Source organism: Lonchura striata, chromosome 17, assembly GCF_046129695.1.
Source record: "Lonchura striata isolate bLonStr1 chromosome 17, bLonStr1.mat, whole genome shotgun sequence".
NCBI lineage: Eukaryota > Metazoa > Chordata > Aves > Passeriformes > Estrildidae > Lonchura > Lonchura striata.
Window position 1 is genome coordinate 14,258,624 of NC_134619.1, and position 69,811 is coordinate 14,328,434.

General features: G+C 47.3%; 4 protein-coding genes across 7 annotated transcripts in view; 2 read left to right on the forward strand and 2 right to left on the reverse strand.

The window, feature by feature from the left end:
* Positions 1 to 5,355: 5,355 nt before the first annotated feature.
* On the forward strand, positions 5,356 to 24,163 carry PIGU (phosphatidylinositol glycan anchor biosynthesis class U). 2 transcript variants are annotated; one of them, XM_021536623.3, is made up of 12 exons: positions 5,356 to 5,554; positions 7,184 to 7,248; positions 8,410 to 8,469; positions 9,374 to 9,436; positions 10,697 to 10,806; positions 12,454 to 12,554; positions 14,468 to 14,565; positions 16,289 to 16,443; positions 16,963 to 17,106; positions 17,882 to 18,006; positions 19,783 to 19,925; positions 22,642 to 24,163. In XM_021536623.3, the coding sequence occupies exons 1-12, from the start codon at positions 5,425 to 5,427 to the stop codon at positions 22,753 to 22,755; spliced, it is 1,308 nt and encodes a 435-aa protein (XP_021392298.1). In that variant the 5' UTR covers positions 5,356 to 5,424; the 3' UTR covers positions 22,756 to 24,163. The 2 variants fall into 2 exon arrangements, with proteins under 2 accessions (XP_021392298.1, XP_021392299.1); XM_021536624.2 differs by lacking the exon at positions 7,184 to 7,248 and having other exon boundaries at positions 5,452 to 5,554.
* TLDC2 (TBC/LysM-associated domain containing 2) lies at positions 23,562 to 29,468 on the forward strand. Its single transcript, XM_021536605.3, has 7 exons — positions 23,562 to 23,607; positions 26,234 to 26,526; positions 27,338 to 27,493; positions 27,896 to 28,048; positions 28,195 to 28,290; positions 28,832 to 28,905; positions 29,271 to 29,468. The coding sequence occupies exons 1-7, from the start codon at positions 23,562 to 23,564 to the stop codon at positions 29,404 to 29,406; spliced, it is 954 nt and encodes a 317-aa protein (XP_021392280.2). The 3' UTR covers positions 29,407 to 29,468.
* Positions 29,469 to 32,318: 2,850 nt separating this feature from the next.
* Positions 32,319 to 59,190, reverse strand: SAMHD1 (SAM and HD domain containing deoxynucleoside triphosphate triphosphohydrolase 1). Its single transcript, XM_021536626.2, has 16 exons — positions 59,037 to 59,190; positions 58,878 to 58,944; positions 53,954 to 54,026; positions 52,467 to 52,627; positions 50,666 to 50,781; positions 49,106 to 49,176; positions 48,193 to 48,348; positions 44,958 to 45,058; positions 44,750 to 44,858; positions 44,134 to 44,225; positions 42,672 to 42,787; positions 39,624 to 39,763; positions 36,983 to 37,072; positions 35,766 to 35,870; positions 35,314 to 35,451; positions 32,319 to 34,216 (listed from the first exon to the last, which is right to left on the reverse strand). Exons 1-16 carry the CDS (start codon positions 59,188 to 59,190, stop codon positions 34,094 to 34,096), a joined length of 1,812 nt encoding a protein of 603 aa, XP_021392301.2. The 3' UTR covers positions 32,319 to 34,093.
* Positions 59,191 to 68,760: 9,570 nt separating this feature from the next.
* The window catches only part of RBL1 (RB transcriptional corepressor like 1), a 25,695-nt gene continuing 24,644 nt past the window's right edge, over positions 68,761 to 69,811 (reverse strand). For all 3 annotated transcript variants that reach the window (XM_021536628.2, XM_021536627.2, XM_077787050.1), the window contains one exon: positions 68,761 to 69,811. This exon is cut by the window's right edge and continues 1,087 nt beyond it. The gene's annotated coding sequence lies outside the window, so the exon portion shown is untranslated.

Consider the following 69,811-nt stretch of genomic DNA (forward strand, 5'->3'; position numbering starts at 1 on the left):
GAGAGAGTAGAAAAGACAAGAATAGGGCAAAAATTTTCCATCAAACGACGGCAGGTTCATAAGAATAGGGGAGAATCTAATATTATGCAAGAAGCCCCTGACATCCATGCACCTCGTCTAAATCTAGTTGCGTTGGGCTCCTCCCCTGTAAGTCCCCCTGTGGCTTCTGTGAAGCTCCCTGTACCCTCTGTCCCTCAGACTTCCCAAAACCCTACCCTATCCTCCCTTGGGGATGGTGTTGGCCACAGCACCCCAAGCGTCCCGCCGGACACTGTTCAGAGCTCTCGAGGGAACTGCAGTGCACCCGGCACTCCTTTCCAAGGTGACGCTGGCCACGACGCTTGGAACCCACTTTCCTGCCTTGACCCTTCTTCTCTGGCCCCAAGTTTCCCTCCAGCCCCACCCCTTCCGCAGAGGCCCCTGCACGAATCGCCTGTGGGGGCCAGTGCCCTTTGTTGGAAGGTGGGGTTGGACCATCCCCATTCCTTATTCCGGCTCCTCCTCTGGGGGGAGGATCGCCTATGGGGCCTCCCATCAGGGGACCCTCCTTCTTGGGAGATCACCCTCTTTTATGGAGGGACCTCTTCGGAGGAAGGTGGAGCTGGAAACCCGCACCTGGAATCCTCCATTTTGTCTCTCCCTAGGATGGCGGCACCCAGGTCCGTCCCCTTACCGATACCACATAACACTTGTGGCAATCGCCAAAGTCATCATATTTCTTCTTATGAACTGAATTAATTACTAATTCAATTGGCATTTAGTTTTTGGAAGAATCTCCCCAAAGCCCTTGACCCTTTGAAACCTTTGCAGAAACCATTCCAGATCATTAGGTCACATAGGAAAAAACTGTCCAAAGTCAAAAAAACTATCATCCAAATAAAAATAAAATAAAAATAAAAATAAAAATAAAAATAAAAATAAAAATAAAAATAAAAAATAAACAATTGAATGAATATAAGAACAAAATTATTCAAGAGTGACTGCCCAAGTTCCCCATCCATTTCCTTAATTATACCCTACCAAGTGTTCCTTTTAATTTCCATATTATTTTAAAGTTTTCACAAAATGTTTTGGGAAAAGAGTTCATTAATTTACCTTTAGACCTTATTCAAACTTAATCATCTTTTGTTGATTTTCGTTTAACCATTTTCCCATGTTTCCAACTAAATTTCTTGACTAAAAAATTGTTCATTATATTCTTGATACTTTAAAATAATCTGCTTGTTAAGTTATATATTATAGAGAGAGGAGTCACTCTGTCCAGTTAATACCCACCATTGCATAAAATAAAATGAGCAAGACCACATCTCCATTCGCTGATCACATCCTACAGGAGGAGTGACCTCCAAAATCACTTTCAAACACCAGAAAGCCAGATTCTGCAGATTCCTTGGTTATTCTTGCTTCAAGCCCAGTCTTACTTCAAGACAATTCCACTGCAATTCCTACTCCCGACCCCCATTCTGTATATAATGACTTTGTGCATTTTATATTCATTTTCTTACACAAAGAAGATGCTTACCCCATGTGTTATGGTCATGAGTAGTCCATTTTTTTCCTGATAATTTCTGAATTCTTTTCTGTTGCTGTAATAATTTTTCATATGCTAAAATCTGTTCTATGATAGATTGTGGATATGATATGTTATATAACAGATTCATTAATTTATTTTGAACCCCAGAACTCTCCTCTCTTTTGTAAAAAGAAACAGGGAGATGTTGTGGTGTATTTTGCTTTGAAAACATGTTTGCCCCCTGTTCTCCTCCCTAATCCCCTCCCTTACCCAGCTGCCAATTTTCCCAAGCCCTTCCCTAACTTCCTCCCTTCAAGTTGTCAATCCTTCCTATCCCTACCCCTTTCTCCAGAGAGTTTGGTGTCTGTCTTATTGTCCTCGATACCCCACTCCTTACTTTGTGTTATTTCCCTCCCCACCATTTTCCCTGATAGGCTCATAGGCTATTTGCCTCACCTTATATTCCTCCCTTACCATATCCTCACTGGTTCACTTTCCTACACCCGCCTCCTGAGTTGCTGTATAAAAACTTCTGTTCACCCCCCGCCAGTCTTGTCAGGGAGCCCAGGAATAAATCCATCTTGTTCTACACCAAGCCCCGTGTCATGGCTGTCTGTCCCTGCTCTGTCCCTGTGGATAACTGGGAATTGCAGAGCTCGCAGGGGGACGGTCGCGGCCCTGCCGCAGCCGCCCAGCACGCCCCGCACAGCGCGCTGCAACACCTCAGGAATCAGAACACCTAATTTGTACAGTGAGTCAGGAAAAGGAGTGGCTTGTTTACCCCAAAAAAATGTCGCCATTGCATTGCATAATTCCAGCAGGGCACACAAGAAGTGCCCAAACCAGCATCTGTTTGCAGGAACAAAGATGAATCATCCCTGAACTGGCTCAGCGCTAAACAGAGTGTTTTATGAAAGTTCTGTGATGCAACATCCCCAGGTTGAATTCATCCATCCCCTGTGCCCTCTGCATGGGTGCCTCGTGTGGGCAGCACGATCAAGGAGCGCAGATCTTCCAGCAGCAGCAACTCTCTATTGTGTGTTTGGCTCCACCAGATCTACTTCTTTTAGTAAGGCAACAACACTTGGAGGCTGTAGGACAGCAGAAGGTCCTCCTGAGAGCTGCATCTGCTGCTGTCTGTGTGGACCAACAACCGTTCCACAGCCCCACTATCACACGTGGCACCACGGAGGAGATCCCAAACTCAGCTCCTCAAACTGCTCCCAGGCCTTAGCACACCCAGCCCTCTCTGCATGTTCCTACCGAATCACTTGCAGAGACAAGGAATTTCAGGAAGAAAGGATAGCCAGTAAATGCCCCAGTAAATGCTGCAAAAACTACCATCAGTTTGGGGTAAATACCAGGACTCAGAAGATCAGGTTTACGCCTCTGGAAAAAAAAATAAAATTGCTGCACTAACCAAGCAACCCAGAGTTTTCTCAGAGTTTTCTGGTTTGTGTCCTTTCAGCTCCTTGCTGGAAGATCCATTCAGCTCAGTATGAGTCTCTGACAGCCCTGAGTTCTCTCCTCTGTTCTGTATCATCCCTGTCTGCCCCTTCAATGCTGGGGTAGCAGCTGGCCATACCAGCTGACTTGGAGCAGCACAATAACACTGCCAGGTCCCAAACTATTGCCTGTGCAAAGCCCACCCCAGCCTGGGTCTCCTGAAACTTCCCTAGATTTCCATAAGCTGGCAGGAACCCCAAGAGTTTTAAAGGTCTGCTCCTCTGTCTCATTTGGCTGAGAGTGGCTCCAGAAGTCACTGCCAGACAAAAGACAGCACCACAGCATGTGTGTATTTACTGCACCTCCTTGAGGCAGCTCTAACCCCCCAAATTAGTGACCATCAGATAGCAACTGGGTTGAGTCAATCCTCTCATATTTGCCTGATGTATTTGATGCTTTGAGAGGGCTGAATATGTCAATTAGTTTAGGAATTTCCCTCCATTGCTAGCCCTGGGATGTCCTCTTGGAGAAATGCTGGAGCAAACTCATGCTCCAGAAAGAATTACTGCATTTGTCATTAATTATTCTCTGACCTTTCCTTTTTGTTGGCTTTGCAAACCACTTATACACAGAACAACTGTAGTGGCATGATTCCACATCTGATTCTGCTGCTCTTGGGGTTTATCTGAATCTTCCCAGGGCTGCATCAGACACTGCTGGGCAGCACATGGCACAGCTCGGACTGGCAAAATCAGCATCCTGGAGCAGTGCAGCTTTAACCACACTACTGTGTGCCAGTCACTCAGCAAAGCAGCAGTCACAGGCAACAGCTGTCAAGTACTTTGGATCAGAAATGTCATTTAGAGAGAACCAGTGCACAAAAAAGAGCATTTATGATCAGAAAACTCAAGAGACTGTTGTGAACAGCTGCAAAGAAGAATCAGCATTTCTGGCTTCCTATTTACAGATGCTTGCACAAACAAATTAACTTGAATGAATTCACCCTGATTTATTAGAGGATGTGCCAGGCTCGGTCAGTCCTGGGGCCATCAAATCCCAGGGCCAGCCAGAGCCACACTCTCAGAGCAGCTTTACCAGCAAAACCCACACCTTTGTGCCAGAGAGGCTGAGAGCAGAGGAGCTGTCACAAACAGGCTGAGCACTGAAGCTCTCCTTATGGCCTCAGGACCAGCTCTGTTGTCTCATGGCAGTGGATGAGAGAAGCTCTGTGAAGGAGGCAGCTGAACCCCAGTGAGGCAGTGAGCATAGTAGGAAACAGTCCAGGGACCATCTGAAGGTGGTTTTGTAGCATGAAGGGATTCACGTTCCAAGCAGCCATCCATGGTCCAGAAAGTTTATGTGACTGACCACCTAACCCCACCAGTCTCTCCAGTCCTGGGAACAGTACATGCTGGGTCACCTGGGCCTTTAGGGACCACATCCCAGAACTCAGCCTTTCTCCATTTCTGCAGGCAGGTGCAACTCTAATCTACAGCTCAGAGGCTGAATAAACCCAACCAAAAAAGGTTCTCTTGGATATTATCCAGCTCTTTTCAGTGGCAACACCAGCACATTCAGCAAAGCCTAGTTTTAATTACATGAAAAATTACTGTCTTCATATACCACATGAAATGCCTTTTACACTATCACTAATTTTTAGGAGTTTATAATGTCTTCCTTCCACTTGCCTCCATTCAGATGAAGTGTCATAAAGACTATTTTTGTGTGAGACTGTGTGAATGGGCTGCACATGTGCCCAGGGATGGGGATGGAGGAATGGTTGTTGGAGAACAGGGAAGTCCATGCTGGGAAGGTAGGTGATTGAAAGTCTTCCCAGAGCTCTTAAGCTGTGGAGCTGTTGAAGCCACATAGACTGAGAACCCGAGTCAGCCAAGAGCCGTCTGAAACCAGACACGGTCACGAGCGCTCAGCCGTGACCCTCACCATGGCCACAGCAAACGCGCAGGCACATACCATGGGCATCCGTGAAATACCTGAAAAATAAAGCATTGTCTGAGGGGATTTCCAGACAGCTCAGAAGCCACCGACACTCCTCGTCCGAGACCGGCCCAGCCCGCCAGGCCTTGCCCCGGCTGGGCAGAGCTCCCATCCAGAGGCACCTGGCATCCACAGGCGGGAGGGATAGACCGTGGTCAGGCCGATGCCCCTCGAGAACAGACACATCCGTGTCCTCTGGCGGAGGAGCTGCTGTCCCGTGTGGCCGTCCTGGGCAAAGCGGACCCGAACGGGACAGCTCGGAGCGGGACCCCCGCCTGGCCACGCCAAGCGCGCTCCTGCTAATTTGGCCCCTCCGCGGCCGCCGTAGTTGCGAGTGGTGTCGGGAGAGGGCTGTGTGAGGGCTGCCGGGACGTGTAGTCTGCCCGGGCGGGCCGGTTCGTTGGCGGCGTGTTCCCCGGCGCCGCCCGGGAACTACAGCCGGCGGCAGCGGCGGACCGCGCGCCGGGATGGCGGCCCCCTTGGTGCTGGTGGTGCTGGCGGCCGTGACGGTGCGCGCCGCGCTCTACCGCTCCAGCCTCGCCGTCTTCATCGCCGAGCGGGTCGAGGTGGCGTCCCCGCTAAACGCCTGGAAGCGAGGTGAGGCCCGGCGAGCCCGGGCCGGGGCGCTGCTGGCCGGGCCGAGCCCCGCGGCGGCGGCGCGGAGGAGCCAGGGCGGCGGGACCCCCCGAGCCGGGCGGGCGGCGGGCTAGCAGCGGCCCCGCGGGGAGAGCGCCCGGCCGCGCCCCGGGCAGGGCAGGGCCGTGCTCTCCCGGCCCGAAGTAGAGCTGCACGAAAGGGCCCTGAGCAGCTGTGCCCGGGAGGAGCCCATGGGAGCCGGTGCTCGGTGGCTCCGGGGCCGGGAAGGCCGGGGCTGGAGCCAGGGCGTCGTGCTCCACGGCCGGGGACACCGGTGGTGTCACACACGTACACAAACGGGCGTGACCCGCCCAGCACGGAGCGTGTGGCTGCATCGGCCTCGGCCGGGCGCGCTGCGCTGTCCCTGCGCAGGCACCGTGTCGCGGTGAGAATGCCACTGCACGGGCCCCGGCTCACTTCCCTTGCTCAGCTGGTGTCCCCACACATTGTTGGCGATTTACATTCTCTTCTGAAGGCTGAGTAAGGTCCTGGGTTATCGGGGCTTTTCAGTGACGTTCATCTGTGTGCCATCTGAGGCTTAGGAACCTTAGTTTATTTTAAAGATGTCCCTTTGTTATCCAGTTATTATGCAGATAAAATTATTTGCAGTTTTGGGGTGGAAAAGAGTGGCCAGAAGTAATAAAGGTCAAAAGTACAAGTGTATTTGGTGACTTGAGGCTTCTGCTCCACAGTATATAGCACTTCATGCTTCCTGTGCTATTGAATCTTTCTAAATACCACCTTAGAGCATCAAGGTAGGTATCTAGATAGTAAAGGGAAAAGGTGGGATCATCTTGAAAAGTCTGGGCTGTCACCATACAGGAAGTTAATGGCAGCCAGAATCTATTTCTAATAGAAATATTTATGTAACACTGAATTGAGCACCTCTTGTGTTTTCCTGCAGTGTCCTGCCTGTTTCCCTCTGAACAAATGGACCATTTCCCTTAGCTTCTTTTCACTGCATACTGCTCAGTCCCAGGGAACCTCTGTGCTTAGGAGGGTGGAGCTTCCATGGTAAAGCACACACACACATTGCCTAGCAAGCTGTAACTCCATGAGCACAAAGGAGCTGAATTAAGGTTATAAAATGGCAGGAAGTTTCAACGAGAGATAAAGCTTTTAGCTTTGCCTAGCAATATGTGTTCATTTCTGTTCTTCCCTTGTGATTTCGGACGTTTGAGGCCTCTCTACAGCTAATGAGGCAAACCAGTTCAACTTTTATACTATGTTATGGCTGTCTTCTTGGAATTAAGTATTTCTCCAGCATATATGCCATATGTCACTTAATAGGTGAGTCAAAAGGAGGAGATACCATGCATGTGATTTATACAGAGTTAAGTGCAAAAGATTTCATTTCCAACATTTTTGGCTGAAACATATAAATAGGTGATGAGTGCCCGTGCAGGAACGTGTGCGGCAGAGCTGGGCTGAATTTCTTCTGGCTGGCTGTTGGCCCTGGGAGGTATGGTGTCATCCATGCTGCGTGAGATTCTTAGAGTGTCAGTATTTTGAAAACTGCAGTTTTATCCTCGTGGGATCTCTCACTTCCCACATTACAGGGTTCTAATGCAGGTATTTTGTCTGTTTCAGTGGTCGAAGGATTAGCCCTGCTGGATTTAGGGGTCTCGCCATACTCTGGAGCTATTTTTCATGAGGTTGGTTGGTTTACATGATGGGTTTTAAATGTGATATTCCAGTGGCAGGGGTCTTAGTGTGGCTGCTCAGGGCCTAGAGAAGGCTGGGGGCCTGCTTTGTCCCAAAGACTGCAGAGAACCTGAAGTTGTGTGGTTTGTCGGAGCAGTGGTTTCTCCAGCACAAGGAAATCCAGATAATCCCACTGAATTCCCTGTGCAGGGGCAGGCAGTGTCATAATTGTTACTGCATAAAGAAACTCTGAGACAAGGGGGACTCTGTAATAAGTCAAATACTCTGTTCACATCCAGCTTTCCTCTCAGCACAAGCTGGAGTAGGGACAATGTCACTGTGAGTCTGATAGGATTTACACAGTATCAGCACCTGGAGTCTCTGCATTTGCAGAAATTCTAATAGTAGCACAAGCATGCAGTTTATTTATTCCTTATCTTGAAAACACCTTGTGCTTACAAAAACACTTAAACACCTGTGAGGTTTTGTGCCCTCGAATACCCTTACTGACATGAAGGTACTTTCATACATGGTGTTGCCTGGGGTAAAGCGAGGACTTGGTATCCTCTGAAAACAGGATTCTTTTTAATACATTCTATTTCTTTAGACATAATTTTTCCCAGACTGTGAAATATTTCCCATGCTTATTTAGACCATCACATTAAAAGGGAAAAGCTCTAGGAGTAAGAGGATGATAGGATTGTAACCCTACAGCTTTATGTTTTTAACATGCTTTTTTCTTTTTGCTTTGTAAAAGACACATCTAAACAGCAGGGGAACCAGCTATATATGAAATCTTTCCAAAGTACCTGCAGACAACCTGAAAAATAGATTTTCTATAAAAAATTACTTTCTAAAGCTGGTCTTTGTATGTTTTCTATTGTAAGTCTACCATTATTGTAATAGAATTGAAAAGTTGGAGTATAACACAATTTTCAGAGTTGATGGTGCCTTTTATAAAGTGCATTGAGGACTTTGCAAGGAAAAAGACCAGTAAGTGTGCTTTGATTAATCACTTTGCTCTGAAATACCAGTGTTGCAGTAAAGGCCAAAGAAAATAACCTTTGGCAGTGTCTAGTAGAACTGCTCAACTCTGGTACTTTGTCTCATCAAACCACTGGTATTTTATCTGGTCAGTATTTGATATGGATTTCCCTTTTGCTCTCTTTCAGACCCCACTGATAATCTATCTCTTTCACTTCTTAATTGAATATGCTGAACTGGTGTTCATGGTAAGTGCTCATGGAAAGCTTCTCCTGAAAGGTCCCATTCAGGGAAACGTTGAATGTGACTTTCTTTTTTCAGTCCTTCAGCCTCCCTGTAGCTCAAATTCTTGCTGAGATCAGTTAATTAGAAAGGCAGCTTTGCCTGCACAAACCCACTTTCAGACTTCTCCCTTCTTGTACATAGTCCTTCTTTTTTGTGAGTTCTTGCTCAGATAAGTATCCCCACACAGGGATAGTAAGGTGTCATTTTATTTCGAATTTCAAACATTATCTCTTACAGGTAACAAAATACTGTGTCCCCCCAGCCTAATGCCCCACTGCTGTTTCTGTCTGCCAAAGCCCAAATGTGCAAGGAGCACAAATGAGTTCATCCCCCAGATGTCTATTGTAAATTGTTATCAGAGTTCTTTTGCACAATTCAGAAGGATAGCAGTCCTGTAGCTGGCTGCACACAGCACCCAGTGGAGCCTCTGTGCCCAGGTCCCTGCCAGGCAGGGCTTGTGCAAAGCCAATGCCACATGCCCTGTGCTGCTGCCTGGGCAGTCAGGGGCAGCTCAAGGCACTGTTATGCTACCCTGGTGGCCAGGTGGGTTCAACCAGCTGGGCACTGCCCAAGTGTTGCTGTGCTCTCACTACACCAGTGATGCTCTCTATTAGTCTCATGTACTGTTCTCCATGGACAATTTCTTTCCTCTTAATTCCCCATTCTCTTGTTTTGTGAATATAAATATTTTTGATACAGCTCATGTCTTCAAGGTGAAGTGGTATGTAAGAGCACTGTACAAATCAGCCTTTCAGGATTTTAAAGCTTGTGTTTTGTGAGCTGAGCTAAGTCAGATCAGAGCTGACCAATATATTTTTCTCCATTTGTTTATTTTGCTTACAAGCAGTCTCTCCCTTGCTTTTTTAGATAACTGATGTGCTAACTGCTGTTGCCCTTTACTTGGCAATCCAGGACTTCAACAAAGTTGTGGTAAGCTGACTTCCCAGTGTTGCTGGTCCTCTTCTCCCAGCAAATATAATTATCTTGGGCCAAAGAAAAGATGGCCAGAGGATGCAGTATCAAGTTCTAATTGCAGTAATTCTGGTCATATTTTAATGATAAACAAACAGGACTGGATGTGGCAGACAATTGAGGCATTTTAAATTCTGTTGTGGCACTATTACAGTGTCTGTAGCAACACACTGAGTGGTGATCACAACAGTGTACAATCTTCTCCAGCCTGGGTGTGATACCTTACAGAGGGTTTATTTGCACATGAGCATGAGGTCATACACAGACTAGAAATGTGTAAAGGAAGGAGTGAAACCTTCCAGTAGTTCTGAGGTGACATAGATCATTCTTGTGAGCATGGTAAAAATCTGACATCAAATACTACTCGTTTCCTTCAAATTATAAAGATGTGTATTTGGAGGTGATTGGTTCCTCCCAGTGCTCAAAGAACATTTTGTGTAAGCAGTGCTGTGCTCTTTGCAGTTCCAGAGGGGTGGGATATCTATATCAACATTAGCAGGGGGCTGCATTTTCTACAGCATCTCTGTGGTCTTCCACCCAGCTATGAGATTGTTCCCTGTCCTCTGACACTGAGGTTAAGGAAATAACCCAGGATAGAACTGCGGCATGTGAGAATTCCACATGTGAGTTACTTTGGTTGTTGAGCATTTACTGTTAGCATCTCTGTCCTTCTGTCTCATCATAACATAATTCAGTCAGTTGAGTTTCAGATTTCTCTTTTGTCTCCATAGAGAGCCTCCAAACAAAAGAAATTTGCCATAGAAATTTCCATCTTTAAAACAGCAAAGACAGCATACGTATGGGGTTTGGGTTTTCAGGGGCTTGTTTGTTGAACAGTGAATTTATAAAGTTAGCTTTTCATTAGAGATCCAGAGAGTTGTTAGGAAGATTGAGTATGGGGCTCCAGTGTGGTGAATTCACTGGTAGCTGTGTCAAGACGTAGACACAGGTAATTAAGGAAGTTTAAATAAGTAGAAATTACCTGCTTGCTCCTAATTCTCACTTCAGCTTTGAAGTATTTGGGAAAAGATAGGGATTTTTTGTTCTCTAGAACTCCTCACATAACATAAGTTCTAACTCACACCAGGGGCTTGAGTGTGCTCCACAGTAATAGAAACCCCAGGTAACTGGCTGAGTAATATGAAATTGAATTACACAAGTAGTACAGAATAATGGCTTTGCTCTTCTGACAGTCTTTGATCATTCTCCCTTGTTCAGTTCAAAAAGCAGAAGCTCCTAATAGAACTGGATAAATATGCACCAGATGTGGCTGAACTCATCCAGACACCCATGGAGATGCACTACATCCCCCTTAAGGTAGCACTATTGTAAGTATTGCTCCTGTAGGCTGCCGTGGGGCTGCTTTGGTTCCTCAGCTCTCTTTGGGTTTTATTTGTCTCATTTGGACCTTCAAAAACTGTCAAAAGTTGGATTTCTTTCTTGCAGAAATTCTGAATTTCCTATTGGTCCTAAATACTCAGTTTGAAAGTGAAAATCAGATGCATTTACATGTGCTTGTTGCCAGCAAGTAAATTCACTCAGGCTCTTTGAGATGGGCTCGGCAGCATAAGGTTATTATCTGGGAAACAAGAATGTTGAGTCAGCATAGATCACATTCCCATTTATGTTGCCTGTATGATTGTTATCAGAATTGATCCTATGCCTTCCAAATGGTGTCTTTTCAGAAAAGTTAGGAGAATTTTTCAGTGGCTGGACAAAATATCTCAATATGTGCTGAATATCACAACTTGAATATCCCAAATTGCCTTATAACAGTTGAAAGATGTTTTCATGTTGTCATTTTATTCATTCCATGTCTTGGTGTTCTTGTGTATATTAAGCATTTTTTAATTTCAGAAGGCTTCCATTAAACTAATACACAAGCAAGGTGCCTACTGGTACAGACTTTTTTAATTGATATTTTGACACAAAGAAATTATCCAAATTGTTCTGTATCAGAGAGAGTTCTCCACTAGATAAATTGCAATTTTTTCTTATTTTCATATGAATTTTTAAAATGGCACAGTTGCCATGGCCAGAAGGGTAAAGTGGGTAAATTGCAGATCGTTTTGCATTACTACAGCAAAGTTGGCATTAAATTGTACCTGTCCTGCTGTATGCTGCCTTCTGGAAACACTAAAAAGACAGACTGGGACTTAGAGACACAGGAAAATATAAAGAGGGAACTAGGAAATCATCAGCGCTCTCTACTGACTCTGATGAGTAATTTAGTTATTGGCAAGTCTGATCAGTACATCATTATACTTATTGTATTGATAGTCCTCCAAACCTTTTCCTTTGCTCTGAGCCTACTTAAATGAGATTATTGTAATTCTTATTTCCAGAAGGAGCTGGCATGCTTGCTACCTAAAGTGTGGCTGAATTCTGTAATGTAAAGTCATTAAGAGTTTTTCTGTAATTCCAGTTAAAATGTGCCAGTCTTGCATAGCTGGCTGGTTGTGTGCTCAGATAGTGCCATGGTGAATGTAAAGGCTTGCTCTGCCACAGCAGGAGACTGGTTGGGTTGTGGGAAACTCTGCTTATGTCTCAGATTTCTTTCCATCGTGTTTTCTTCTTATTTTTCTTCAGAAGTAGTAGGTGTGAGTAGCAGAAAAAGTTTCCTTTGGACCAAATAATCCTAGATCTGACTGAATAAATGTATAATGCTTCTGCAAAGCAAGAAACATTTTTGGTAATCATTTTCTAGGCCAAAACTTGCATTTTGGACATCTTCCCAATGTCTCATTTCTGTAGCGGGCTCCCTGTGGCCTCTGTGTCCAAGTGTGCAATCCAGAGGTCTGGTTTTTGCTTCAGATTGAAGAACCTGTTCAGCTGAATTAATTTGCTGATGAGAGGATCCCATCAAATGTAAATAAAAAGAAAAGGCAAAGTGCATATTTTTTTTTCTTTGAACATCTCTTTAATTAGATTTAATTACATCCTTTAAATGTAACCTGACCTTTGCTCTTTTTCAGCTACCTGTTAAACCCCTACACTGTGATGTCTTGTGTGGCAAAGTCCACCTGCGCCATCAACAACTCTGTTATTGCATTCTTCATTTTAGCTACAATAAAAGGTAACACAGTGAAGAAAAAAGGGTTTTTAATGACTTTTTAGAAAGATCAGAAATGTAGCAAAAAATAAATCCAGGGGGAGCTTTACAGATAGGATTGCTACAAAGATCTCAGTGAAGCACGGCGCAAACAGGACTGAAACAAGATGAAAGTTCTACAGGAATTTGTGACATCAGAAGACTTTATAGTCAAGTGAAACTTTCACCTCAGTGTACCCAAGAGTTTATGCTAAAAACTGACTCCTTTTCCTGGTTGGCTTCAAATAGTTCTCTGTACAGGAAGAAATGTGTCTGTGTGTTGCAGAACAGAAGAGCTCTGTTGCTCTTCTTTTGTATGTGAATATGCACTTAAATGTCATACACAATTTATTTTCAAACTTTATCCTTGAACTTTTATTCAAAAGCAAGCATTTGCCTGCAACTATTATTTGGTTTTCACTCATAGTTGTAAACATGGTTTGAAATGAACTAATTAAGCTTTGGGGAAGCAGAAGCAGCAACCAAAGACTCAAACCAGCCCAGTGGAGTAGATGATGTCACAATCACTGTTTCATTATTTTCTGCATAATGCCAGCTTTCTGTTTCTTTTGACTCCCCAGTGCTAAGATCTTTTAGCCTGTGTGATTTATAATAGTCACCTAAGTTTTAAGGAGTTCTCTGCTGGATCAGAGGAAAGGTCAGTCTGATCCTTTGTCTCCAGCAGGCCCCAGACCCAGGCACTGCAAAAAAAAAAAAAAAAAAAAAATCTGATATAGATAGTTTTTATCTAATTGAGTCAGGAGGTGCTTTAATTTAAAAGCATTTGCAATAGCAAACAAGTGGGGTCTATTTAGTTAAACTGATTTTTAACTGTTCACTGATACCCTGAGACCAAATGTTTGGTCATAGACAAAACTGTAGTGTCTGTCTTGTGGTTTGTCCATGACTGGGAGTGTGGCAGTCTGGGGATTCAGTGGCAAAGAGGGTATCAGTTATGACTGTGATATCTGGGAATCATTTCTTTAGATCTGTGTGGAACTGAACAATGGATAAATACAGGATAGGGAGGTTTCTGTCAGGAGAGTGTAGTTGAAGAGAGGAGAGGCTCATCACCAGGTAACCCTGTATTTTTTCCCTTCAAAGGAGGAAGCAGAGAGGAGGTCTCAAAGTATTTGCTGTCAGCAGAGTCACAGCTGGTTCAGTGCACTGGGTCAGGGCTCTTGCTGTCTGAGCTCTCTTTTTACAGAGGACTTCCATTGAGTCTGGAGCTATAACCAGGCTACTGCACTGGGTGCTTGTATTTTTCTTGTTTAACCTGAGATCTTTTGGACATTATTTCTGTTATTGGTAGTTGAGAAATGTGAGTGCTCAACACTGAGACCTCCAATAAAGCTGCCTCAATAAAGACATTTATACTTATAAAATCACTTGTAAAAACTGCAGTCTTTTCTATGTCTCAGTTTTGGTATCAGTAAAGCAGAGAAATGCTCCTCCACTCCTTCAGTGCAGACTTTGCTTGGTCTCTTGCACACAGCTTTGCTGAGGCTGCAACACATTCTGGTGATGAAGTTATCCATCAAGCCCAGTATGGCAGTTCTTACATACAATTACAACTTAAGTGAATGCATTCCCCTGCATTAATAGCAGCCATCATGGGCTTTATATAGACTGAATTATATTAATCTCTTTCTGTGTGTGAACGACAGGAGATAGAAACCATTCAGTGGTTTGTTCTTATGGAATGAGTCATTCTCCATGCAAAATGTCATTTATAAGAGGACACCCTGCAGGACATGTTCTGCTAAAAACTCCTTTAAGTGGTGTCCTGATATTTGTGAATCCCCTGCAGAGGTTTATGAGTTTCTTCCCATTTGGACTTCTGTCTCTATGGCTGTTTATACTAAAAGTTCCTTGAACTTTTTTTTTTTCTTTTGCAGGTAGTGCCTTCCTCAGTGCTGTGTTCTTGGCCTTAGCAACATACCAGTCACTCTACCCTCTCACACTGTTTGCTCCAGCACTGCTTTACCTTCTACAGGTAGGTGATTTCTAACTCTTGGTACCTGTTGTCTTCTTTTAGCTGTGCAGGGACAGTCCTGGAAGGGGAGTCGGACAAGTGCAGAGTTTCAGAAAAAGTTACTCTCCTCAAGCCGTGGCAAGTTTGAACCCTGAATGGGAATGCCTGTGTTTGGAGAGAAGGGAGCAGGAAGTCTACAGAACTGGGTGGTGTTTAGCTTGCCAAAATAAGTGCTGTTCTTTGTGCTGTGTGAGCAGCAGTGAGGCGCTCAGACCCAGAGAAGTTTGAAAATGCTGGTTTGGTGTTTAATGGCAGAAGGCACGTTCTGGAAAGAAGCTGGATGCCCTTTCTCCATTAACAAGACCCTGAGCAGAGGCTCAGCTCACTTCATAGATAGATCACTTTGTGATAATGTTTAGTATTTGAAATTCTTGTAATTCTGAATGCTGCTGCTGTGCATTTCACCAGTCTTTTTTCATTGCTTCTGGCAGTGATGTTTATTTTACTTAACTAGCCTGTTCTCAAATCTCTAAGCTTCCAGAAGGAATGGTAGTCAGTTCTAATTAATTTTCTTGTTCTGACATGAATGTCTCTTACTTTTTTTCAGGAATTTTATAATTATTAGTCTTTACAGGAGAAGAACTGCAGTCAGTGTTGCTTTTTCAGTTTGATGATTTTTAGGAGAATTTATATCTTTAATATTTTGGTCTTTTGTTCTCCTTTAACTTTAGCCAAAGTAAATTGGGAGTGAAATGTAAGCATTGTACTTTGAATTCACAAACAGTAAGTGCTTTGATATGTGGCTGCCTAATTTGCAGCTTTTAAAGGCAATAATACCAGTGTGTGTCCTTTTAAGTAAATTTGTAAATGAACTTTCCTGCTTTCTTCGTACAGAATTAAGTCACTTTTCTCCTGTTCTTTTCAATCTGTCCTGCCAAAATTTTTGGTAATGTTGTTTACATTGTCCCAACAAGTGACATTAAACCCACTCCAACTGAGAAAACCTGCAGAGTCAGAGCAGGTTCTCTGCACGTCTCCTGTCACTGCAAACCCCAGGGCTGAATGGAAAAGCCACATCACTGACCTGGAGCTGCAGAATGCTGAGCGATTCCCAAAGGTGTTGGGCCCTGTGTGTGTTTGTCTGTACACAGGCAGTCAGGGGAACTGATGGAATGATATGCCTGTCATGTTACGTTAACTTGTGACAAGGACATGTGGCAGTGGCAGGACTTTGAGGAAGCCAGCTTTCAGAGGGGCTCATGTGTGCTTAGGAACTCAGCGGATGTGCTCTTGCCCTGATTTCAGCAGAGCAGGAGTGCCAGGCCAAGTGGTGGTGCCATAATGGGGTGGGAGTTCTGGGGCAGGGCTTTCGGTCACCTCTTGTAGTGGGGTCATGCAGGAGAAGACAGGCACCAGTGCAGTATTGCAAATGTCTGAGGTACCAGTGCAGCTGTGGGGGGGGGCTGTAAATCTTACACCTCTGTGTGTGCTCAGATGAGGGACTCCCTGCAAGCAGAAATGTCTTGCTACTGTATTTTCAAACACAGCTCTGAGAGTACATGCAATGTATGTGACTTAATTGGCCAGAGTGAAGAACAAAAGCAAATTGTGCTTGAAAGCTGCTCCTTCAAATGCCATAGTGGCAATGTTTTATGCTTTCTTTCATCAACTTAAAATTATGTTCTGAACACTCACACTTTCTTGTGGTTCTCCCCCTGATGAGGTACTTCTGTTTCTCTTTCAGCGCCAGTTCATACCTATCAAATTGAAAAGCAAAAGTTTCTGGCTCTACACCATGCAGTATGCATCCCTGTACCTGTGCAGCCTGGTGGTGATCATCTGCCTTTCCTTCTTCCTGCTCAACTCCTGGGATTTTATCCCATCTGTTTATGGGTTTATGTAAGTATAAGGATTCTTACTGATTGCTTTCTGTCTGGCCCCACCCTGCCCACCCAGATTGTTTCTTGCCCATCACACTCAGGTGTGTGCTTGACCCAGGAAGTGTGTGGTCTGTGATTTACTGGCAATGCAATAAAAGAAAGAATATGTGGAGGAAAGCAGCCATTAGCCAACTCCAACTTCTGTTAAATAAATAATAGCAAAAATTAAAGACAGGAGCTGTTTTCCACTGAGTGATTGGAAATGGGTTTGGTAGTTGAGCTGCCATGGCTATGAAATATTCCTCTATGGATAAATGTCTGCTTAAGAATGGTTTGAGTCCTGCTGTGACATCAGGAAGGATTCCTTAGTAGGATTTCAGCCTGCTCTTCATGTTTTCATCCATATGGTTTCTCTTTCATGGATTTACAATTTAGGGCCTACATCCAGTAGCACACAATGATCAATTAATGCAACAGAAGCAGGGCAGGGAAAAACAACGATTAAAAAATTTACCATTACTTTCTTTTCAAATTTCAGCCTTTCTGTTCCAGACCTGACACCCAATATTGGCCTTTTCTGGTACTTCTTTGCAGAGATGTTTGAACACTTCAGTCTTTTCTTTGTATGTGTGTTTCAAATCAATGTGTTCTTCTACACCATTCCCTTGGCAATAAAGTTAAAGTAAGTATTGAACATGTTACTCTGCTACTTTTTTTTTAGCTCTTAAGTTATCCAGTGGAAGCTTTTAAGGCTGAAGTTAGATGTCTTGACATACAAGCCTGAAAAATATTTTTAACAGGGCCTATCCTCCTCATATCCCATAGTTTCAGCTCTGTTCCTGTTAAACAGAGTGGCTTGGGCTCTGCAGTGGAGCTCTGTGTTGCAAGCATCAACAGAGGCAGCAGAAATGGAGGCTGTAGAAGTGCCAGCATAAGGCACTGTAGTCAGAAAGCAAGAACTGGCTGCAACTTCCAGCTCTTTGTTGTCAGAAAAAATGTGGAAACTTGGGGACTTTCCTATCTGGCTTCATTGACTTCTTTGTGATAAAAACACCCTTTAACACGCCTGGATTCTCAGTGAGTCCTTTGGCTTGCAGTGGATAGATCAGGTATACCAGAGGGATAGCTGGTCTTTGGGCTTCTCCAAATTACCATCAGAGGGCATGTGCTAAATGCTTCTGGTGAATAAGGCAGAGCTGGAAAGCACAGTGCAGGTGTAAATGTGTGCTGAGGTTGTTGGGTGAGGGCTGTGGCAGATGTGCCTCCACTGACCCTGCTGCTCTGTAAGGGAGCTCTGTCCATCCCACCTAGCATTCAGAGCCTGGTCTGGAGAGAACAGGGCTGCAGGAGCCTCCTTGAGCCTGTCCTGCAGCATATCTGTGCTCTTCCTGATACTTATTTGCAGTTTCCAGATACCCTACTGCATCCTCTTAGCCTTTGTTTGTTTTCCCTTCCAGGGAACACCCTGTGTTCTTCATGTTTGTCCAGCTCGCCATCATTTCTATCTTCAAGTCCTATCCCACCGTGGGAGATGTTGCACTGTACATGGCCTTCCTTCCAGTCTGGAGCCACCTTTACAGATGTAAGTTCTTTGTGCTTGATTATTATTTATCTGGAATGGAAAAGGGCCTGACAAATAATTAAATTAAATGGTCACCACTAGACCAAACCCAGACCCAAGTTCATAGTCTCTCATGGCCTCCATGGAGTGACTAGAAGAAGGCTGGATTTTGGAGGTTTTTCCCTCTGGTGATACAGTTCCTATCATGTCTTTAGGACATGAAATAGGGTTGAAATTGGTCAAGGAGGGAATTTTCACTTGTACCTCATCTTCCCCCTCTCTCCAACTTGTTGTGAAGATTATCTTTTTTATGAGAACCTTTTGCAGTCCTGCATCCTTCAGATGCTTCACTCCTATTTAAGGCTGTGTAATTTGAATAGTGCTCCAGCATTTGGTGAGTCCTCCACCCTTAAACTGCTGGATCTTGCAGTCGTGCTTTGTTTAGTATCTGCTTGTCTGCTCAGAGTGAAAGTAACTGGATTACTCCAAGCAATTGTCCAGACTTTCTTAAATACTTCAAAAAGACCCTCTTTAACTCCTGAAATCACAGAGAGCTTCCTGTGGATTCTCAGGCTCAGTCTATGGAGCCTGCTTCCACGGGGAGATTTGGAAGTCTTGAGTTTTTCTTGGCGTTTCTTGCTTAAACCAACTGCTTTGACCAACCCTGCCAGGTTGTCCAGGCCTTTCACTGCAGCCTTCTCTAAGCCAGGCCAAGTGTGTTCATGGACAGCTCACCTCCCTGTTGTAGGAGACATAATCAGGAGACCTGGAGACCATCTGCTCTGTGGGTTTCAGACTCAGGAGAGCTGAGGCCAAAGCAGCTGTGATCAAACAGGGCAGGAATGCACAGGCTGGCCCTGAGCACGTCGCAGCTGTAGCAGACAAACTTCTGAAAGTGCTTGCTCAATGTAGTTCAGTTCCACATTCCAAGCATGCAAGGAGAGGGACAGTCATTTGTCACAGGCTCCCATGTGTGAACAGACCTTCTGAACAAGAAATTTAAAATAGGTAGGAAGATGTTTGGATGTGACAATGCTCCCAAGACATCGTGTGCCCCCAGCTGCAGAGTGATGAGCATGGGCTGAGCTGCAGCCAAGCACAGCAGCACAAGTGTCAGGATGGATTACAGCACTGCTCCCAAAGGACAGGCATAAGCACTTAACAGAAAACAAAACCTCTCCTGGCCTGGTAGTTCCCAGCTCATTTAGACAAAGCTGTGCTTGGTTTTTGTCCACCTGACACATACTCAGACAGACTGCTGGATTCTTGCACCTCCTGATGTCATGTGTCTGTCAGTGCATTTGGCCTGTATGAGTTTCTTCCTTTTATGGTGCTTTCATTTCCTTGCCACCTCCCAATGAAGTATCTTTTCCTATAACCCACAGATTAATTTTTTCCTTTGTCATTAGCTTGATGAGGCAAGGAATTAAAGTGCTCTGCTCTCCAAATTGAGGTGCTGCTGGCAAGGCCCCTTTGCAGATTGCTGATTACTGTAGTGTAGATACCAAAAAGCCAAAGACATCCAAGTGTGTTTGGAAGCCGGATGTAGAGGGAAAGAGCTACGAATGGGGATTTCACACTGCAACACAGGGAGAAGTATTTATTTTGAAGGGAAATATAGTGGATTTCTTATAACCACTATTCAGGAAGTTAGTAAAGCAACCTATGAAGGTTATTGGAGGAAAGTATGTCTTGGCAAGTGCTTCTCACCCCCTGCACACCCTAAATACCATTGCTGGTTGTGTGACCATGACTGCTCAATAATACATCATTTTAACAGCTGATTTTCTTTTACAGTCCTCCGGAACATCTTCATCCTGTCATGTGTGCTCATTTTCTGCTCCTTCCTGTTCCCTGTTCTGTGGCATCTATGGATTTATGCAGGAAGTGCCAACTCCAATTTTTATTATGCCATCACGTTGACTTTCAACATAGGGCAGGTCAGTAGAGTGCGGCAAATGAAGCTGCACTGTGGGCAGGCTGCTGGATGGGGTGGCCTGTCAGCAGCAGTGAATCCTGCAGGATGGAGCTCCTCTCAGCATCCTGCATGGTCCTGCATAGCAGCTTCCTGGCTCTCCTCCTGGATTCTGCCTGTTCCTCAACCCTTGGCACACTAATGGGAGAGAGTTCTTGTGGTGTGAGCTGTGACTTAACAATCCAACAGAGCTGACTGCAGGTTCTGTGCTCTGTTGCTGATGGCCAGGGAAAAGCATCTCAGTATAGCAGGACCAAGCACAAGTAAATGGAGAAGGGGAGCTAAGAGGGGAAATGGAAAAACCTCAGGGCAGTAGCAGTGGGGCCAGAAAACACAAATGAGACCTGGCCATGCTCAAGGACATGGCACCAGTTTTTCTGAGACATTGTAGCACGTGCAGTGTCCCAGGGATGTTGGGACTTGTCCTCCCTGCCTTTCCTGAGGCCATTCTGGATACATGACTTCCATTGGCCTTAGGGAAAGCAGAGCGTAGCACGCTTGAAGGGTGGAACTCAGTGTACACAGGTGCTTCAACCTATTGTAAGTCCTTCCTCTTCTCTGTGCTGCTTGTCATGTACTTGAGCCCTTGGGCAGTTTGACATGTAGGAACGTTCATTTCATGATAAAGTTGCCTTTAGTTTGAATGTGCCTCAGCAATTTATGCTTGTCTGCTTCTCCTAAAGCCAGGGGAACACTTTGGCCAGGGGCAGAAAATCACCTACTCTTACCCTTGATTAATGGGGAAACACCCATTTGATAAAACCAAAAGGAGACTGCACAGGTTGAGAGGGAGAATAAAGATTCTGCTAAGAGGGTCTCATAGGAAACTGGGAGTGGTTCATTACAGGTCCTGTTATGGAATGAAAGGAATAGTAAAGATTAATTAGAAATAGCAGGTGTTGATATTCTAAGAAGGTTTTATATCCTACCTGAGAAAGTCATAGCAGATCCTGCAAGGTCTTGTGCTCTATGTAAATGCAGAAATCAGCAAGCCTCTTGTCTGATTTTCTTGTGAGAAAGACTTAGTCCTCATCCCCACTCACCTCAGCTCTTTCTTTTCCCATTTAGATATCTGCAGAGAAGTTTAGTTAAAGGTAAAATCACCTTCACTGGCAGAACCTGTCAGCAGTTCAGCAAAGCAAGCAAATCATGGCTGTTTCCCTCTCCCTGGGTCTTTTCTCCTTCTCACTTTCTCCCCTGACCTCAGCAGTCTGCAGCCCTGTTTCTCTTTCCCCCACTCTCCACCTGCTCCTCCATCCCCTCCTGTCCTGCCATTGAGCCTCTGCAGCAGCTGCTGTGGTTTTCTGTGCTGTATTGCACAGTAACCCAGGCAGGCTCTGACTCTCCCTCCCTCTGTGTCCTTAGCACTGCCGTGTACTTCAGGTGACATAGTGCCAAAGGGATGCTTTAAGTGGCATCTGCACACTAGGACACAAGGACAATATCTACCAGCTCAGGCTGGCACTGGAAAGGTTTTCCACTCTAGTTAACTGCTTCTGTTTCCAAATGGAGGAGGGCAGCAGTCCTGTAGGAAGGTCACACTGCAAGAGGCTAAGTGACAAACAGCACTACTGAGCCAGCAGGTCCCTGCCACAGCCCAGTTTGCCCCAGCAGTAGCAGCTTCCCCAGGTGGCAGCTTTAGAGAATCCACTGTCAGCCATTCCTGCCATCTCAAGGCCCCCAGGCGTGGGAACAGTCCCACAGTGTGCCTCAAGACAGCCAAAGGTGTCCTGGCTTGGGGCAGAGTGACTGGAAAGGCCACGGAGGTGCTGTCCAACAGCAGCTGAACAAGAGCCTGGTGTGCCCAGGTGGGCAAGAGGCCAATGACACCTGGCCTGTACCAGCCATGGTGTGGCAGCAGGACCAGGGCAGTGACTGTGCCCCGTGCTGGGCACTGGTGAGACACCTCCAATCCTGGAGACAGTTTTGGGCACCTCTATTCAGGAAGGACATTACAGACCTGGAACACGTCCAGAGAAGGAAACTGAGCCCCAGAAGCAGCTGAGGGAGTTGGGGGGTTTCAGCCTGGAGAAAAGGAGGTTCAGTGGGGACTTTCTCACTCTGCAACTCTGACAAGAGGGTGCAGCTGGGGGGATCAGAGTCTGCTCCCAGGGAACAGGGACAGGATGAGAGGAAAAGGTCTCAAGCTGTGCCAGGGGGCGTTCAGGTTGGATATTAGGAGGAATTTCTTCACAGAAAATATGGGTCAGGCATGGGAAGGGGCTGCCCAGGGAGGTGATGGAGTCCCACCCCTGGGGGTGTCCAAGGAATGCCTGGATGCGTCACTCAGTGCTCTGGGCTGGGTGACATGGTGGGGAATCAGTCAAAGGTTGGACTTGGTCATCTCAGAGGTCTTTTCCAGCTAAAATGACCCTGTGATTGTTGTCTGTGGGACAACACTTGGATAGAAGGAGTCCTGTGGGTGCAGCTGAGATGTCTGTGAAGCTGTGGCACAGCTGGACCTGCCATTGTCATGCATTTTGGCCAGTTTATGGAGCTACTGTTTGTGAATCTCCCTTGGCTTAAGATGGCAAGGGGATGGACAAGGTGTTCCCAAGGTCACAGTGACTCCTCCAGCAGCATGTGCTTAACACCCCAGGAGCTGCTTAACCCCTGACAGGGTCCCTCTTTATTCCTTGTTCTGAAGCACCACTGATGTGTCTGAACATCTCACTCCACAGATCCTGCTCGTCTCGGATTATTTCTATGCCTTCCTCCGGCGGGAGTACTACCTCACTCACGGGCTCCACCTGACAAGGCAGGACGGGACAGAGGCCATGCTGGTTTTGAAATAAGGACTGGACCGCCATTTCCTGGGACACGGGCCACTCCGAGGAACACGCAAAGCTTGGGGTGCATGGGGTGGGTGGGGAAGGTTCCCTGAATGAGGTCTGACTTTGGGAATGATACCAACTGAAAGAAAGGGCTGAAGTTCTGGGAATAACCCCCTGAGCTGCAGGCTCAGTGCAGACTGTCAGAGCTGCAGTGCCTCCCCCCCTCACCTGTGCTTTTCACTTGGACCTCAGCCATCAGTTGCTCTGGGCAGTCCAGCAGGAGCAGGAGTGTCTGAGCTAAACCCAGGGCTGGAGCTCAGACCATGAACAGTTTTCTACCACTGCTTCTTGGAGATGTTTGCTTCTCTGGGGATCTTCCCTTTCACTGTTTTGACCAGTAACGCTCCTGCTTAGCACGAGGCAGTCTCTGCGTACCTGGTGTCCCAGTCCTGGCTGCAGATTCCATTTCTTGGTGGTTTCTGCTGTTGAGGGATCTGAAGGAATCCCATTGCTCAGTCACAGTGGGTGCTGTGAAAGGGTTGGGTGACCAAGGATGATGACCTTGGATGACAGCTGGAGCTGCTGCCGTACCTGGTAACCTCAGCACTCAAACACAAGTAGGAGCCAGAACTGGGATGGGATCAGGAGCAAGGTGGGTACCAGGTAACTGCTCTATCCCATTGGAGCAACACAGCCATGCCAGGAGCTGCACAGAGGCTGCAGGTCTTCAGAGGGAATACTGCTGAGGAGATGGACTCCCACTGCTCCCAGTTTCTGTTGGGTGACAAAGCCTGGCAGTGCTGGGCTCACACTACTGTGCTACTGTGATGACCTGGGGCAGCAGCTGGGACCAGGAGGTGTCACAATCTCCCCGTAAGGTGCCAGACCAAATCCAGGAGGAGTCTCAGCCACTGCTGTTACGGAGCTGTTCCACACGCTACTGAATGTGCACTTGTCTGTGTCACCCCTGTGCCAGTCAGTGCTGGGCTCAAGGCTGTGCACAGGGGCTCCCTTGAATCAGCTCCCCTGGTCCCCCCCACTCCTCTCTGTACTCAGACCTGCTCACCTTGGAGCTGCTGCTGCCGCCCCCTGAATGTGACACTCTAGGGTGAAGCCACCAGCTCTGGTGGCTGTGTGGTGGCACAGAGATGCAGTGACCAGAATGTGACAGCTGCCTCCAGCATCACCACTGCTCCCACAGGACATCCCAAGTGTTGGGAATGTGACATAGAAACCAAACTGCACCCGGTACCGAGCAGCTGATGGATGTGCCCAGGCAGGTGTGTAAAGAGATCTTTCTTTCTGAACAATTCAAACTTTTGCCTTATTGCACTTCTGTCAGCGCTTTGGGGGTGGAGCTGCGCCCAGGCCCGGCGGGAGCCTCCGGGCTGGAGCACAGCAAGAAGCAAAATAAACTGCGAGTTTTGGACACCTCGTGTGCTCTGACTCTGGCCGGAGGGTGGTGGCAATGTGGCTGGCTCTGAGAGTCACGGGGAGGGGGTGCGAGGAGATCTAAAAGCAAACACAGCTTGGGGAGGAAACGTGACAAAAAATGGAACAGGTCTGTTTTGGGGACAGACCGAAACAGCCCTGCTTAAGGGAAGGGCAGGCGTGTCCAGGTAACCGGGCTGCGGGCAGGGCCCGTCCTGTGCAGCAGCTGGGTTTGTTCTGGGGCTGGATCTGTCTCGGTATCCTGAAGCAGCAAGTCCCAAATTTGGATTCAGACAGTCCTGAGGAAGGTGGTGGGGTCAGCACTGAGGCAGAGGAGGAGCAGCAAGAGACATGAGCAGGGCCAGGGGAGGGACAAGGAGCAAGGCCAAGGGTAGGGAAAAGGAAAGGGCAGAGCTGGGGGCAAGGGCAGGGACAATGAAGGGTAAAGAAACAGGGCAGGGGCAGGCACGGCACCAAGGACGGGGACAGAATCGGGGTCAGGGGTATGGAAGGGTGGGGCCAGGAGCAGAGATGGGACAGGGACAGAAGCACCGGCAGGATTAGGGGCAGGGACAGGGATTGCCTTGCAAAGGCAGCTCAGGCAGGGACTGGAAGCCCTGTCCTGGCTCCTGATCATTGTTCCCAGAGGAAGTTTTTGAGGCCACCAGAACTGCCTAGTCCCTACCAAGTGTTGCCAGTGACCAAATGCCAGGCACCAGGAACCCCCAGACTCCCACTACTATCAAAGGCTGGTGGGGACAACACAGCAGACACCCACCAGGCTGCAGTAGGCCTGCTATGGAGATGAGGAACAACCCAAAAATGCCTGCAGTGGGCCCAGGGTTAGGCATTGAGGCCATCGTGCCCCCAGGCAACGCATGCAGCAAGTCCTGAATTGGCATAAATGAAGCACTGATGCACTTGGACCCACAGACTCGCAGCCAGGCTGAGTGGTTTGGGGGTGACATCAGTGATAAGGGGCTGCACTGGAGCACTGCACCTCTTCCCTGGTCTGCAGGGGCTTTTCCAGAGGCACCTGAGGCTGGCAGGTCCCTCAGCCAGCAATTCCTTCCCTCAGCTGCCAGTCCCAAGCTCGCTCCCTCAGAGTGAGGGTCATGTACAGGGCCTCCTATACTGGGTTTGTGTGTCCATGTTTTGGTAGTGGGGTGGCTAGAGGAGAGGCTTCTGTGAGAAGCTGCCAGAAACTTCCCCAGCGTCTGGCAGAGCCATCTCCAGATGGCTCCAGGAAGGACCCACTGCTGGCCAAGGCCCAGCCCAGCACAGATGGTGGTGAAGCCTCAGGGATTAGGGATTTAAGTAGAAGAAAAAAGTTACTGCACAGATGCAATTGCACTTAGAGAAGAGCAGAGGGAAAATACCTGAGAGGAACAGTCCTGCACACACCCAGGTCAGGGCAGGAGGAGGGGCTGGAGCTGTTTCAGGAGCTGGAACCGAAATTCCCCTGGGATTCCATGGGGAAGCCCAGGGGGAGGCAACTGTGCCCCTGTAGCCCATGGAGGGCCCAGGGGTGCAGAGTTCCACCTGTAGCCCCTGGAGGAGCCCATGCCAGAGCAGGGGAAGGACTCCAACTCCTTTCCCTGAGCAGCAGCAGAAACAACAGGTGGTGAAGTGATCATAATTTCTATTCCACACCTCCCTGCACTGCAGGAGGAGTGGAGGCAGAGCTGAGAAGGTGGGAGGTGTGGAGAAAGTGCTTTAAGGTCTTATTTAACTTCTCATTATCCTGCTCGGATTTTCTTAGTAATAAATTCAGTTAATATCTCTAATTCAAGTTTGTTTTGCCCTGAAAGTATTTGATGAGGGATCTCACCAGTCCTTAACTCATTAATCTTCTGCTGTATTTTCTCAGCCCTGCCCAGCTGTGGAGGGCAGCGAGAGGCTTTGGCAGGTGCCTGGTGTCCAGCCAGGGTCACCCCACCACACAGGTGTTGGCAGTTGCTACAACCATTGCAACAGTCGTGTTGCAAAGAGCAACTCTGCACGACCTGCCCCGGCGCTGCCAAAACAAGGGCAGCCCCTGGTCTCGGGGTTCTCTGCTTGGTTCCAGGTGACAGCCGGACTGCAAAAGAGGTGACAGCCACCGGCCACCACGCTCCTGTCTGGAGGGGGGTGCCTACCCACGCACCCCAGCGCCGTGCAGGAGGGACACGTTCTGGACCCCCACGAGCCGCGACAGGCCGCTGGCATCCGCAGCCACCCTGCCACGCACCGGTGGCCAGGGAGGGGCCGGCGCGGCTGGACATTAACCCCGGGGCGGTGTCCCGGGCTCCCTGGCGGCGCGGTGCCAGCGCCCCAGAAACAGCTGCGATGAGGGGGCTCCGATACCACTACCAGCTCCTGGTAGGTCCGTCGTGGCAGAGCCGCACGGGATAGCGAGGAATGAGCTCTGGGGCAGCGCTGGGAGGCACCCACCAGGCTGGACACGGGGCTGCACAGACAGAGGGGGGCTGCCCTGGGGAGACCGAGGGGTTGGGGGGTGCGGGGGGTGAAGGGCACACGCGGGACCTATCCTGCAGCCCACTGCCTCCCGAGGATCCTGGCACCTCAGGGGCAGGTCTCCTGTGCCCCCGGGCTGCACTCGCTCGTCCCTCTTGCCCCCCTCAGGGTGGTGGGCAGGGCGGTGCCCTTGGGCATGGGCAGCGCCCGCAGCCGTGCTGAGCGCGTGGCTGGCTGAGACACTTGTCACTAGCGGCCACCGGGATCGCGGCACATCCCAGACCCCTTCTACGCTGCGGGGTCAGCCTGGCCGCGAGCAGAGGGGAAAGGCAAGGCTTCACGCCTTCTACGGGGGTTTCAGCCTTCCTGTAGAAGCCTTCCCTGCCTTCTCTTCCCCCTCCTCCTCCACCGCTTCCTCCTCCTCGGGTGGCCATACACCCTTCAAGTTCCGTGTGCAGCGGTGGAGCGGCCTGGCGGGGTGCCAGCGCATGGCACGGCATGGCACGGCATGGCACGGCATGGCATGGCACCTGGGCTATCGGGAGCAGCTGGCAGCCGGGAGATGGGCTGTAGGCTCAGCCTGGTGCTCATTCCCGTGGACTTGAGCTCTTCTCCCTGCCCCTGGACAGAGGATGGGAGACACCCCACGCTGGGCGGGTTCGGGAGCTGCTGCTCCCTCGGGGCCCCAGAGATGCTCATCTCCTGCTGCCCGCAGCCCGACCAGGACGAGGAGCTGCCCATGGGATACGAGGACCCAGCTGGAGAGGGGCAGCAGGGCTGGGAGGGAGCCCCGGCAGCAGCCGAGGAGGAGCCGTGCACGCTGGTGCTGAGCACACCCAGCAGCATCCTGCGGGACAGGGAGCTCGAGGAGGTGAGGCACCCCCGGCTGCACAGGGACGCCTCCCTCCCGCTCGTCTGCCCCGTACCCACAGCCGTGACCAGTACCCTACCAGGACTGGTCCAGTGTGAGCCACATGGGTGACATTCACCTGTGCTTGGGGCCGGTCACCTCAGTCACCTCTTGGGGAAAGGATGCTTGGGGAGCCATCTCAGAAGGGTTTGCAGGGTGAGGACGCTTTGGGAGCGTGTTGTAGGGGAGGGTGCTTGGAACCATCTCTCGGAAGGATGCTCAGGTGGGTGTCCTGAGAGGCTGCTTGGAGGGATGGGGTGTGGGGCCACCTCTCAGGAGAACTCTCGATGAGATCTCAGGTTTGTGCTGGGGCAGGGGAGGATGCTCAGCCAGCCAGCCCCGGCTGAGGCCACTGTGCCCCAGCTGGGCGCCCAGCTGCCCCCGCGGCTGACGCAGCAGCCCTGGCACCTGCTCTACTCCACCGGGCGGGACGGCTTCAGCCTGCGGACGCTGTACCGGAGCGGGGCCCGGCCGGACTCCCCGGCCCTGCTGCTCGTCAGGGACACGGAGGCGCAGGTACGGCCGTGCCCTCCCCAGCCAGGCTGCCCCGTGTCACACGGGGCTCGGGCACCTCCTCGCCCCGTTGGCAGGACGGGGACACATCTCGGCGCTGGGAGCCCCTCTGAACGCCGCCCCGTGAGTCTCCCCCTCTGCTTCCCCAGGCCTTCGGCGCGTTCTCCGCCAGCGCCATTCGCAGCAGCAGCGGCTTCTACGGCACGGGGGAGACCTTCCTCTTCTCCTTCTGCCCCGAGCTGAAGGTGCGGCTACGCGCTGCCAGCCGTGGGGCGCTCCGGGACGGGGCTGGCCATGTCCCGGGTGCCGGCCACGCCCGGGGGTCCCCGCGGTGCTGGGGAAATCTGGGGTGACGGGGCTGCGCTTGGCCGGACGTGGGGACAGCAGCCGGGGACCCTGCTGACAGCAGCCCCCAGGTTTGTCCAGGGCTGGGGGGAGAAGGCGAATCCCAGGCGGTGTGCAGGGAGGGAAGCTCAGGGAAGGGGACCCTGCCCAGCTGGGCGTCACCGGGCTCATTCCACATGGCAGAGCGGTCACAGCCCAGCTCTAGGCTGGCAACACGTCTGGCAGTGCTGGGGGATTGTGTGTGATGGGGCGTTAGTGGTGGCAGCTGTGCCCTGGCAGGGCCCACAGAGCTGTTGGCCACGTCTCTGGAGATGTGGAACATGGAGGTGCCTGAGCAGAGCAGCTTAGCTCAGCAGCCCCCAGCTGGTCCTTGGAGGACAGCGACAGGAATGGGGACACTGCCGCAGCCCATGGTCCCCTCTGTGTGCTGTCCCCATGCAGGTGTTCAGGTGGACGGGCAGGAACGACTTCTTCGTGAAAGGGGATGTGAATCTGCTGATGGTCGGTGGGGGCAGGTAGGAACGGCGCCGGCAGCTTCAGTGGCTCAGAGGGCCACAAGCCCCGATGGCCATCAGAGCCATCACAGAAACCCAGGCTGCCCTATGGAGCTGGGTCCAAGCATGTGGTGATGGCTTGAACTCCAAAACACTGGCACCAGCAGCACTGGGCCCTTCATTCCCTAGCCCTACTGCCTGCTGGAAGGGCTGCTGCTTCCCAGCCCTCTCCCCACCTGCAGGCACGGTGGCAGAGCTGGGCCAGCTGCTTGTCCCGTCTCATGTCCGTTTTGGGGAACAGAGGGTGAGGACGGGAGGTGGCGCGGGAGGTCTCCAACCATGAAGGAGGCAGGTCGCAGCTGACCATGCTCTTGGCACATTCGCAGCGGAAGGTTTGGGCTGTGGCTGGATGGAGACCTGCACCATGGGGGCAGCCAGCCCTGCGAGACTTTCGACAACGAGACCCTCTCACACCAGGAGGAGTTCTGCATCCAGGATCTGGAAATGTGGGGTCTGGCCTGACCCCAACAAAGGCACCCAAGGAAAAAGATGTTGGAGAGGGGATTCTTTGGACCGATGTCTCAAGCACAGGTGTTCCCTGACTGTACCCGCAAAGCCTGCAGGATGCTACCAGCCTCAGCCTCTCCTCCTCTCACCTGTTCCCAATAATATCTCGATTTCATGGGGAAAGAACAGCCGCTGGGGGCAGCATGATTGGAATAAACAGCAGCAGCAGGGACTCGGGGCCTGCAGCGCTGCTGCCATGTGGCTGGGGAGTCCAGAGCGTGTGCCACAGTGGCGTAGCACAACAAACCCTAAACCTAACTCTACTCCTAGCCCTAAACCTAACCCCAACCCCAACCCACCTGGCAGAGCTGCCCTAGGAGGAGGGCACGTGGCAGAGCTGGGCACAGCAGGGCCCCACACGGAGAAGGAAGCTTCAAGAGCAGTGACACCTTAGGACTGAGCAAGCCCAGGCAGCCTCTGCCCCCGGGGCTGGCTCTGGCAGTGCCGGAGACCACAAAGTCACCATGCCTCAATAAACTTCTGGCCTTATCCTTGCCCTGGAAGCGTTGATTTGCTCTGTGAAGGTGTGCAGGACCTGTGGTGGGGAGCAGACCAGGAGCTGTGACAGCCGTGTCTTGGCCCAACCTGGGCTGCATGGACACAGCAAGAGCGGGGAGTCAACCTGGGGCACTGCTTCAGGGACCCATATCCCCTCTGGCACAGTCCACACCCTCTGTCCATCTCCCTGTGAGGACCAGGGCTTCCTCCTCAGGAGGGGATCACAAGAGCCCTTCCCACCCAGAGCTCTATAACCTGTTGCCTCTGGCCTGGCTGACAGGGTCTAGCCCCATTTCTGGAGGCTGAGCCAGCTCTCCTCCTCCTCATCCACCACCCCTGTCCAAGGAGCAGAACCAGCCCCACAGGAGGATTCCAGACACGAGTGGTTCATGGGATTCCGTTGGAGGGCAGTGGCCTGTCTGGTTTGACCACATTTGATGTATTTATCACGGGAGCACAGCTGGACATCCAGCTAAGTATCACCCCACACCCTCACCTTATGTCAGCTCCTGTCCCTAAATCTGCAATTTTGTGAGGCCTGCATCCCACAGAGCCCCAGTCCGCAGTGCTTTACACCTACCCTCCCAGCCCTGGAGTACCTTGTGCTGAACCTCACCAGCCGTTTCCCTGCTGATTCCATCTCTCATGGCCAACCTGTGCTATCTCTCCAGCAGCTGGCACTTACCCCTTGCAGCACACATCCAACCAAGCTGGGAGATTAATGGAGAAATAGGTGAAAATGCATTTAAGAGGACAGACAGGACACTGAAGGGCTCAGGCAGACACTACACTGATCAGCCCTGTTTTCAACACAACCCTCTCATACCCCTTTCTCTTTACCCTTTCTTATCTCCCTCCTCCACCTACAGAATGCCACTGACCCCCTCCACTGTCCCCGACCCCCAGTGACACACGCCTGGAGCCCCTGCAGCCCTTCAGTGCACCCAACTCAGGGCACCCAGCCCCTGTGCCCTGGTGCCACCCAATACTCCCTGCTGAAAGTGGCTGCACAGCACCCTGTGGACCTCACCCTTGTGTCCACCAGGACTTTTACCTAACCCCAGCACTGCCTCATCCCTCGCCAACACAGAGCCCCTGACTTCAGGCCCATTTCACACTTCTGCCAGTAGCACTGGGGTAGGATCTCCAGCTGGAGGCACCTCTGCAGGTCACCTTGCCCAGCCCCTGCTCCATCAGGGCCACCCAGAGCCAGCTGCCCAGGATGTGTCCAGGGGGCTTTTGAGTGTCTCCAGGCATGGAGACTCCACCACCTCCCTGGGCACCTGCACCAGTGCTCGGCCACCCTCCCAGTGCAGAAGTGTCTCCTGAGCTCGGAGGGCCCCTCCTGTGTGTCACCTGGTGCCCGAGGCCCCTGGGGCTGTCCCTGGCTCTGTCCCCTCTGCAGCCTCCCCCCGGGTGTTTATCCCCAGGGATGAGATGCCCTGAGCCTGCTCTGCTCCAGGCTGGGCAGTGCCAGCTCCCTCAGCCTCTCCTCATGGCAGAGGTGCTCCAGTCCCTCCATCACCTTCATGTCCCTGAGCTGGACTCACTGGTGTGGAGCAGAGGGAAAGGGTTCTGTACATGCTGACACCAGGACACTGCTGGAACACTTGGCTGAAAGAGGAGTTGCACATTTTTTGGCTCACGGGGAACTCCTGGATCCTTTCCTCTACACTTCCTCATGGGTGGGTGGCCTCAACACATCCTGGTGAAGGAAATTACCCTTCCTAGATGCAGGAGATTCACTTCCTCTTGGTGATCTTCAGAAGGTTCCTGTCAGACCCTTTCTGCAGCCTGTTAAAGACCCCTCTGGATCCCAGCACATCCCTCTGGAATACCAGCCACATCTCCCCATCTGCAAATGTATTGAGGTGAGTAATGGACCTCTGGAACTGGAGCCAGCACCACCCCTAGCACAAGACTTGTGCCACTGACAACCCACACTCTGAACCCAGTCCTCCAGGCAGGCTTTGGTCCAGCCCTGCCTGCTCACCCAAAGCCACTGGGCAGCTCACTGAGGCTGACACCAGCACTGCTGTCCCCCGGCACAGTCATCTCAGCACAGAAGGTGACCAGGTTGGTCAGGCAGGGCTTCACCTTCCCCTCCCCTCCCAGCAGCACCCAAGGCTTCCCTGGCCCCTGGAGATGACTGCCCAGGGTGTGCCAGGGCCAGGTGGCTTCACTGAGCACGAGGAGTGCTGGGACCCTCCCTGAGCCCGGGCCCCACTGCCCACGAGGAGATATGAACCAAGAACCTCTTCAGAGGAAAGCTCTCCCAGACAGCAGGAACACCTTGGCTGCTTGGAATGGCACAGTAAGACTGTTTTCAATAAAGTCCAGACACTGCAATTCTTTAAAAGAATAGTAAATCATTGTTTATAAATTTATTTTTCAGAGAGGCTCAGATGTTGAGAAAATAAATGCTCTCAGAACTTAACATTAAGTATAAACTTTTGGTTTAACATAAAAGATCTTTCCCAAGTATAAAGTGCACAGTTAGAAACAAATTAAAAACAAATCAAGTCAACAAGAACAAAATTATATCAAAATTATACTTGATCTTATGCAGTTAAATGCCTTCGCTCTAAGATATTGTTTCTTGAGGAATAGTAAATTTTTTAAAAGATTTTAAAGAGGTCACAAGCCCTTCTAACCAATTACCTGGTTCACCTGCAGGTCTGAAATACTGTTAGACAGGAGCACCACAGGTTACACCTTCAGACACATGAGCACAGATACATAAGCAGCAGAAGTACATGGCTACTCATTTTCCCTCCCTCTAACAGCACCAGTTCCCAGAATAAAAAGGGCAAAGGAGATATTACAGGGGTTCTGGAGTTCTCTCACAGCACATTCCCACTGGGTTATTTTTCAGGACCTACCCTGGCCACCCACAGCTGAGCCTGAGCCAGAGGTTAAACACCCCTCTCCCCATTCCAGGTATAAAGGCCACAGATTGCTCCAATTCCTGAGCATTACTGAATCTTTTACTTTGTGTTTTTAGTTTTATGGTCAGACTTTTTCGAGCTTTGAGGTTTTATTTAATGAAAGCAGCCTTCCTCTTAGACCTGAGTAAAAGATGAGAGGAAAATGGTCTTCACTTGTCCAGCAGCACAGACATTCAGAACACTCACACCAGTACTACCAGTACAGGAAAACTGTAAGAACCCTCACAGATCCACAAGAGACAGAAAAATAATAGAGGGACAGCCATGAGATCCAGGAGAACAGGGCACAGATACAAGAATGGAGGTATTCCTGATAAGCCTGTCTGCCCAGTACAGTGTAAAGCAGAGCCAAGTGCAGGATGGGCAGAACAGGGCAGAACCCTGCTGGCACTGCCCTCTCTGCACACCTGAGCCCTGGCAAACACCTGGGCAGTTCAGCCTTCCTGCAACCACTCACAGCACTGGCCTTTTGAGCAGTCTTTGCAGGACAGGCAGTAAAAAAGATAACATTCCATGTATCAAAAATACACAGTAAAACAATAAAAGGCTGCATGGCACTTCAATGCATTATTAACTTCAATAAAAATTGTGGTCACTTGCAGCAAGAGGCCTGCACCAGCTTTTTTAAATACCAGAAATTTAATCTTTGATTATCACAAGATTCACCTCTCCCTTCCCATTTTTTTTCCCATGAAATTAATTTTTCTAATTTTGAAGATGCTACCCTTGGTAATTTCTTCTTTACCTCACTGCATTTTCAGAAGCATACTTAATCCCTCTCTTCTTCAGACACTAAGAAAACCCCAACCCTCCCAAAAACCCCATCAAACCTGGGTTGGGATTTTTTCTGCTAAGCCACGCAAGAGCACATTTAAGGAAGGGATCAGGACTAGATGGAGTAGTAAAATCTTGTAATACCAATTAATTGCAATTTTTAAAGTTACTCCTGCTACACAGTGCCAATACATTAAAAAATAAATGAGAACTGAGTTTACTCTGATGTAATAAGTTGTTTCTTAGAAGCCCATCTGGAATATGTACTTTAAGTATCTACATTAAAACATTCTGTATTGCAAAATGCATTCTGCATTTTCTGAGAGTTATTCCAGTCCATCCAATCAGCTTTTAGAAAAGTTGATGCTCAAATTTACTCATCTTCTGAGGAAGCAGACTGAATAGCACCGAAAAGAAGCCTGTTACTCATCAAAAGGAAGCCTTTGTTCGCAGCTGGGTTCTGAGGCTCTCCTGTGTTCATTATCTGTCATCTTATTCCAGGTTTCCTTCATTGGAATTAGATGAGGAGCAACAATATCACCATCCTAGTATTAAAACAGGAAACATTAATTCACTTTTGCTCTCCATTCTAAAACAGAGGAAAAGCAGCTCACTCTCAGGCTGAACTGGAAAAAAATCAATTAAAGGTCCCAGAATCTCTGTAAACCAATAAACACTGGTGACAGTGCATCCCAGGCTGGAAACTGCTGCAGTGAGTGGTGGAGAGACAAAAGTGCCCTGCCTGAGAAAGCATCACCATTGGCAGTCCAGTTCTTCCTAAGTTATTACCAGAAAATCTGGAAGGTCAACTGGCTCTGTCCTGGCCAGTGGTCTACTAACAGAATCATTAGAGTGTTTCCTGTGCCCTCACTACAGCACCTCATTAGCACTGCTGCAATCGACCTGCCCTTGGTGCTGGGATGTGCCTTGCACTGTCTAAAACAAGCAAGGCTGGAGAGCACCTGAGGCAGTGGGGCTCACCCCAGTCACATACAGATGTTAATCTGTGCTTAGGCATTGCCAACACAAACCATCAGCTGCCTAACATCAGAACTGAGCTGATGAGATGCACATTGCTGTGCTCTCCAGCATGCCAGAGCCTGCAAGGTGGATGTGCCTGAACCTGAACAATGTGCTCAGAGGACACAACCACACTCTACAACCAGGGAGAGCTGTTGTTTGATCCATTTGTAAAAAGCCCTTCTAAAATTACCTGCTCTAAAAGACAGATGTCAGAAGAATGACCTTAAGAACGGGCCTTACTTACCCAGTTTTCCATGCCTGCATCCCCACCTAGGAACACTCCTCTCCTGGGTGGCCTCTCGTGTTTGAGGATGCAGGCAGCTCTTTCCCCTACCTGATCTAGTGGAAGGTGTCTCTGCCCATGGCAGGGGTTTGGAACAAGGTGATCTTCAAGGTCCCCTTCCAACCCAAACCATTCTATTATTATCCTATGGTACTTTCAGGTGTCTCCAGCACTACTTCAGTGAAACCAAAGGACCCCCAGATAGGTGCTGTGATAAAACCAGGGGTTAGGTGAGTGGGTGCCTCTGCCTGAATGGCCAACCTGTTAATGCAAAAGCAAGCTTATGGATGAAGATGATGAGCTCTAAACAAGAAATGGAATAAGTGAATTTGTTACCTGTGGTTTGGTGAAATCATTCTGCATACACCACTGAACAAAGTACTGTTTTGCAGCTGAAATAACATGTGGATCCTGACTTTTGTAATAAACCCGGACAACCTGCTCCATAAATATTCTGGGTAAAAGCTTTGAAACCTTTGAAATAAAACAGAAAAAAGCTTTATTATCTCTTGGAATACAGAAGGAAAGCAGTAAGAAGCTCCACTACAACCCATGAGTTTTATCCAAAGCAATTGTGATAGTCCAACTCCTAGTGTATTCCAGTTAAACGCTGTTCATATACAAAGGCTGGTAGAGTTCCAGATTATCACAGTACAACACACACTGAAGATCTGCAAGGCCATGGATCCAACCACCTCTCCAGAAATCCTGCATGAACAACCACACAGGACTGATCACTTCCATCAGAGGTGGTGAAAATGCTTTTCAGAAGGAAAGTAAAAACCTACCTGCTCTTTACTGATTTTGACTGCCTTGGAAGGATCAGCCTTGCAATAGAAGTGAACCTTATCAATTGGATTCTGTTCCTTCATTCCATAATCCATGCTGATAACCTTGTGTGTAAAACAAAGAAAATGGCATTTGTTAATGTTTGTCTTTAGTTTTCTCACAATAAATACAAAAGGCCAAACACACTCCACTCCTGAAAATTACAGTCATCAAATAAAACAGTAATTAACAAATTATTACTTAAAAAACTAATTTGGTATTTGTATTTTCCATCTTTTCTTCCACCCCCTCTTGCTCTGATGCTACCAGGTGGGTATTCGTATTTACAGTGACCAGATCCCAGCTGTGCTCTGAAACATTCCAGTTTCCAGCACTGGAAGTGGACTGGTCCATTGCCAGCCTGGGCCTCCCTAAAACACACAACCTACAGAGGGTGCAGCAGAGCTTACAGTTATAAACATGAGATTTAGACATTGTTTATATTGCCTCGGTACACCAACATTTCTGTGGTCAGCAGGGACCGCTTTCCTACGATTTCAGTTTGTGGGATGGGAAAACCCCAGGCAAATGCTTTAAAACTCAGTGAACTGCTACACTTTGGCCCATGAAGTGAACCTTCAAGGCAAGGGCACTGGAGAAGCAGCTCATGAAGCACTCTGTGGAAAGCCACTCACTCTTCCCAGAATGAACTGAGAACAGGGAGTAAGCTGTGTGATGCCTGCAGACTGCCCCAGCTCTCTCCTCTGTCTCAAGCTCCCTCCCTCCCTCCCTCCCACCACTGCTGGCTGCAGACTGGGCCATGGCAGCAGGTGCTTTGTGCCTGCTAGGCATCAGGAGTGCAACATCTGGAGCCTGGTGGTCACTTTGCCTGTTTTCCTCCCACTGGCCCCACAGGTTTCCAGCCTTCCTGACCCATCCAGTGGTCCCCAGGCTGCTGCCATCTCCACTGCTCCTTGTTGGAGTGAGGACAGTGACAAGAGAGCCCATTTGTCACCAGAAGCAGTGTACAGATGACAGCCCAATGATGCTCCCCACTGCCTGACCCACACCCTCCCACCACAGCAAACCTTCCATGGGAAACTTGTTGCCCTCAGACCCTCAAACTGAACCAGGCCTAGAGTTACAGACACCCTGTGGGTTTGTTCTTTCACCAGGGTACACAAGACCCTCTGTGATTGAGAAGTTTTTACTTGAACCCGCTCTGAGAGGTGTTTACATCAACTATGAAATTCTCAGCCTTTAGCTCCACATCTGGAGGATCCTTCTCTGGCTTGGAATTAGCAATGCTTTCTGCCAGGCTGTTACTCTGAAAGAAACCAAACCAAAGGATTAACTCAGTAACTCAAATTACCTTTATGCACTCTCAGGTCTAGGTCAAGGCAACACAACACATGACACAATATATTTTTAAACCAAAGCTTTCAATCCTTCACAGCTTGACAAGACTCTTGCAGCAATCTGGTTGTTTGAATTACTGTACACCATAGCCATTAGTACAAACCCCAGTTTTTAGAAACAAACCAAACATATGCAAATGAGAAGACCCAAAATCTACCAGTCTGTGAGGGAGGAGCTTTACACCTGATGATGGGGTGGGGGAGAGCAGGAGTGCACCATCCAGAATGCTGAAGCATGAAAGCAGAAAATAAGTACCTTCAGTCAACTGTTGTACCAATACAAATGTGTTGCAATTAAGTTCTCCAAAGCTGAATACTAGACATTTCCACTGAACTTTTTAAATGAAGGGCTGCAGGATCTTATCCTCTAATAAAGCTTTTATATCTGTACAGTAAACATAAAAAAAACCCACAAGAGACAGACAACCACAGAACAGAAAAACCACAAAAAGTACTTTGCTATAGTACTCCGCTAAAGTACTCCACAAAAGCTGAAACCCACAAAGGGGTTTTATTTGGTTTTGGCCCCAAGGAAATATTCCCTGCTGACACTTAGGCTAACGTAAAGCAGAGGAGCATGGTTAGATGGAGTACAGCTGTCCACTGAAATGTGTGAGTCCTCATTTTCAGGGCTGCTGTGTTCTGGGGAAGATGCAAAATTTGAAGCAGTAAGATTTCCTGGGAGCAACTGAGACTCATGGGAGTGCAGCCCGGAGCAGTCTGGAGACTGTTCAGGAGGGAAGGAATTCCACTAGAAGCAGCTGGGTTGTTTTTTGGTTTGTTTGTTTTTTGCTTTTTTTTTTGTGTTTATTTTTCATTGCAGAGATGCAGAGACAGATGAGCAGAAAATCATACGCATTGCCAAACTGAGGCATGTGTGTGGTTTGTGTTAATTTATTGCCTAACTTTGCTTGCATTGTTTTGAAATCCTCTCTGGTTTGCATTAACTGGAAACTCAACCTGAATTTGAGAACTCTGAAGCTGTTTGGGATTTTCCCCTGGCTCTGGCCAGCTTGAAGATCACAGAATTGCTCAGGGCTGGAGCAGCCAGGTCTAGTGGAAATTGTCCCTGTCCATGGCAGGAAGTTGGACTGGATGACCTTTGAAGGTCCTTTCCAACCCAAACCATTCTGTGGTTCTAAACACAACCTTGTGGTGTGTGAAGGAGCAGAGCAGACACAGCTCTGTCTTGTGCAGCTCCCCTGCAGCGCTGGGAGGAGGCTGAGCCTCTGACATTCCTGCCACAGGCACTACAGCAGGAAACATCCTCCCTCAAGCCCTCAGCTGTGCACCCCGAGCTGCAAAGCAGTGGCTGGATATAATTACAGCACCAACAGTGATCCAGTCTCCATTCAAAACAACACCCTGGATACCCCAAGATTCAATGCCTCTGGCTGGACTTTCAAAGTGAGAGCTTTCCTCGCATTAACCAAGCTTCTAAAAGGAACTGTTTAAAGGTGGAACTTACAACATTTGCTCTCACACCTGTCTCCTTATTTGTTGGCCCACCTATCCCAACCTCCTCCTCAGAAGGGCAGAAACTTGACAATCCATGTACAACCATTTCATGTTTGCTTTCACCTATTTCCTCCTGCTTTTGTAATACAGAATCTCTTAACACTTTTTCTTAAACAAAGAACACAAGCAAACTTTCTCTTCAAACAAAAAGATGAACAGCTAGTAGTCCTTTTCTAACCTTATCCTTTAAAAGAGATGAGTTATTTTTATGAAGCCTTTCTAGATACAGACATCCATTTCTGGAAATCAGGAATAGAAAATTTTCACCATTATAGCTGAAATTTGGGGATAAGTAACCGATGATCTGACAACACAGTGTAGCACATTGAAAGAGCTGAACCAGCTGAAGTGAGCTCTAATATATCATTATTCTGAAATAAGACAAGAGGAATTAAACTGCTATCTGCTTTGAAAAGCATTCATGAAAAAGACTGCAAAAAGTACATGTATTCTCATACTTAGTACAGAATTTAACACCAAGAAATTCAGCAGCTATTATTCAGTTTGATATTTATTCTCAAAGCAAAGCACACAAATTACAATTCAAAGCAAACGCATTCCTTATTGTTTTGAAATTTTCATGAGTATCAAATGATGTAATAACCTTTTCAATCAATGGACTGTAAGAGTCTTTTATAAAATTTTCTATTTTTCATAAAAGTTTTCCCTGAAAATAATTCTGCAATAATTCAGCTTCTGAATTTCCACCTGTTGGCATTCTTCTGACTGTTGTAGATAAAACTTTCCCCTATTTCTTATATGTTCCATGGCTCAGCTACTTAAAAGATGGAAGGAAAACTTTTGATTCTATTATTTGAATAGCAAAAAGCAAAAACACCCCAAACCCCGAAACTAAACAAAGCCCACATAAGAGATAAATGGATGTTCAGCAACTTCAAGAACATTTTTATGGGGACAGAACATTTTGCTAAGGGACATTACCTTTATAATTTCCTTCTTTGATTCAGGTCGAGTCTCTCCTAAAAACCTGTATAATTCACGTCGTTCTATTTTACGCAAAATTTCTCGTGCCTCCTCCAGTTCTGGATGACTTGAGTGCAGAATTTCCAGGTAGACAGAGTCTGCCAAAGTTGCATTGATTTTTGTTACGTATGTCACAATCCAGTGTCACAGTAAAATGAACAAACAGGGCCAAAGGTTAAAGCAACCAGAAAAACTACTGGTTCAGGAAAAACACTTTCAGGGAATGACAGAACTAAGACTGACAATGAGAAGTCACAATATTATCTTAATTATCATTAGATTCACAATGGTTGTTGGCAGAAAAGCTATCTCAATTCTCACTCTGGCGACATACTTTGTTATTTCCCTAGAAGTTACTTTCTCCTCTTATTTAGCCAGTCTTGTTTAGCAGACTATCCTGAACTCCATCACTAACTAGCTCAGGCCATAGGTAAAGACTCCATCTTGTAAAAAAATAAAGAATGGCCCTTAAGCCTTCAGGTTTTCTCAGGTTTTGGATGCCAGCATCAAAATCCTCCCTCCTGACTCCACATGACAGTGACACATGTAGCAAGATTCCCACCATCAGCTGGAGCAAGACAGGTTTCTTTTGATGTGGCTTCAGAGCAGAAAGGTTATTTTTGGGTGTCCTAGAGACTGCTGTTGACAGGATGATGCTGGCCTGATTTACACCCTATGACTGCATTCCCTGGCCAGGAACACCTGGGCAGCTTTGACACATGCTGCAAGCACAGCCCTGCAAGAGCTCACCGAGAGCTGCAACCAGCCTGAGGAGCTCCCACAGGGTCCAGAACAATCTCTGAGACATGTACCAAAACACCTTCAACTGATTTAATGGACAAGGTCAACCAAAGCCAGGAACTTCTCCATGAGGAACCACAAACCAGGTCTCTTCAGACAGATAATGCAGGGAAAATAAGAAGCCCATGAACATCTTCCCTGTGCAAAAGCAGCAGTGACAGGGAATGCTTTGCTGTCTCAGCCTTTACTAGAACTAGGATTTACTGCCAAATCAGGAGGGAACACATTAAAAAACAGCCATGGTTCTTCACCCACCATGGAAGAAAGCTAGGGAAACTTCTGCTGAAGAACCTCCCAGAGGTTCATAATTTGTAAAGGTCCATAACTGGACAACTACACAGAAGCATCACTCACCAGGGACTGCCGAAACAACCCTTAGGAGTGTCCAGGTTGCAAGCACTTGTCCTGGATTAAAGGACAGGTGTCTGCCAGAGAAGAATTCTCCGTTGGAAGTGAGGATATTACCCCTTCCCTCCAAATTATTGTAACTTTGAAATTACGGGGCTTTCAGGCAAAGATACGGGCAAAGGAATAGCAGTTCGTTCCTAGCGTGTGTGTGCATAGCCAGGCAAACAAACACCAAGCCCGGCAGCGACAGCGAGCAGAGGCAGAGACCCGGCGCCAGCCTTCTCCCACACACCCGTTCTCAGCGAGGTCAGGTGTTGGAAAGGTCCCAGTTCAGCAGCTGCTCTCATGAGCAGAAGCTCACCACCCTCCCCATAAGCAGAAAGCAGCAAAGGGCAGAACTCTGCTGTGGCAGCAAATTCTCCTCACCCAAAATTTCCCGCTATCTGAGAATGGAAGCAAATTGCACCCTTCCCCCTTCTCCTTGGCTACATCTTTTGTCTCTCTTATTTATTCCCATCTCTTAGGAAACAATTGGAAGAAAATTCCCTGATCGAAAGGAAAAAAAAGGAAAAATCTAACCCTTCACAGCACCAGAGGCAGGAAGGGGGTTTAAGAGGAGGCCATACTTGTCCTTCATGCTTCACTGTACATCTGATGCTGGTACATTCCTCCCATCACTCTCCCTTGCTGTTCAGCCCTCCTTGCTGAACAGATGGTCCCAGCAAGCAGCTCCTTGCTGTGGCAGACTGTGAGAGGCTGGGCACAGCCCTGCTGTCCTTGCCTTGAGCCATGCTCCTCACCAGGTACCACAGGTAAGCAGGTGGTTAGTTACAGCAGGACCCACCAGGCCAGCTGCTCCCCAGGAACAGGTCCAGCACAGGAACAACTTCACCTCAGCCCCTTCCTTTCTGCCCAGCCTTCCATTGCTCAGCAATGCAACACACGTTCCTCAACTACTGCCCCTCAAAGCCAGCCTCCCTTGTCTTGCCCTGAGCAGAAGCACACAATGACAGAGGAGACTCACAGCTCCTCGCCAGAGCAGGAGAAGTGTGGTCAAACTGCATATGGCTGTGGCATATGAAGGACCGCCAGCAGAAGGCCTTTAGCATGACAAAGGCTAAGGCACACAGGATTCTCTGCAACAGTGCCCTTCAGGCCCTGTCACTTCATCCATGGACCAAAGATAGAAGTTCTTCAGTCTCTGTGCTCTAGTGATGGAAACTCAGGAGGGTTGGCTTGGAAGTCCTGGTGAGCTGTAGCTGACAGGTGCTGCAAGAGCTGCCAGTGATCAGGAGCAGCTCTGAGCAGGACCTGCAGCACCCCTGCCCTGCACACACAGAGCTAACCACAGAGCCTTGGAGCAGCAGGGCTGCCTGGCCCCACTGCAGCTCTGAACACAACCTGGGGAACACTGGGGCCCCACAGCACAGACCAGGAGAGGCAGGCAAAGCAGGGCAACTTGAGACCCCACAAGAGCTGTTTGGAACCTGCTTTGGGAATAGCTTCACACCACAACACACATCCAGAACTTCACCTGACAGAGCCACCTGTAGTACCACTTAGAGCTCACTCACATCCCACTTGTGACAAGTGCAACAAACTCGGGGCACGGGCAGGACCTTCTAACACTGTTGAATCTGAACATATGTGGAATAAAAAGTTGGTGCTTCTTTCTCTCTCTCAACATAAAAGTGATTTAAACTAGAAGGTCTTGCTCCCCCTTCTAGCAAGATTTCAGAGCACAAGCATTAGACAGCCCAGGTCTGCCCCACCTTCTGTGCACAAAAGCAGTAAAAACAGCACTTTAACAGGTACTCATGCCCTTTTACTTAAAAAAATAATTCTGAGGCCTCATACCAGTTAGTTTAGTGTAGGCTTCCATGTCCTCCATTGCTGTAGAAATCTGATACACTTTTCCTCCAGAACCTCTTATTTCAAAAAATTTGTCTGCTTTTTGAAAGGCTTCTGTTATCCTAGATTGAGACAAAATTACGATTTTGGGATAATATAGTTTTGAAACACCTCACTAGTCAACAGGCAAAATGCAACAAATTAGTATGTTATAAACAGAAGACAACAGATGAAACTGTATCCCCAGCACACAACAGACACTGATCACTGCAACATCTTGTCTCCATGCTGTCACTGCACATTCCAACAGAGATTCACTGAAGACAGGTTCAGAACAGAATGTAACCTTTAGATGAATGAGCAAATTCACTTTGTTCTGCTTTAGACTGGGTTTAGCACTGCTGAGACAATTGCAGAACCCTGCAAAACAGTGACATGGCCCCTCAGCTGCAGCAAGGTTCCCTCATAGATGACCGTAACTTTTTACAGACTCCTTGCTTCCCAAGTTAGCTGAGAGGGTACAAAGCATTGTAAATGGAAAGTATCACAAACATAGTATTTTCAGATGGATAAAAAACGACATTCTAAAGATGAGGTTCTTCCAAATTTCCATGTACCTTGCTGTCATTTCCAGCTTGGACACTCTTTTGGAAAGGCTGCTATAATTACAGGAAGCCAGGAACTGAGTTTTTCTAAACTAAAAAATATGTTTGACTTGTCATATGTAGGTACTGTCAAACATGAGCATTTTCAGTCTGAGTTTTAGAGGACCCCTAAATCAGGAGCTGAAGTTTATGAAATTAAAGTAATCCAAATTCGTCTTGTACTTTGTAATCCTTAACATTCCTCTTTACCAAACTCAACAGACAGTTACCCAGCAGACAAGACCCTGAAGAAATAATATTTGGGAATACAAGTATTTCTGATTCTCAAGAAAAGTAAAAATAATAATCTTACAGGGAAAATCCTATAGACATCAACAAGAGAGGTAAAACAGCAGGTAGCCAGCTGAGTTGGTCCTGAGCAAATCTTGCATTACATAAACATAAAGCCAGGCCTCAGCTGAGCTACATAAACCCTTTCATGACTTTGTTAATAATCTTGCTGTAGTAACCAGGCAGTTTGAGCTAAGTGGTCTCTAACTTGCAGATAAGGATTTGACTTCAGCTGTCAGCAGTTTAAATGATTTAAGCACACCCTGGTCCTGTGCTTCTTCAAGCCTTTAGTAATTTTTCTCTAATTTAATTTAACGTGGAAGGATGCTTTTGTCCTCCTCTCTTTCTGTTTTTGTTTGTTTTGTTAACCAAAGCCTCTATGACACTCTAAGCTCTAAGTCTTCTCACAAGAATCAGAGGTAGCTTTTATTCTGTATCACACCTTATTGATTTTCTGAATATTCCAAATGGATATGGATTGTTTCAGGAATTTAAATATAAATTTAAAAGGAAGGAAAGGAAAATATACTTGCATTATTTCAATGATGTTGCCAGTCTTATGCTGGTATGCTCTCCGGTGCAGGCAATTCCGGGTGTGGAACATCTCATACAAATTTCCAACTTCCTGAATCAAAAAAACCCTATCAGCATTTTTACTTTTGCCACTGTCTTACTAAGAGAATTAAAACAATCAATCAATTAATCAAATTAGTTGTCTCCTCCCATTCACAGCCTAAAGCAGAATGATTATTCACAATTTCCAGATTTTGAAACTGGCTCAGGTCACCGCAGGAGAGCAGCATGCTGGTAGTGACCCCAGGCAGCCTGGCAGTGAAAAGCACCCTCATCCCTTTAGCAGCTCCTCACCACAGCCACATTCATGTCCTGCCCAGCAGACCTGGAGCAGGATTACACAGATCTGATGGGTCTGCAGAGTCACCCCTGACAGGACCTGCCACAAATCCTTTCAAACAGTGGTTTGTTCTGTCCCTCCCCCAAACAGCAGCTTCTGAGAAAAACTTTCAGAGTAGCAAATACTTCTCTCCCTTTTGGGCTAAGGGAGCATGCAGCAGGACCCCCAGCACAGGGTGCAGCTCCCCTGTGTGCCCCCGGGTGCTCTGACCCCCCTGGGCTCCCCACACTGCTCACCTTGTCACGGGTGCAGATGTGCTTCTGGTTTTCCACTTCACAGACCCGAGTGAAGACAAGCAATCGCTTATAGTCAAAATTATTTGGGATTCCCAGGTGATGACAATCCCTAGAAAATATTCCACCGAGTGTTTAACGATATGATAATTTTTGTACATACAGCAGCATTTTGTCAATAGGAATTCATAATAAAATGTAAGATTTGTACCTTGCAAAATAATCCCACTTGTCAACATCAATGCCATTTTTTTTATTTGCTACAATCTCATAGAGGAAACTTTTCTCCTTTGGTCGACCACGGTAGGGCCACTGACAGGGGAGAAAGAAAGAAAACCATCAGAAACAACAAGAAATTAAAGTATACCAACAATGTCAGACAGCTTTTTAAAGACAGTGGGAATACACCTTGACTTTGCTTGTGATAAACATCCAACACTGAGGTAAGTGAAGAACACAAAGACAAGGAAAGAACTTCCAGAAGCTATCAGGCATTAGAAATCCAGAACAGGGCCTAAGTGCCTGTCTTCTCAGAATCTCAAGAAGAATAAAACCCATGAACACAAGGCCCAATACTCTACTAAAAGAAAGCCCGCAGCTTTGAAATGAAAAAACAAAAAGAAGGAACATACCAACAAAGAGGGGAAATTTTGCAATTATTTCATTTTCAGGGAACTAAATACACAAATATGTCCTGAAAATCTTCTGTAACCCACAACTTCATAGAACAGTTTAAAAACATGTACCTAGAAGTTTTAAGAAAAACTTTTTGAATATTCAGCTACTTAAAACTTCTGTCTCACAAGGATCAATTCAGCCATAAGGTAAACAGGAAATGAACACTAAAATAGTAAGATACAAGGTGCACATTTTCTTGAAAACATAAAGATCCTTCACCTAAAAAAATGCCACAAAGTGGCCCTGAAATTCTGAAAGTGGAAAGCATTGTATGCAAACATGGCTTCCATGTTACCTGTACTACAGAAATACTAAAACTGATGTGAATAGCAACAGAAACACATGCCAGCAGCAGGATGCAAGCACATCATGGATAAAAATACCAGGATCACAAAGCTGTGCTAATGGGACATGTTCAGGACACTGTTTATGTCTGGTGCCTGAACACCCATTGTCCATAACATGACAGATGCCTGCACCACAGTGCACAGCCTGCCAGTGCAATCTGCTGCCTAACACCAGGAAGATGATGCCATGTATCATGTGTGGCACTCCTCTTCCTGGAATCCTGAAGCAGGCAGTGAGGGAAGACAAGCACACAATCAATATGACTGATAGCAAGCTCTGATTTATTGAAAGATCCAGTCAGCTTATATAGGGTTTTCTACAAGCACAGTCAGCAGCAACCTCTCAATGGTTGTTTTACAAAGGTCTTTGTTTTATTTCTCCTACGTGCAGTTACAGCTGTAGCTAAGTTTCTCAAGCCAAGTTCTCATCTCTAAGTCACGTCTTCTAGTACATCTCATCTTCTCTGGGTATATCTTGTCTTACAGTCTGTTCTTGTACAAGCATATCTTCAAGGATATGCTTGTCGTTATTATCTCATTCCCAGACCTTGTCCAGTGTGCAGTTTCCCAGGCCTAGACACAGAGCCTGTTTCCCAAGCTCTGTTCCCAGGTCAGACACAGCCTGATTCTAGGGTCTTAAACAGATGATTGCTGTAAAGGATATTCCATTGATCCATGGCCCTGTTCCAACAGCCATTCTCCAACAGAATCCTGCTGGAAAACAGGCACAGAATCCAAACAAGGCAAACCAAACACGGGTAAAGAACCTGGCACAAGATCAATGCTAGTGGCAGGCACCAAGATTCATGTGCAAACAAGCCCAGTGGGATAAAAATCAGCTTGTGGATTTTGTAAATGGATGTCCTCTTTCTATAGAATCTCAGACTCAATTTCACCATGCCAAGGTCCTTGTATTTGCCATGGGATTGCTACCCACTCCTGCAGCAGAAAATAAGAAAATACCAGGCAAGTGTGAACATCTGTGGGTTACTTGTTTGGCACTACCTATAAATTCTGATTAGGACCAGATTGTCCTGACAGATCTCCCACTGACTTCAGCTGCTACCAGTTCTTTATACTGGTAGCAACTGGTGGCAACTGAATGAGTGTCCTGGAAGAGATGACAAAAGCTGTAAAGTGTAAAACGAGGTCTTTCATAGAGTTGCAATGATTAACCACTGCCATCTCTTATTGCTTGCCTCTTGAGGCAACCCATTTCTTCAAATCTTATCCCTGCCTCTATGCTTGCCAGTGCAATAAATCCAAGCATTTTGCTGCTGTTATGAAAGCTGCTGTGGCTCTGGCACTTGGGCCAAGCTTGGATTGCTCACTGCCTTGTTGCTGCCAGTGCTCAGTTTTGTTATCCAGATTGGGGAAGGCCTCCTTTACTCTAGGCCAAGCCCCCATAGATCACTCAGCTGCTCCTCATCATACTTGCGTTCCACACCCTTCCCCAGCTCTACTCCCCTTCTCCATCGCACCTCAGCATCTTTCTTCAAGTGAGGAGCCCAAAATGGAATGTAGAGTTTGAGTTGTGGCCTCAGCAGTGCCCAGCACAGGGGCACTGTCACTGTCCTGGTCCTGCTGGACATGCTATGGCTGGTACAGGCCATGTGCCATTGTCCTCTTGCCCACCTGGGCACATCTGGCTCATTTTCAGTCACTGTCAACCAAACTGCACCTCTCTTCTGCCTAGCCAACTTCCAGCTGCCCTGATCCCAGCCTGTAGCAGGACCCAACATCTGGCATTGTGGAACCTCATGCAATTGGCCCAGGCACATTGATCCAACCTGTCCAGATCCCTCCTTCCTGAGGGATCCTTCCCTCCTTCCCTAGAGCCTTCCTGCCCTCCAATTGAGCATGACCTGCATTTCCTAAACCCAGGCTGGCTGGGCCTGGTTCTCTGCTTGTCCTGTACGTGCTGCATGATGGCACTCAGGGTGATCTGCTCTGTGACCTTCCCTAGCACCAAGGTCAGGCTGACAGCCCTGTAGTTCCCTGGATCATCCTGACCCTTGGACATGGAGTCACATTGCTGATTTCCAGTCAACTGGGACCACCCAAGACAGCGGGTAAATGATGAAAAATACCTTGGTGAGCACTTCTTCCAAATCCTTCCATCCAAGTACCCTTGAGTGGATCCCAGTCATCTGTTAGGTTCCCTAAATACAAGTAACTTTCTACAGCTTTCCTCTGATCTAGAGGCTTTAGGGTAAGAATTGTTGGGGAGCTGTAAGCACATTAACATATCTGCCAGCACTGTAAGAAATAAGCACAAAACTCCTCCAGCATCAGTTGTGACAAGATTCCCAGAACTTCATGGAGCGAGAAGTAACATTTAGCAGAAGCCAACGTTATCTGTTCTTTCAGCGAAATGAAGACATTTCTTGGGATAACCACAGGAGCAATACACTGACTCACCGATTTCACACAGGCAGTTTCATCTATAGGCCCTCCTATTTGTTCCTTGATGAACAACATATCTTCTTCCAGGTTAAGATCATAGGACTTCATGACTTCTTCTAGTTTATTGGAAGTGATCAAGTGCTCAAACATTTGAACAGAAGAAGTTTCATGCTGTGAAAACAACCCATCCAAATACTATATTACATAGTTTAAGCATCTTTCCTGCAGTTTCACAGCTTTACTCCCAGTCACCAGCACTGCCTAGCAGGGCACATGGGCAGACTGGTGTGAAGTGCAGCAGCTGGGTGCTTTCCTAGTCATTTTCAATTAAACAGAACAGGAAATCACCTGGTCTACAGAGTCCAGAAACACAGAGAGCTGTTAATTCTGTGTGTTGACAAACAGCAGCAAGGCAGTTAAAATACTAAAAGACAAAAAAATCAATTTTGCTGTGTAAAGGATTAACCAGTTTACGCATCTGATTTTGCTAAAAAATTACAAGCAGAGAGAGCCCTGAAAGGGCTGTGTTGCATTTCATTCACAGCAAACAACTGCTGAAACTCTGTTCAAAATTTTGGAAATTTTGAACTCTAAACACTATTTAATATCCTGTCCTTGGACTAAACATAATGGAAAGCAAACTGCCAGTTAGTATTTTGCAAATGCAAAATAAATTCTGTAGAAAGCTCTCAACACGCATTTTAAGGCACAATGCTGGCCAAAATGATCAGTGTGGCCCTAACAAGGATATCATCACAAGATTAGGAAACAACATTCTGGTTGTCATTTAAGCCATCAAAATCATGCAACAATGTAAGGCCAGATGACCACTATAGCCTCACAAGCACTGAGACTCTTTTAAGATTAATTATTATGTCTCTAAAATAATTTCAGGTTTGTCTTTTTATTTTAATAGTGAGAAGCCTACCTTCCAATCCAAATCTGGACGAGTGAGTGGAATAAATCTTCCATCAAACATGTGTGAAAATGGCCCATGACCTTAAATATAAAGATTACACAGCCTGAGACATAGTTGTCAGCAAAAAGTTCTTGAGCAAGCTTAGGATCTGAATTGTCCTGAATTTGACTTTTCTTGACACGTCACAGAATCTGGTTTGGGCTGGAACAGACATTAAAGGTTATCTCATTCAGACTCCTGCCATGGGCAGGGACACCTTCCACTAGCCCAGACTGCTCCAAGTCCTGTCCAACCTGGCCTTGAAGACTTACAGGGATGGGGGGGCCACAGCTTCTTTGGGCAACCTGTGCCAGAGCTTCCCCATTCTCACAGGGAAGAATTTCTTCCCAATATCTCATCCAGCCTGCCTTCTGCCAGTGGGAAGCTATTCCTTCTTGTCCTGTCATGCCAAGCCCTCGTCCAAAGTCCCTCTGAGCTCTCCTGAAACCCATTTTATGTGGTCTAAGGCTTTCCTGGAGCCTTCTCTCCTCCAGGCTGAGCAATCCCAGCCCTCCCAGCCTGGCTCCAGAGCAGAGGGGTTCCAGCCCTTTGAGTGTCTCCAAGGCTTTGGGGCAATTACGGGGTGTATAAGTAGCACCCCATCCTTATGTTGGCGCCCAGGGCTGGTGGCAGCTCTGCAGGTGGGCTGTCACCTGAGCAAGGCAGAGAGGCAGAATCACCCCCCACCTCTGCCCATGCCGGGGATCAGTTCAGCACATGGGGGATTCTGGGCTGCCTCTGGTCCTGTCTTACCCACCAAAGCCCCCAAGTTCTCCTGAGGGCTGCTCTCAATCCACTCTCTGCCCCTCCAGGTCCCTCAGGATGCCCCATCCCCTCCCTCCAGCATGTGACCCCACCTCACAGCTTGGTGCTGCTGGCAAACTGCCCAAGGGTGCAGCAATCCCACTGTCCCCATCACCAACAGAGATATCCAACAGCGCAGGCCCCCCCACTGGGCTCAACCTGGACATCAAGCCTGTAACCACCACTCTGAATGCAACCATCCAGATAATTCCTTCCCTATCATCTGTGAGGTAGACTCGGGTATAATAAGTACACTTTCTTAAGATACTTCAAGTACTACTGCACTTAATAGCCAGTTCCAGCACCTACATCACAGGCAAGTAGTGCAGCAACACTGAGAATATTAAATTACTCTGTGTCAGCTCTGAAGAAAAGAACTAGCTATGAAATAAATGTTACAATTTTTGAAAGGAACACTAATTTTCATTCTGAAATGTTTAAAGAGACCTGAAGAAATCACAGAAGTAAGTGGACACTTCAGCCACTGAGGGCAGAATTCTAAGCACCATTTGGAAATGGGAAAAAACACCAGCTAAGCATGGCTACAGATTCAGGTGGAACTGTCTCCACAGATGTACTCCAGACCAAACAGAACAGATAAAACCTGTCTTGGAATATGGCCATGCACTGAGCAGCCCAAAACATCTCACATGTTCTGACTTCACAGCCAGCTTTTCATCTTGGTTAGCTTTCCAAGAGCAACAACCCATCTCAGATGTTCCTTACCCAAATCGTGACAAAGCCCAGCAATTTCTACACAGAGGATGTCTCGTTGGGTTATATCCAGTTCTGGTTGTCTCTCCTTCAGTGTACGAACCAGACATCCTGCAAGGTAGCCAACCCTGTTACATGAGGAAAAGAAACAAATATAGCATTAGTTTAGGATGAACAGAAGAACAGAAGCTCCCCTGTTCTGCTTTGCTCCATTAAGTCACAGCCCTTGTCTGAGAGGCAGCATACAAGGAATACCCAAACCCTGACATGGGAGAGAATCACAAACTGCTTCCTGTAGCAGAGTTTTAGTCCTTTGAAAGCAAAAAAGCATGGGATACCATGCCCAAAACACAGAGATTCTACAGCATCCTGCAGTTTTTCATAACACGCAACCCCACAATAGCTTTGTAAGGGAACAGCAGTACACCACTGACAGTGAGAATCTTGTAGTACCTCAGCTTACACTGAATCCTTGAATTCCAGTCAGGGCAAATTGCAAAGATCCACAACAGTCACCAAAGTATTTGGTGCTTTTTCAAGCTGCTGCTTTAATAATAGCTCATGGCAATTATTTCTCTCTTCTCATTCATTTTAAGATTTGAGATTTGATTTAATTGAATGGGCACAAAACCAGCAGGAGCAAATATATGGGACATAGTTCCATAAACTGTGTATTATAACCTCTGCACGAACTTCTTTTTCTATTTGCCACAACAGTTCCCCTTTAGTACAGTTTAAAGCAAGACAAGGCTTTCTATGACAAGGTAATATGTTTCATTAGTCCAAATTTCACCATTTGATGGCTTTTTACTAGACTAATAAGCACATGAAGCTCACTTCTTCTATTTGTAACACTGTAGAAATCTTTGAAATTATATACAAGTGGAGAACAACTATCCTAAATTTAACTCAATAGATCAATGGAACTGTTCAAAAGAAAAGTTGCTGATAGAACTGGAGTTTTCAAACTTCTGTTGTGAAAACTGTTTATTTTCAACCACATTTCTGTCTTTTTGGTTTACCAGATGCAATCAATCCAGGCTGCCTCATTCATCTGACCCTTTTGCAAACCGCCATTTGAATCTCGTTATAAGTAAGATTTACTCCACAATATTTCAGCACCAACAAAAGCAACTTTAGGCTGGCCAGATCACCTGAATAAAAATCACTTACAAGCTTAATTTCACTGCCGCTTGAGATATACCCTTAAAACAAGCTCAAATTTGTCATTCATCAGCTTTCCTGAGGAGTCTGAATGATCTAGCAACATTCTATGAATCCTTGCATCCATCATATTTCTGCTTAATGGAATGACAGCTATCAGCCTGACAACTTGCCACGGATTGCGTGAAGTACATCTACCTACAAAGGCGACCATTATAGATCAAATGGATTTTGGATGTGCTGGATGATGTGTATTATAACCGTTTGGCAGATCCTAAGAGTAGCCCCGGTACACTTACTAAGTTTATGCTTTAAAACTTTTATTTTGGCTGGGGGAACATTAAAGCATTTAGCTTTTAGCTAACATTATTCTTAGAATAATAAAGGATAAGGAACACACTCTAACATTGATCCATCTTGGTTTGTTTATCTGTGTTTATTAAAACAAGTTCAAGGGAACAGCCCACAATCACATGGGATATACAGGAACAGCTGAGACCAGAAACACCCTCCCAGCAGTTTTCACCAATGCTCAGACAGCAGTGCTCCTTAGCTGGCACTACACAGCAGCAGAACCAAATTTGAGGATATCCAGATGCCAAAGATGCGTGTGCCAGAACCACCAGATGTGCCAGAACCACCATCTTACCCCAGAGAGTGTTCAAAGCGGTTGTGAGAGGCTCCTGGAAAAACAAAGTACGTGCCACCCAGCTGTTTGATATACCGGAGGCGCTGGAACTGAGGGGTATCGATGATCCGAACAAGCAGAGGATGCAATTCAATGTGCCCATGAATAGGATCATTAAAAACCTACAGAAGCAAGGAAAAAAAAAACAAAAACAAAAACCACAACATTTAAAATTTGACATCAAACAGAAACTGGCACCAAGGTAAAGATTATCTAGAATGGTCAGGTATGTGGTTGAAAAGACTGTTCATCTTCTGTAAAACAGACATATTCTGCCAACCCTATATCAAGATTATCACAGAATCATAGGATGGCTGGGGTTGGACGGGACCTTAAAGATCATCTTGTTCCAACATACTATTATGGGCAGGGACACCTTCCACTAGACCAGGGTGCTTCAAGCCCTGTCCAATCTGACCTTGAACACTTCCAGGCATCCTCAACCTCTCTGTGCAACCAAATTTATCTTGGAGAACTACTAAAGCTTGACACCAAAAAGATAAAACTGCCTATTTCACATAGCAGAGGAAGTCAAAATGCCTAAAAATGTTATCTCCAACTGCACAATTCCAAAATATAACATGTGTGAAAACTGCTGTCTTTATTAATCTCCCATTCCAATTAATGCAATGCATGTCTGAGATATCCAATAAAAGTGTTTGGCTTGATACTGTTCAAGCGTTTAAAATCAAATGCAATATTGCTGGGTGGAAATTATACTTTTGATTGATACTTTTGTCTTAAAAAAAAAATATAAACCCCTAAGATGACCAAAATATGAAATAAGTACTTCCTGATAAGCACATATTTTTAGAGACATCTCAGTAACTACAGGGACTCAAGTAGAGAAGGTAAACACATTTAATCTTTGCTGTTAAACTGCAGGAAAACCATTCAATCACACACATATCTTGGTTAAATACTGAGACAAATAAGGTTTTCCTGTGCTCTCTACCCTTGGTCACTGAGCTGGGAGGGCTCTAGCAGATATGCAGACTACTACAGAACATGGACAGTCCTGGTCCCAGTTAAAGCAACACACACCACTGGAAGAAACAGCTGGACACAGGAAACAGTGAAAGCAGGGAGGAGTCTGTTAACTCACATCTGTGGAAAAACTAGTAAAATAAACCAAGGGGAGACTCTACACAGAGGGATGTGAAAGGGAGCTTCTCCAACACATATCAAACAGCTCTTCTGCTCATTTAATCCCTCACAACCTGCCGATGCCCACTGAAAGCTTCCACACAATGATTCTAGTATTTCTTCTAGTTAATGTGGTTTTTCACAGACCACCACTACCCAAGGGCCCAGAGTTTGCTGCTGTGCAAAGGAAAGGCACCAGCTGGCAGGACCAAGCCAAGAGGGGGAAGGCAGACAAGGGGAGCAGAGCCTTGTGCAGGGCTTGGGGCAGGATCTGGCCATGGTGTCCCCACAGCATGAATTACCTTCATCACCTCCATGTGCTGCTGTTGTAGCTGTGTCAGGCACGCCAGCACTTCCAGTCGCTCAGCTGGGCAGCTAGGAAGGAAAAAGAGATGCTAAGAGCAAAGTCTGCAGTGCATGTCCCTTTACAATTTGCAGTACATATAGAATTACTTATGCAAGTTCACATTACTTTGATATTCCTTGATGGAAGAAGACTGCAACTTTTCCAGAAAAAAATTGAAAGCATTTAGCCTTCTAAAATCAAGTATAGAAGGAAGGAAACAAATAGCTACAGAATATGTCTGTAGAGCAGTGTAAGTGCTTCTGCCACTTACACAGAACTGAGAAATAAAACCACCAAGAAACTGATTAAAAGAATTGTGTAAGCTACACCTGGAGTCCTTTAAACTTATTGAGATGCTGCATATTGCTTTCCCAAAACTGACATTTTTTAAGGATGCAAAACTTCCTTAAACTAAAATGTCAGAGTCCCAACTAATTATTTTTATAAGAATTTCTTGTAGTTAGTCAACTGTCTATTAAAAGTTTAATTTTGTCAAATTAACTTGAATTTTACATAAATTAATTTCAACTATAGCAGCAAAACCACTGCAGTTTTAAAAATGTTCTAGTTTTGTTGAGACTGATTCTTCTATTTTGCAAAGATTTTTTGCTGTCATTTTTAATAAATTATTAAAGGTCCCTTTCACAACACACAGCTAAACATCCCGTGCAGATACTCTACTGTAGCCATAGCAGTCTAAGAGCACAGGTGGGACAAGTCCAGAGAGAGGTAATATACTCTATCACACCTACTTTTACTAACTCTGTCTGCAAACCTTGCCCTTGAGGTAAATGGTTTCAGCCTCACTATGAAAGCAAACACTATAATGAGAAAATACATTTTCTCCAGCAGTTAACCACCGAGATCAGTTTGATATCAGCCTTTCAACATAAAATTTAACAGAAAATAAGACTATAAAGTGCCAACTATTAGGAAGAAGTACTGCTTGATGCACTGTGTAGTCTCATCCAAATAATTTAATAACCCACAATCCCTAAAATATTAAAGGCATGTGAGGTTTGAGCTGTTGGTGAGCAGTGTTCCTTCTCAGCCACTTGGTATTGCTTTCTCTAACAGGAAGCTCTTGGGCTGTAGCTGCTGCTCAGACTGTCACAAGGCAGTGCTGGAGCATCTCTCCTATGCAGACAGGCTGAGAGAGCTGGGGCTCTTCAGCCTGGAGAAGGGAAGTCTGCAAGGAGACCTCACTGAAGCCTTTCAATACCTTAAGGAGACCTATAAAAAGGAAGGAGAGGGAATTCTTATAAGAGCAGATACTGTCAGGACAAGGGGCAATGGTTTTAAACTAACAGAGGGCGGGGTCAGATTGGATATTAGGAAAAAACTGTTCCCTGTGAGGGTGCTGAGGTTCTGGTACAGGTTGCCCAGAGCAGCTGGGCACCCCGTCCCTGGAAGTGCCCAAGGCCAGGTTGGACAGGGCTTGGAGCAGCCTGGGATAGCAGAAAGCATCCCTGTCTATGGCAGGGTTCTAAATGGGGTTGATCAATAACCCAAATTTCCTTGTGAAATTAATTTCATTCCACAATTCTAAGATTAAAAGCTCTCTTGCTGATGTGCAGACCAGCATGTGTTCCATGACACAATTCTGAGGGCAATGAAATCAACACTGTGACCAGCAGCTACTAAACTAATATAATGAATGCCTTTAACAACTTATTTTTCACATAGAATCACAGAATTAACCACGTTGGAAAAGACCTTTGAGATCATCAAGTCCAACCTATGACCTAACATCACCTTATCAAGTAAACCATGACACTAAGTGACACATCCAATCTTTTTTTAAATACCTCCATCAATGATGATTCCTCCACCTCCCTCCTGAGTGGCCCATCCCAATGCCCAATCACTCCTTCTGTTAAGGATTTTTTCCTAATGTCTAGCCTAAACTCACCCTGGCGCAGCTTAAGATTGTGTCCTCTTGTCCTGTCACTTGTTGCCTTGTAGAAGGTACCTCCTTTCAAGTAGTAGAGAGTGGTAAGGTCTCCCCGGAGCCTCTTCTCCAGGCCAAACAACCCCAGCTCCCTCAGCTATTCCTCATAAGGTTTGAGTTCCAGACCCTTCACCAGCCTTGCTGCCCATCTCTGGACATTCTCCAGCATCTCAACATCCTTCCTTAAACCAGGGGACCCAGAACTGGTCACAAGACTCAAGGCATGGCCCAACCAGCACAGGGGAAGAATCACTTCCTTAGTTCTGCTGGCCACACTATTTGTATTTTAATATGATCTGTTCAGATATGTCATCTGGCAACCCTTTGTGACCCACACTGGGCTCCAAGGAGGATGGTCATGGATTAATCCCAGACAGGAACTCAGTCTCACACAGCTGCTCACTGCTCTGGTGGGATGGGGAGGAGAATCAGGAAAAGGTTAGACCCTGCATGCTGGATACTGCTGTGACCAATTGCCTGGATGCCCCACCTTCCCTCCTCTTTATCCTCCTTTAGATAGAAAACAACTGCAGGACATTTTTCACCTGAAGTCTAAAAGGCCAGACCCTCCTAAGTAAGACAAATCCTGTTAACAGAGGAAACTGTAGTTTTCCAGGGCTCTACAGACAGATTTACTCCAACAGCCAAAACAGCATTACTGATGGCTGCTTGGAAATGGTGACAACTGGCACTTCCTCATCCACTCCCCTCCCTGCTTTGTCCACACCCTCCTTCAGCCACAGGTCACAAGGACGAGAAAACCCACTCATCATCTGTGTTCAGTACACAGCACTCTGCACACCACATGAAACATCCACTGCCAGCAACATGAGAACTCCTGGGAAACTCACTGCGCTGCCTCCAGACACCAGTGGCCCAAGCTCTCCCCTCTGAACATCCAGGAACCCAGGGAACTAAAGACATGCATTCATTAGTGGCCTGTCACAGAGAAATGATCAAACTTACTGCAGGACAGTGTGCAGTGGACAGCAAAAGAGTTGTTCTTAGTGCAAACTTAGAGATGTTTACTAAAAGCTGAATGCTCGAGCAATTTCTCATGCAACTCTTAACAGTTCAAGCTTAATAAGAACAAGATGTTGGATCTCACAGAAGGAAACTTATACTAAGTTAACAATATCTTATAAAAAGAAAACCCACAACCCACCTGTAAACCATCACCATCTGCTCTTGACATCAACTGAGAGCTCTCCACAGCCCTGTGCCCCCATCACCTGTATCCCATGCTGAGGGACCCCTGGCTACCCCATCCTGCTGCCCATGACAGTCTCTGACTCCCCAGACCGGCTGCACATGTCCAGTGTGTCCTGGACACCTGATGCTCCTTTCCTGGTAGAAGCAACCAGCCTCCCGGCAAGTCCTAAATAAAACTAGATACCAGCTCGTCATTTCAGTCAGGCAATTACCTGGTACTTCAGCAATAAACAAAGCTTTCAGCTGCCTTCCATGACATCACAGCATTTCTATCTGCACACTTCAAGCTGCTGCAGTTAAACCCCTCTTCCACAAAAAGAGAAACCAAAAATACCTTAAGGATTCCAGCAGGTCTTACCTTGTCCAAAGGACAGCACTTCTGCCTTGTTCTACTGCGTCACAGCAGGCTTTTATTGTCTTCTAATACTCATGCCAAGATACCCGCCCTTTCCCACTCCTCCTTTGCATGCTGATGTCTCAATAAAACAGTGGAAGAGCCCTTCACCCCCAGTACGAGCCTTCAGCCAAGGAGCCAACACCAAAGTGCTCTAACCCACAGCAGAAAGCACAGCTCTGCACTTGTGTGCACCTGCCAGATCACACACCCCAGCATACCTCAGCACCATCAACCACAACATCAGCAAGCAGCTGGAGCCAGCACGTGTGTTTTGAAACAAATTTGAAGGAAACGGTATAAACAAGGTAAACAAAGGAATAAAGCAAAGACATTGCAAGATCAAAAACCACCAGGAAGTATGTGGTGAGCAAGCAGGCTCACATCCCAGTAGAGGGGAAGAAGAGAGGATCCCCAGTAGGGCAGAGAAGGGGCAAAAGGGCCTTTCCAACACACAGAATAGCAGGACAGATTCATACTCTCTCTGTCCCAGAAAAGTAAGAAACTATATTCATCACCAGAAAGATAAAAGGGTTTTGGGACCAGTCATCCCACACTGCTGGGAATAATGCTTTATACACTTTAGAACAGCACCCAGTGTCCCTGTATTCGTGGCAGGTGACCACTACCAGCCAGACTGCCTGCTCCGAACTGCTCAGGGTGGTGCGGGCTCACGGCAGCAAGGACTCTCACACACAGGCCCCTATTCTGCCAGGACACACTACAACGCTTGTGTTTCCACAGCAGCCCACGCTCCTGTTGGCACAACAGAGAGCCAGGTGCCGGCAGCTGCTGCAAGGCTGACCTGTCCAATGCCCTGGATTTCTCCAAGGGAGACGGGTGACACTCGGCCTCTCCTGAGCAGCACCTCCGCTCTGTCAAACATCGGGGCTGCTGTCGTTCCTGGAGTTGGAGAAGCAGCAAGTTCAGGCAGAAAAGTAAGTTCCCATCACAACCCTTGGAGTTCACTCCTCTGTTCCCAGCAACACTCCAAAAGCTCACTGTGCTACCCAGTGAATTTTCATTGAACCTTGCTAAAGGATCGAGGATTTTTGCTTATCACGGTTATTTGGGCAGCGAGCGCCCGCGCCATGGTTGTGCCGGGATCAGCAGGGAATGGGAACTGCTCCGAGGGTCCGGGATCAGCCCATCGAGCCCGTTCCCTCGCGTTCCCCCCGCGCAGTTCCGCTCGAGGCGTTTGGGGCGGCCGCGGCCTAGAGCCGCGCCGAGCCGGGCCATGCGCGTGTACAGCCGCTCCCTGCGGGCCCGGCCGCCGCCGCGGCCCCAGGGCCTCGGCCCCCCTTCCCCGCGGGCGGCGCTCACCAGATGCGGATGAGCTCGGGAGCGCAGGCCGGCAGGTCCAGCAGCATCCTCCCGGTGACCCCGCTCTCTGCGGGAGCAAGAGAAGCGTCAGCGCCGGCGGCCGCGCCACGCGGCCATGGCCCCGGCTCCGGCCCCGACCCCGGCCCCGGCCCGCCGTACCTCGGAAGCGGCGCAGCAGGCTGGGATCGCCCACGCCGCAGCGGGCGAGGTGCTGGCAGAGCCGCTCCGTGTCCCACAGCCGCGGGTCGCCGCCGGCGCCGCGGGGCCCCTCGCAGCGCGCGCGCTTGGCGGGCCCGCCCGCCGGGCTGCCCATCCCGCACCGCCACCGCGCAGGCGCCGGCGGCCCGGGGGTCCGGCGCGCGGTGACGTCACGGCCGCGCGGCCCTCAGCCGGGCCCGGCGGGAGCCGCGGCCCGCGGGGCGGCGCGGCCCCGCTGCGGCCCGCCGGTGCGCGTGCGCGGCGACCCTGCTCTAGGGGATGCACGCGGACTGCCTGGAGCCCTGCGCCGGCACTGCCCGGCCGTCATCCCAAATCCTGGCCATCATCGCAAGCACCACCTGCCACGGACTGCTCCCAAAAGAAGTGCCAGAGCACTGCTGCCTTCAAACAGCAGCGCTGAATCTGAACTCGTTCAAGATCTCATTCGCATGGGCATCATGGGCCATGGGAACAGCCTCACCATAGCTGCCAGGTGCCCCTTTGCTCCCAGCCACGGTAACGGACATCGCAGCCATCCCAGCCAAAGACACATGGGCTGGTTTTTACGTATTTCGTTCTCATGTAATTTCCCAATATCCATGAAAACAGCTCAGCTGCCCAAGGCCTCTTGAGTGCCATGAAGGCCGCAGAAGGGGCCTAAAACTTTGGCTCCCCATTACAGACCCCACAGAGCAAGGCTGGGAATATCTCTGCTGCCTTGATCCACCCCAACAGCCTTCTCAGAGCTGTGCCTGCCACACGTGCAGCTGCACGTGGTGCCCGATGGACGAGATACTCTCAGCAGCACAGCACTCACTGCTCCCAGCAACCCCATGGACTAAGGGTGTGCCAGGCACTCCTTGGGAAATACCAGTCACTCCACTGCCATCACCAGCACTGATAAGGGCATCCCAGAGATCCAGACCCCTGGACACCTTCAAGCTCCCTGTGTGAGTCAGCAGTTCTGTGATGGCCAGCACATGCTGTGCTCACTGAGAATGCTGCATGGGCTCCCACGGGGAGCATACATGTGCTGGGTTTACATGGCTACGTTTGGGGAACAAGGAGGGCAGCAGTAGCCTTTGTAGCACAGCTGTAGCTGGGAGGGAGAAGCCAGAAGATGTGAGAGCCACAGCCCTACAACCAAGGCCAGGGAAGGAGGGACAGGAGGTGCTCTGGGCACCAGAGCAGAGACTCACCTGCAGCCCATGGTGCAGGCCATGATGAGGCAGATCCGCTCTGCAGCCCATGGAGAACCCCACACTGAAGCAATTAGACATGCCCTGGAGGAAGCTGCAGCCCACACAGGAGCAGAATCCCAGCAGGAACTTCAGCTGTGGGGAGATCCTGTGCTGCAGCAGGGGCAGAGTGTGAGGTGCAAGGGACAACAGGGACAGAGCATTAACAATTTTCCTTCCCCATCCCCCTGCAACACCTGCAGAGAGGGGAGGTAGGGTAGTCAGCATGAACTTGAGCTTAGGCAAAAGGGCTGAGTGGGGAGAAGGTGGTTTTAGTTTTGAGTTTGTGTCTCATTATCATACTCTATTTTTTATTTGAAATCAATTTATCTTCATCAGTTCCTGTCTTTTGCCCATAATGGTGGCTGGTGAGTGAGCTCTCTGTCTCTATCTCAAAGCTGTTTTGTAGTATTTTCTCCCCACTCTGCTGAGGAGGGGAGGTGAGAGTGTGGCTGAGTGATCTGGCAGCCAAGCACAGCCAAGGCAATGAATATCTGGGGTTGCAACCTCCTCCCCACTTCCTTCTCCCTTTCAGATGTGTAGAGGGGAGAAAACAATAACTGCAGAAATCTCCCATCATCTTAATAATAAATTTATTTTTTTTCTTGAGATCTCGGTTTCTGAGGGGCAAAGATGACATGTTCTACTGTCATGCTAGAGTAATTTCCTCTTGTAAGCAAATATCCTACTTTCTCACTTCTTGGCTTTAGTTAGAAAAGTACATGCAACATGTTTTCTGTCTGATTTTCATTTGGCTGAGAGTCTTTCTCCATCCCCTCTGGGTGTCTCAGTGCTGATCCATCAGTACTGAAACGAAACTGGCTGAGTCCCACCCCTTTAGAGGAAACTTTATTGGAAGCAACATGTAGAGGCAAAACCAGGCCAGATCCATTAAGGAATGCAACCATGCAAAATTATGTCCCACCTTCTCCATTTCCTCAGTCCTACACAAGTGACACATAAATGTCACAGGTGCTTGGCCTTTTAAGGAATAATTGACCACCAGTCCATTCTTTACTTCTAACCGGAGTCAAAAACTGCCCTATAGCTCTACCTAAAGAAGCTTTTTGGGGAGGAGAAAGAGTTAAAGGACACACATCCTATCCACAGGCCCAATACATCTGGAGAGTTTATTGAAAAAAAAAAAAAAAAAAAAGTTGAGGGATCTCATTGCAATTGGGGCCTAAAAAACAAGAAGGGAGGGTTACCCTGAAAGAACAGGACATCTGTTTTGCATGCAATCAAAAAGCTGCTAATTTGTAACATGAGATGAACACAAAACATAGCAAGAGGACAGGTATTACTAGTTTCACTCTTGGGAAGCAGGAAGCAAAAAAAATATACTGCAGTAGGGTGTTGTCTCAAACAGCACAAATTCCTTCATAATGAAACAAAACACATGAAAAAGAGGAAAGGAGGAAAAAGTTCTTTTTGGACTTGTTTGTGTGCAATGGAGATGACCTGAGTGCATCCCCATCTGTTGCTGCACACACAGGAAACCCAGTAATCTCTGCTCAAGCCACATGGCACATAAACCCAAAATTATGCCAACGAGTGCCTCTGCAATGGCAAACAAAAATCAAAGCACATGGTCAAATTCAGGCAGAAGAGGAATTATTCCTGTTAAGGGCTCTTTATTTTTTCACTGTATATGTTTCTTATAGCACTTTCCTGGTGTTCATGGCTGGGATTGGAAGGGACTTAAAACCTTATCTTGTTCCAACTGCTCCTGCCATGGGCAGGAGAGCCCTCCTCTAAACCAGGTTGCTCAAAGCCCCATCCAACCTCGTCTCATACACTTCCATGTTGTTCTGGTTTGAAAACAAAACCAGTGAGAGACTCCAAGTCAGAAATACAATTTATTAGGAAAAAGGAAAAGAAACAAAATACATACAATAATACAAAAGGAAAACCACTGACAGTCAGAATACAACATGCCACCCTTTTGGCCAGTGTATTGATAACAGTCCAAACTGGAGTGGCTGCAGTCCTCCTGGAGTGGCAGATGTCGTTCTGTCGGAGGAGTGATCCTGTAGAAGGGTGTAGTCTTCCTCTGAAGGTCCAGTGGAAAACCCCAGCTGTTCCTTTTGGGAACCAGTGGAAAGGCTGCCTCTGATGTCCCCAAACCCAGATTATATCCAGTTAGGAATGCTTGGCTTCTCCCTTTGGGTGGAGTATCTCACAATGGGATGCTATAGCTCTTATCAGTCATGCAGTGACATTCAATAGCCCATAATCAGCAGATGTCTCCCCGGAGGGAGAATTGGTTGTGAAAGAGATGAGGAAAACTGCCCACTTAACAGAAGACAACTGCCATACAGATGGCAAGTGGAATACACCTTGCCTTTCAATCTGGCACAGGGTTGGGGCATCCACCACTGGATTGACTTCCCATTGGTGGACTGCATGAAGCAGAGCTACAAATTTGCTATCAAGGAACTGAAAAGTTCACAGCAAAGCCGCCCATGACTTGGCACCAGTTTGGTCTACAACCTCAGCTGCTTTAGCCCCATATTTACACATTAACTAGCAGAAATGTGTGTGACTAGACCCCTTGCAAGAGCTTTTTTTTCTGTGGCTAGGATCCATGAGGGATGACATGTAAGTGAAGACAGAAGGTGCTTGCAGTAAAGCTGCTGCAGCTCAAATTCCTCAGGCCTCAGCTGAGAGGCAGCATTGGATCGCAGAAGTGTTACTGTGGTGTACACGTGCAGGGGAAATTGGGCTCCCTTAAACAAAATGTTCCCCATTGCTCAGGTGAACAAACCTTCAGGATGAGGCACCACATGAGCCCTGTGCCCCACCAGCTCTGCCCAGCTTTGTGGCTCAGATGGAGTCTGGGCAGCATGAGCCCAGGCTGCAGGCAGGCAGCCACAAGCCGCAGGTTACCAGAGGTGCAAGCTGCCTCTGATGCACCTTCCTCTAGTGCACTTCTGGTCCCTCAAAGAAGTTAAAAACTTTTGGGAATTCAGCCTCGTGTTCATTTGACACCAGTTTTTCAATAACTGCTACTTGGGAGATGAATGATGCACTTATTGCAAACTTTGATTACTGTAATCAAAGCAATCCAACTGAGTAATTGCTGTTTATTCAGTGTCTGGCCTTTAGACACATTCAGCTTCTTTCACCTGAGATCCCAGCTTACATACCTGCACACACCTAGTTTCTTCATGGCTTCGTATTTTGTCCCCAGTTTCAATTCTAACCACTCCTCAAACATCAACAAAAACGCCTAATGACTCACAAAACAGCAACACAAGAAGGGTAATTCCTAACGGGAAACTAAAGAGAAAATCAGTTTCAATTCCCTGAGTTGCTTAGTTGCTTAATAGCAGTCTAACCACAATTTTTTCTTGAGGCCACATCTTAGTACAGCATTTGGGATGTGGCAACCTATTATTAACATAGTGCTTATATGCAAAGAGCTAGCAGCTTTTTGGTATTCTCTGCAGGGGTGTTAACAACCTTTTAACTTTGACTCTCAAGAAAACTGAGCTGTAGTAAACAGGGAAGTTCTGAATCCACTTCAAGGAGCATTAAGGAAGTGATATTTTCATTTGAAGAACTGGTGAAATCCTTCAAACCCCAGCAGAAAGGATGGTTTGCAAGTCTGGAATACAAGAGCCTAATTTCTGAATTCAGGCTGCCCATGATGCTGCCCCCTCACTGGCAAACTTACCTCCAGAAGAAAGTTTACAAAGATAAAAACGAAAAGCCAGTCAGGTTCTCACAGCTACAACCCTCATCATTCCCTTGCCTGGTAACTAATCCTTGGGTAAGATTAAGGCACAAACAAACAAACAAAGCTGGTGACTACAGTGGGCCACCCAGCCAGGACCATGACACTAAGGAACATCTGTTAATCAATCACTCTTGTCCTTGTATGACTTCAGCTTGCCGTATGTTAACTGGGAACACCACACAGCTGGTACAAACTAGTCCAGAAAATTCCTAAAACACTTGGAAAACAATTTCATGGTACAGGTACTAAGGGAAAAGTGTCCAGGAAAAGTGCAACCAGGAAAAGCATCCTCCATGATCTGTTGCTACTAGAGAGGGTCTTGTAAGGGAAGTGTCCATTGGTGGCCATCTTGGCCACAGTGACCACAAAGCAATCAAGTTTAAAATCTCTGATGACAGGAGGAAAAGTGTCAGGAAAACTTCCACCCTGGCCATGAGGAGAGCACAATTCAGGCCGCTCAAGGAATTAAGTCAGTAAGGTTCCCAGGGGAAATACTCCTGAAGGTGCTGGGGTCCCTCAGTGCTGGTAATCTTTTAAGCAATATGCCCCAAGGGCATGGGAGCAAGCAATTCCCACTTAGCAGAATTCAAGAGATGAGGCAGAAGGCCAGCTTGGCCAAGAAGGGATCTTCCTCTGGAGCTAAGGCAAAACCAAAAAGTATGGTCAGTGTGAGCAAGGTTGGTGACATGGGAGTGTTCTACCAATTGGCAGGGACAATTTAAAGGACACAAATGCCAATGGAAAGAATGGTCTTATTTTACTATGAATATTAAGGCAACACAAATTAAAATTATACATTCAATAAAAGTACACGCTTGGCTTTAGCAACAAGCAAAAATAAGCAAGGTAATGCACCTAATAATTGCTACATGAGAGAAAGAAATAAGTGATTGAAAAAGGTACATCACCAATTGCCTAAATACTCCAGCATCATACAGAGTCCGCAGTTGCTGGGGAGCCGTTTCACAGCAAGGGCCTGGAGAACCCTTCCTGGCAATTGGGAAAATACCACGTGATGCATCCACCCGTGGCTGAGCTCTCCAAATTTGCCCCAAAAGTGGGTCCAACTTTTATAGGCCCAAATCAGCAAGTCAAAGTGACTTGATATTTTTAGTGCAGAAACACCTGGATTTGATTGCACACTCCTCGACCAGGTAGGGCCAGGGCTTGGCCAGGGACCAGGCTTCAGCTGGGAGAGTTTTCCCCCAAAACATCCTACAAACAAGCCTCTATTCATGTCAGCTGGGAAAGTTTCTTAAAATCATGCATTTATTGCAGATAACTGCACAAGATTATGTGAAAGTTTCTAAAGCAGCCAGTTGGTGTTAAACAGTTGACATAAGCATCTCAGTCATGTAATTTAGCTAATTAATACTGATGGTGTTAGTCACATAGTGCCCAGAATTCATCTCGTAAGTCAGCTCTGGCTGAGGCCTGCTGCTCACACCTGAGCACATCAGGGAGGAACCCAGAGAGATAGGCAATCATCAGCCACATGAAGTTAAACAAAGAATAGTGCTGGATTCTGCACCTGGGACTGGAGAGCCCTGGGAGTCCAGACAGACTGAGGAACAAGAGGCTGGAGACCAGCACCACAGAAAGAGACCTGGAAGTTTGGACTGAGGGCGAGTGGAACAGGAGCCAGCAGGGCCTCAGCAGCCCCAAGGGCCAGCCCTGTCCTGGGGGACATCAGGCCCAGCACTGCCGGCTGAGCAAGAGGGCGACCGTCCTGCTCTGCTCTGCACTGGGGAGGCCTCACCTCGAGTCCTGGGGGCAGTCTGGGGTGCCTCCAGGTGTGGATATAAAGCTACTAAAGGGTACTTACAGAGGGCTACAAAGATGGTGAATGGCATAGAGGGACCATATGAGGTCTCCTAGTTTGTTCAGCCAGGAGGAGACTGAGGTCAGCCCTCATCAGGTCTGCAGCTTCCTCCCAAGGGGCAGCTTCAATCTCTTCTCCCTGTGACCAGGGACAGGACCTGAGGGAATGGAGCTGTGCCAGGTATCAGGGAAAGGTTCTTCCCACAGAGGGTGGTTGGGCACTGACCAGGCTCCCCAGGGAATGGGCACAGCCCCAAGGCTGCCAGAGCTCTGGGAGCACTTGGACGACACTCCCAAGCACAGGGTGGTGAAGAGGGTCCCATGGAGAGCCGGCCAGAGTAATGACACTCAATCCAATATGGTTAGATGTCATCCGCCGTTATTGTCTAATTTTTTCATGTTTTATACCTTTATCGCCTTTGTCATGGTTTGACACTGGCACAATGCCAGCGCCCCCATGAAAATGCAACCTCTCAATTGAATGCTGTGAAATGCAATCAGGAACAGAACAGAGCAGGCCCAAGCTTAATAACAAAGAAAAACCTTTATTAAACTACTACTATTATAAAAAGAAAAAAGAAAGAAAAACACACACTAAATCCAAAATGAAAACCTTCCAAAACATTCCTCCTCCACCCAAATTCCAACAAACCATGAGATACAACTTGAACCCCCAATCAGGTTTCCACCCTTCAGAGGATCAATACTCAGTCCATCGAGGGAAGAGGACTTTTGTGCCATAGACCCCCCAAAAAAAACACAGCTGCCACCTCTTGTGTTTCCATGTTACACATGGCACCGTACAGAGAAGAATTTGCCATGGTGACAGCTCTCCTTTCCATGCACAGTGCTCTCATCACAGTGCACGGATGGACAGACTGCTCTTAGGATTTTTCTTTTCAAGGATGCTTTGACAAGAGGGCAGAAAGAGTTCAGTTTTTCCTTTTATGGGACTGCAGTCCCCCCCATTTCCCCCTGGGGCCGAGGGTCCAAGAACAGAGACCTTCTTCTCTTCTAATTCTCTGAAGACGGGGGCACCACCACAAACCTCCCCAACTTTTCTCTGTTTGCTCCATTCCTGTCTTTTCTCAGCTGCTGAAGCAGGTCTCTTGGCTCACCAGCATCCTCCTAAAATACAGTCTCCCTTGGAGGAGAAAATTGGTTCAGTCTATGGCTAACAAGAAAAAGTCCAGCCAAAAGCCCCTCCATCATCTTCCCCCCCCAGTCTTCTTTCCCTAACATCCCAGGTCCCAGGCTGTCTCTCTTCCTCTCTTTCAAGCCGAGGAGGAGTAAAATTTCACAAAGCTTTCCTTTCTCAAGGAAGGGTTAAAAGTCCTGACTCCCTGGCTGGCTCTCTGCCTGGATTTCTCCAGCTCCCATGGCTGGCCACCTTGCTCTCCTCCTTCCCCGTGGTGTACTGCTGCCAAACCGTCGCTGTCTCTTTCTGTCTCGAGACTCTGGGGGGGAACGCAGACATCCCAGATTTCTCCACCCTTCCATCTGCAGGGGCCAGCCCTGTTCAGTCCCTTCAGCCTACCTCAAGCTGGGCCGCATGGCTCCCCTCCCCAACCCAGCCACGGCCGGGCAGGGGAGAGTCTGCACTGCACCCTGACCAGAACCAGAGAGAGAAAGTTCTCCTGGGAATTCTGCTTTTAACCCCTCTGTGTTCTCAGAGGCATGTCCAGTCTTCAATTGGTCACCCCAAGTGTCAATATCCAACCCCAATCACTGACTGGCTTGACCCTCTTCCACAAAAATTCCATTCCGTGTCAAACCACTACAGCCTTACATAATACAGTAACTAATTAACATTGGTTAACGTAATAAAATTACATATACAAGTCACTTATAGATTAGCTGTTATACTACAAGCATCTGATCAGGTTATATTACATGACAGTTTTCATATATTACTCAGCATCCAGCATTGACTACTGTGTTTGTATAAAGCTTATTGTCTTCTCAAGGATTTCCTAAATACTTTAAAGTAACTGAAGTAACTCTGTAATCTGCAGGCCAGGGTTGTCCAGTTCCTGCAAAGGAATAGCATCAAGGATAGCATGTCCTTGTTCCATGAGAAGTTCCTCTACAGGGTGGGGAATGAGATGATCTTGAATGTCCTCTCCAAACCAAGCCATTCTATAATGCTAATTTTTGAGGTGTCTTGTGCAGGACAAAGAGCTGGACTTTGATGATCCCTTTGACCCTTTGTGGGTCGCCTCCAATTTAGAATATTCCATGATTCTGTGATTCTATGAACAACAGATTAGTCTTTTAGAACAAAAGCTCTGGCAACAAAGAAGTCATTACAGCAAAATCTGCACAAATTGTCCTTTTTTCCTTGTAGAGCAGATGAACGAGAGTTCTTTGAAAAGCTGAGTTCATGCCAGCTTTATGCTTACCTGGAGTGACATGACACCAGCTGGTACAGGTCTGAACCTGTCCAAGGCTGGTTCTTAAACACATCTGGGAGGAAGTCAGCCAGGACCAGCACCTGGAGCTCATGCCTGCAGTGCTCAGAGATTAACTAGGAGCCCACAGCTCAGCTTTGCTGGAGTCACACTGGCCTCTGGTGGGCACATCACCTATCACTGCAGGGTTCTCTGCCTCCTGGTGCTTTTCTGGCGACTTCATGCAATGTATTACTCACCTTCTCCCAAAATCTACACCTGACTGAGCACAAACAGTAAAGAAACCTCTGGAGGAAACTTCAGACAAAACACATGAAATGTCATTAATTCAAACAGAAAAAAATATCCCAAATAAATCTGAGGGAGCATAAAAATGATGAAGGTCTTTGATATTACAGAAAATGCAGATAGAAGGTACTATTTAATGAATTGGTACAGCAAAACACCAGGAAATGCAGCAACACAGGTTAAAATACTTTTTAGTTATTTATTATAAAATACAGATTTACATGTGAAGGCACTTTGAAACCGTTACAAAACTTCCATGTAAGCTATTGTTTTAGCCCAAAATAGTTTTTAGATCACCTAAAAAGGTAAAGAATTTTGAACTTCATCTAGTTGTAGTACATTCATTTTCCTATTGAAAAAAATACTACACATAACAACAGTTGAAAAGGATTTTGGCTCCATCAGTTGTCTACTGTCAGAGAAGGCAGTGACAGTGTGGGGAGCAGAGACATCAGGAGATTTGCACATGATATTGAACTAAAACTATGTCAACTAAACTCTCATCATACAATACCATGGAAAGACTGATGCTGTCATGCCTAACCATAAATTTCCTATCCTATTGCAGAAAGGCTGCAATCCTCCACTTTTTATCTCAAAATCTGAAGACAAACATTAAAACTTGAATAAAATTAAAGGAAATTAAATATCTACATGAAACCTATTCCACTGCATGGTCATTTCCTCATACTGCAGCTCTCCCTGGGCAAGAACCTTTTTTTTAAGTAAAAAAGTTTAAAAAAAAAAATCAAATATTCAAGTAGTTAATGACTGAAAACCAAGTTTGTAAACTTTCTACTCCTTGCTGAGTAGTGTCCCTGCAGACCTACACTTAGTAATCAATTTATCTTTCATCACTGCTGGCTAAATTCCTTAGCTGAGGCTACTCAAAATCATGGCAGTGTTCTCCTCTAGAACTGTGGATCTCACAGCACATACTAATCCACCCAGCCAATAAAGGGAACAGAGCCCCTCAACTAAGTCCTATGTAATAGTTTTTTCTTTTTTCTTTTTTTAGTTCAGTTACACAGAAACTGAAAATTACAGTGCTGAGAAGTTTCTCTATGGCTCTAACCTTAAATACAATTATAAAATAAGATCAAACTACTAATTTACAGTAATGAGTAAACCCTGATTTTCTCCATTTTGGTAAAATAGGCCCTACCAAATCCTCAGCATTAAAAACTCAGTCACAAGAATTGGTTGCTGGAATTTATACTTTTCCAGTGAACCCAA

Excerpts from the sequence above, each read along its gene's own strand:
- SAMHD1 (XM_021536626.2), bottom strand. The coding sequence starts at position 59,190 with ATGGGCAGCCCGGCGGGCGGGCCCGCCAAGCGCGCGCGCTGCGAGGGG. Across the intron at positions 44,226-44,749 it reads ACATCTGCACCCGTGACAAG|GAAGTTGGAAATTTGTATGA; the intron begins GTGAGCAGTGTG and ends TTTTTGATTCAG. Across the intron at positions 37,073-39,623 it reads CAAAGAAGGAAATTATAAAG|AGTAACAGCCTGGCAGAAAG; the intron begins GTAATGTCCCTT and ends GGTTTCTTTCAG.
- PIGU (XM_021536623.3), top strand. The coding sequence starts at position 5,425 with ATGGCGGCCCCCTTGGTGCTGGTGGTGCTGGCGGCCGTGACGGTGCGC. Across the intron at positions 14,566-16,288 it reads CACTGCTTTACCTTCTACAG|CGCCAGTTCATACCTATCAA; the intron begins GTAGGTGATTTC and ends TTTCTCTTTCAG. Across the intron at positions 17,107-17,881 it reads CCCTTGGCAATAAAGTTAAA|GGAACACCCTGTGTTCTTCA; the intron begins GTAAGTATTGAA and ends TTTCCCTTCCAG.
- TLDC2 (XM_021536605.3), top strand. The coding sequence starts at position 23,562 with ATGACCTGGGGCAGCAGCTGGGACCAGGAGGTGTCACAATCTCCCC. Across the intron at positions 23,608-26,233 it reads GGAGGTGTCACAATCTCCCC|GTGACAGCCGGACTGCAAAA; the intron begins GTAAGGTGCCAG and ends GCTTGGTTCCAG. Across the intron at positions 26,527-27,337 it reads GATACCACTACCAGCTCCTG|CCCGACCAGGACGAGGAGCT; the intron begins GTAGGTCCGTCG and ends TGCTGCCCGCAG.